The 60,948-nt window shown below is 38.8% G+C and overlaps 1 protein-coding gene across 1 annotated transcript; it reads right to left on the bottom strand.

The window, feature by feature from the left end:
- Nucleotides 1-10,370: 10,370 nt before the first annotated feature.
- On the bottom strand, nt 10,371-60,286 carry tox3 (TOX high mobility group box family member 3). The gene is made up of 7 exons (XM_014980555.2): nt 59,387-60,286; nt 33,297-33,362; nt 23,657-23,905; nt 13,525-13,788; nt 13,149-13,379; nt 12,989-13,069; nt 10,371-12,437 (listed from the first exon to the last, which is right to left on the bottom strand). The coding sequence occupies exons 1-7, from the start codon at nt 59,486-59,488 to the stop codon at nt 11,625-11,627; spliced, it is 1,806 nt and encodes a 601-aa protein (XP_014836041.2). The 5' UTR covers nt 59,489-60,286; the 3' UTR covers nt 10,371-11,624.
- Between the last annotated feature and the right edge of the window lie 662 nt (nt 60,287-60,948).

Genomic DNA, 60,948 nt, shown 5'->3' on the forward strand with positions numbered 1-60,948 from the left:
GCCCCTTCGCTCTCTGCAGGAGCCAAACAAAGAGAGGACCCAAACAATGGATCACTCTGAAAGCTGAATGGCTTTGCGGGTCAAGCACCGAGCCCCCGCCCCCCAACCTCCATCTTTGACAGAAACACAACCCACACTTGTTCTGGTGAAGAGAGGCTGACCCTCACGGCACAGAAATAATGAACGCTGCCTGGGCATTAAACTGATAAAACTACTGGGGACTGGAATCATTTTGGCAGACAAATCACCTCTAATGGCAAAAGGCTGGAGCCTGTCCTCTGTCCTGTCTCTACTGTACACTGTCCAGGCATCCGTGCTGCCACATTCAGCTGCTCTGCAGAGTTCACCGCACGGGACGCGACGTTACGGAGCAGATGTTCACATTTTCACCCCGCTCGCTTGCTTTCTGTGTATTTAACCTTATCTTTGGAGTTGCAAACAAAGAAGCCAGCGTGAGCGGTCATCTGGAAAGATGTTGAGGAGAGATTTTGTTAAGCAAATCAACTTATCAACTGCCACGCGAGCTTCCGTTTATAAATAAAAGCTCCACCTATGCCGTGTCTCGCTGCAACAGGCTGCCACCCCAAACATTTGCATGTTTCATAGTCAAATTGAAAGAAAAATACGTTTGCAAATCATATGCTGAATTTATTGTGGCCCTTCTTCCTGTTGGTTCATGGCATCTGACAGGCTGTAAATTACTTTGCAGGAACACGGGGAGTTTCTGCAACGCTCTTTACCTTCCTGCACTTTTTCACTTGTTTTGCAGGCACCCAAACATCTGGCTCTGCGGCATAAAGGAATTATTTTAATGTCCTCAATTAGTGAAAATGCAATTAGACCCAGGTCTGTTCATAGTCAGCACAAAGCCTGATAAGATGAAACTTGGTTATCTGCACAGGCCTGAGCAGATCACGTTGTTTCCTGTGCTCCCATTGTGATTTTGCTCCATCGAAAACTAAATCTGCTACCTAACGGCTCTGTTCCCTCTGAGTTGCGCACTGAGGTCTTGTCAGATTTGTATGTGGCCACTGTGGAACCTCTATGCAGCTCAAACCGTGGTTTTCCAACTCCCCGCCTGCATGGGCAGCTGAGGTCTGGAAGCATGCAAGCTGTTATATCTTTCACCCTCCCCCAGGTCAGCGGACAGGCATCAGATCAGGCAGGGGGCCTCTCGGGGTCGAGGAACCGGTACCAATCAGATCACAATGCAGGACTGTACAGCAACTTTAGGCCCCACTCACACATCCACTGTGTGTAGTTTGGTTTGTTTTACAGAGCCACGGTAAAATTAATGTATGTTCACCAATGGTTAAATATTCAGATATCTAAATAATAATGTTATAATGTTGTGCAATTACTCTTGAATACTTGTTTGACAGGATTAGCCAAAAATGTTAAGTTAATGTCATGTATTATTGTGTCAAGAATACTCCCAAAAAATTACTTCCATCTAATAAAATATCAATAGAAGGAATTACATGAAGTAAGGAAATATTTTATCACATACTTTATATGTTTATCATAATAATATTAATTTAGAACTAAGTTTAATCAAGTTCTAAGCTTAATCAAGAAATAATGACTCAAAGATCTGCTCTCTAATGCTTAAGGAATAAGTAGAGAAACAAAGACCAAGTATGTATTCAAGGAAGGAATATTTTTGAATTTGTCAGCTTTTCAACCAGACGACCGCCTTCTGAAAAGAATAAGAAGGCCTTACTCTGGTCCAAATCTGAGCTCAGACGAAGAGGAATCTTAACACAAAGCTGTTTCTGACCCGATGCTCATTTTGTGTCTGTGGGGTCAGTAGTTGCTTTCTAATCCAGCTCAAGTTATTGGATGTTTTTCCACTTTTTATTACTCTAAAACCAAACTGGACACAGAAAATAAAAACATTACTAAAGACAGACACTCAGGGATGGTAGTAGGGTGTAGAAAAAACAAGACAAAAATTGTCAAAATTTTGGCAAAATAATACAAAAAAGCATGTGATGCACAAAAAAACAAAAAACACGTGAGATTTGACAAGGTGATTATTAATAATTTTCTTCTGCAATGTCTTGGACTCTTTCTCGGTGTGATGCAGCATTCACACAGCTGCTGGGGGAAAACACGTCACCAGGGGTGATCACAAATCAGAAGGGGATTTAGGAGGAATGTGGTTGGGTCCTCCCCACCTTCCATGGATCCCTGAGTGACCAGAAATATGCCAGGCGTCAGACTGGAAGTAGCCTCACACACTCAAGGTCTCACAAATTGAATCTTTTTATTTTTTTAAAGAGGAGATTAGTTTCTATTTCTGAGCTTATTTATCACTTTTTAACACTCTGGGAAATCATGAATTGATTATGGACTATTTCATAGATTTTAATTATTTTCTAAATTCCAAGTCCATACATATACAAAAAAAAACTCATTGCAAGAGAATAGCACGGTCTTAAAAACATGCATACCTTGAAGATTATGACGTCACTGGCTGGATAAGAGGTTAATTTGAATCCTGGCGAAGGCATTTAAATAATTCTTGTCGGAAGTAATTGTATGTAAAAGATCAGATCTTAGGTCTTCCTATGCATTACACTAAAGAAATGTACTGCTTTGTATTTCGAATGTGAAAAATTATGTGCATTTTTTCCTCGCTTCTTACACGTACATGACTTTACGTAAATCCGTGACCAATTAGAACGTACTACACCACATATTTCTGATAGCCTGAAAATGTGCTGTTATCCACAGTTGAATCACTTTCAATGTAGAAAGTCACAGACATCTTCTGACAGATTTCTTAGCGACACAGGCTTCTTTTGGTCACAGCACTGATATATAATTTTAATGGCAACATATCCATACAGCATGTGGAGTGTTAGTTTTGTGCCCCTCCTGGGTTCCTCGTGTTTGCCTACATCTGCTTCAGATAGCTCATCCTAACACTCTGAAGGGGTGGTGCGACGGCTCATTTGCCTCCGCTCCTGCACCCCGAGAGTCTGCTGTGCAGAAGAATCATCCTCAGCTTGAATCTTTTATCACCTGATCCTGCATGAGCTGCTGCAAGTCTAACTGGTCTGCAGATAAAAACGCCTCACGTTTAACCTCCTTTCCTCACTTCTCCGCTGGACGGCATTCCCCCGCCCCCTCCAGACACTTAGCAAGAGTAAATGTTTTCCTTCGTCCTCTCCACTGAGTCATTTCTGGTGCTGAACTTGTCTCTAACCTTTTCCTTCTCCCTTTTGTTTGGCTTTTGTTTTGCAACAGCTGTTATCATGGATTTCTTTTTTTTCTCTCTCTCTCTTTCTTTCTTTCTTCCTTTCTTTTTTTTTCCTGGTCAGCTGTGATTGCTCCGGGCAAAACAGGAGCAGATGGTGTTTTGCTATGCATGAATGGAGCGTTAGAGGAGTTGGACTGAATAGGCTAAGTTTTGAATGGTGTCTACACAGCACCTGCCTCTTGTAGCAGCAGGGACATCCTAGTGGCATGATCTGTCTTGGCTTTGCTGCCGTCGTAAGGGATGAAAAGAAAGAAGCAAAGGCAGGGGGGAACCTTGTTGGGTACCATCCACGTTTATTGATTTTCTTGCAAAGTCGTGGCATAATGTGGTGTACAGTCAGTTTGAGTTAATTGGATGTGACACAGCATGCACATGTAATCTATCACTCCACTCTCCTGGTACACTTTATCAGTTTTGTTGCCATAGAAACATGTCGGCTCAGTAATAACCTGTATTAACAGGCTAAGTAAGTTGCAATAAAAGGCAATTTCAGAGTTGGGAACCTCTGCAGAACAGAAAGCCCATAAAACACTGATGAAATAAATCGCAGAGTGGCAGCGAGGGGAGGGGAGCGAGAGCTTTTGCATTCTTAAACCAAACAAAGTCCAAATAAAAAGAAACTGCAATCATTTCCATGCAACGCAGGGACATCTGTCAACCTCTGGGGCATGATGGTCTGTCACAATAAAGAAAGCTTTTTCAGATCGCTGACAGCTTGCTAAGTTTTTTTTTTTTAAGTGACTGTATAATGCAACAGAGAATAAAGTGTTCCAAATCCATTCGGTCTGCAAAAACTCAACAATGTGCAATAAAAAACCCGACAAACTCAGGAAAAATAAGCTAAAACAAAACAGGTCATTACTCAGATTTTTTTTTTTTTTTTTTTACTGCTGTTATTGTTGTAGAGACAAGTGAGTATAAACAGTTTTCTTTTTCCTATGGATGTTTATTCCATGACCTTTATGACTGACAGCAGCATAATAGAGATTTGTTTATCAGCTCCATGTCTGGCTTGTGCTTTTATGACGGCATAAAGCTCCTCAAATATATTTAAAGAGCTGAAAAAAAGTCCAGTTTTAGTGTTTATATCCCTCAAACCCTTTTGCATTTTGTCATAGCAACCTCAAACTTTGAGGTGTTTTAGAAGGATAACTGTGAAGAGGGGTGAAATGATGGCTGGTGAGCCAAAAAAATTATATCCAGTCCCCATTGTTGACTAAATACAATATGTTGCAGCCAGAGGCTTTTAAAAGTCTCATACACATAGTAAATATAAACATCATATATAAACCTCAGCTGTTCTTGGAAAGCCACAACAGTTTGCATTATTTACCAAACAGAACCATGCAGATCAGCAAGGTCTGTAATTGGATTAGGTTATAGAACAATGTCTGAACCACTGCAGCGTTTTAGTCAGTTAACTAAAAGCAGCAAAAGAGTATAGCACAACTGCATTACCAAAGTCTGGGTAAACGTGGAAGATAAAACTGGACTATATGCAAAAAAACTAGAAGTGGAGCTAAAACAACACCGCACATCTCTGTAAATACACAGTGCCCACTTTGTAAATGAAGTTCTTACGTAGCAAAAAGAGCTGGTCAGAGTTGATGGTAAGATAAGTGCTGCCAAAAGGAAAACTTGCAAGAGGCAGCAAAAAATTTGAGCCAAGTGTAGTTGTATTCAATAAACTGGGATATTATTGTAAATATAACTTATTTTAGTCGCCTGGTTCATGAAGTGAAAGACATTCTAGAGATTCTTAACATAGACTGATGTTTTCCAAGCCTTCATTTGTTAATTATGATGATTTTCCACTTCCACAGCTAGTGGATGCTTGACATTTAAGATAATATCATATCAGACCAAAAACAAATTTTAAATTGAGAAATGTGGACGTAATAAAAAAGTATATTTATACTGCTTAAAAGATGTTATTTTCAAAAGGCACTTTTAATCTGACAATCTCCCTCCTCGCAAGGCATGTTCTAATTTATTCAATATGACTGTATGTTGATGTGTTTGAGGAGTTGAGTCATTCTAACACATAAATCCAATTGAGAATCTGCGTCAAAACACACTCCATCCACTCTGACTGACTTAGTTATTTTGAACAGAAGAGCTGGCAAAGCTGGGAGAGACATAAAGCTCCTAGATGCAATTATGAAAAAGTCCAAGCTGCATAAATACTTTTTGGAACGTTCTGTATGTCTTCGCATGAGCTAAACACAAACTAGCATCTGTTTCCATCCCGTCCTGATGAACACATTCTGTTAAATCATTTACTCCCATCAGAACAGAAGATTAGTCATTAACAGCCGACTAGCAGAACACAGACTGTTTCTATGTGTGACGTATCAGGCTCACCTGATGGCAGTTCAATAAAAAGGTTGGATCAGTCCATCTGGTTTCTGGGCAAATAACCAAGGAAATAGAAATATGAGCAGCACTTTCAAACACAAATAATGCGTAACAATCAGGTGAGCTTTAAATCAGCCATCCCTCTCTATGCAAACTTGCAGCTGTTTGTAATGAACAAATCAAACAAGAAGAGTTTAAGTATTTCAATACGTCTAATATTGCAAATGCAATCAAAAAACAGCATCTAACTGCAATTGATCATATTTATTGATACACCATCAGTGGACAAAAATGGTCAAAGTAACAATCCCGACAGTCTCTTAGGGGGTTTTTAAACATCACTGTTGCAACAATGATGAATGCAAATCTTCATGAAACATGAGACAATCATAACAAGAAAGTAGCCTCACGACAAATGATCAATGATGAGATGTTGCCCACCCTTAAATAGAACCATCAAACCCATACAACCAACCTCTAAAGTTTTGAGAAAAACTCTGTGCGCCTTTGGGTCAGTAGATGGGTGCATCCTGGAGTTCAGGCATGGAGCATTCAGACTACAGTGATTGCCTTACTGTGGAAACTGAAACCTGTCATGTCAAGTCTGCAGTTTATGACCACCAGGAATCTGCCTGCAGTTTTGTTTTATCCTCTACTCTACTATAAACTTCAGCTGTATTTCCTGATAGATTATTTTTTTTAGCACCCTGTTTCTACAAGGCATCGATCTCTTCTCTGAACTTTTGGGACAATTATTTTGACATTTAATCCTGATATGAAGCCTTATAGTCAACACCTCAGGTATTTGTGGCGTTTTGTCATGGCAACAACTATAACCAATGAAGGACTTCATTAGATGCATCAACTGATTCTAATAATATTCATATGTTTGCTCATATGAGGAATTTTGTGTAATCACCTTGAGACTGCAGTAGTAATTGAAGTTATGATTTAGTTTTGAATTTAAAAAATAAAGAACTTTAGGATTAGCTTGTTCTTAATTTATTAATTTCAAACACCTGAGTGATTTTCCTCTGAATCTAATTTGCAGCAGGGGTTCAATGACTTTAGGTTTGTGATCATTAGGGTATAAAAAGTAAATTGGCTATTTAGTGATTTTTATTTTGCCGGTTATTATGGGGGGGGGGGAAATTGGCTTAATTAAAAAATATATATATCTGCTCAAATGAAGAGAAAACATAGCAGCCTCCAGGAATAATGTATTTATTTATTTACATGTATCTAAACTCAAGTGAATTTGCTGCTAGTTTTGCTCTGATGCTGCAGCTGCTGCTCCTTCAGCCTGACGGGTCAAAAGTTCTCTAAACAAACTTCGACACGTCAAGGATGTCAGCAGTTCAGCAGCCTAGCAGAGCCCACAACAACACAGCCCACCCCCACCTAATAAACTATGTTTACTATTCATCTCAGAGGTCAGGAGCTCTCTCTGTGAAGATCACCACCACAAGGTCAAGAATTCCTTAAATGTAGTCGAGCATTTGACTGCAGCTTTAATTTCTTCTTGTTAAGTGGGCCTGACATTGGGCTTTCAGGGTCGGATGTCTCGGCACCGAGCCGCGGTCGGAGCATAAAGACACTCGGGTTTTGTTGTGCTTCTCTTAAGTTGATGCTGTCGAATCAATCCCAGCGTCCGGCTCTGCATCTGTGGCCAGACACGTGAGAGGGGCTGCAGTGTGGGCGCGATGGTCAGATGGTCAGTGTCAGCCGGCTTTTGTTCCACTTGCATTGTATCTGTGCAGTGAACGGGAAAACGACAAAGGAGCCAAATAAATCATTAAAATACACAATCCCTCAGCTTCCACATCTGACTCCTTAGTCATCCTCGGCACGGTGCCGAACAACTGACCTCAGCGGGAGAGAGGGGGACAATTAGGTCACTTCATGATTGCATTACTCAAATGACACATTAATGTCATGGTGCCCTTCATGCGTTTCATCAGCGTTGGTTAATGATGAGGACAGGAAGAAAGACGAGTGGAGGATATTGATTGCTTCATGTTTCTATGATCATATTGCTTTGGGAAAAGAAAAAAAAATAATAAAAGTGTACCACATACTATAGGGGGGATTTATTTATTCACCAATTCAAATTACCACAAGCTCCATTACAGGAGGAGCAGTGTATTATTCTTGTAAATGGTGTGTGTGGATAACGGTGTTTTGAAAATATATGTAACCTTTTTATTGCACAGTCCCATAACTCCAACCCTGGCTGTGAGATATTTGTACACACAGTGACCGCAATACTGAGGGGTTATGGAATAACAAGGAGCAGCATGCATTATTAATGGGCTCTGCTGTGAATCTGTTCAGAATAATAACAGCGATTTCCCAGAGCCTCATTACTGTGTGTTTTTAAAGCGTGTGTTTGGTATCCATGGACACCCGCTCTCACATTCTCCTCCTCTTCCCTCTCCCACCCTCCTCTCTCTCTTTCTCTCTCTCCATTAGGATTCAGGTCATGCAAAGCACTTGCTGTTTTTAATTTTCATTTCATCATAAGCACTTTAAGACTGTTGCCAGTGCTTATTTTCTGCTTTCCCGCAGACCTCTTCACTCGGGCTTCTGACGGGACAGATGCCGCAATTAATCACGACAGCGAAACGGGGCGTCATTTCCATCCCGAGCTGGAGAGCCCGTCGCTGCGATGGTGGCGGCGACGGCGGCGGCGACGGGCCTCGGTTCCAGGTCCTAAACACTTCCCTGAAAGCTGACTAATTGAAAACAATAGAAAATTTTAATGTTCACCAAAGCTGCTATCAGGAAAGCTCGGGAGTAAATTCTTGATCTAATTTGAACTACCATTAACCCATGTTTAAAATCTCTCCACTGCTGTGAAGGAGGAGAAAAGAAGGGTCTTCTCTTGGCCAATGGATTCACAGCCTATTGTGCAGATATGATAATTATTGTTTGCCTGCCTTCCCTCCCCCGCACACCATTTTATTCAAGGGAGCTCAGCAAACCCCTGGGGATGTCTTGGAAATGAAGCGATTTTGAAGGGACTAAGAAAGGCAGAATCCAATGCACTGGTGTGTGAGAAGGGGGACTGTTATTGAGACAAGTGCCTGTTTACATGCTGACCTCGTCCAGCGCCAGCTCTGTTCCTACACACGGCTACAACACACGTCCAGTTTAAAACACCGAGAAACGGAGAGCAGCACAGTGAAGACGGCATGAATGCTTATGCATCATTTTAAATGATTCCGTTTTAAATGAAGCCCTAATACAAAAACATACAGATATTTTTCTCACATGCCTCTTGATCAACTGACAATGTGTATGATGGCTCACAGACGCACTGCTTCCCATTTAACGATTTTTCACATTTTGAGGTTTCAACCACAGACTTTTTTTTTTTTACACAAATTAGGTAATAATTATGAAGTGTAGTTTTTAGTCCTCAACATCTGAAACAATTCTGTTGCATATGCATTCAGCTCCTCTGTAGAACCACCTTTAAATGCTATTAGATGCACACTATAGTCTCTACCAGCTTTGCACATATAGAGACTTAAATTCTTGTCTGTTCTTGTCAAAACAGACCAAGCTTAATTTTGCCATATGTTCTTGATGAGATTTAGATCTGGACTTTGACTGGACCATTCTAACACATGAGGGATCTCCAATCTAAACCATTCCACTCTGTCTGGCTCAGTCTGAAGTCTTTAGCAGTTTATCTTGTGGTATTGAAACTTTGACCAAATTCCCAAGCTGAATAAAAAAGCAACCCCACAGCATTATGCTGCCATCATGATGTTTCAAAAAAATTCAAGATTCAAAGCTACTTTATTGATTCCAAAAGGAAATTAAATAATCACTGCAGGGATTGTGTTTTTAGGGTGATGAGCAACGTTAGCTTTCCTCAACACATGGTTTTTACATGTAGACCAGATGACTTGGGTTTATCCAATCATCTACAGTCACATGTTTGTTGCTTCCTGCAACATAGCATGCAGCTAACTGCAAATGAGATTTCTAATGACTTCCTTCTTTACACTGTGTCATAAAGTTATGATTTGTAAAGTTGTCCTACTAATAGTTAACAGATTTTCGTGTGCAGCACTAGAAGAGTAAATAAGGAATTATCCTGTATTCTATTCTATATGGCCATAGGTTTGTAGTGGTGTGATACTTTCTATGTTGCTGAAAGATGTATATAACTCTTAAATTTTATAAAACTTGATATTGTTTTATAGCCTAACCTGTCTTCTTGGATTACAATATAACAAAACATGAAAAAAGTTTCATTATTATTAAAAAATAAAAAAGCATTTGCAAGGTATTATAATCTTTTTGCATTTAGTAGCTAACAAGGAGATGTAAAAGCATTTTATAGAAATGAAGGCCTAAAAAAAAACTGATTCTTCCGAATAAATATTTGATTGATATTTTAATTTTAAACAGAGACACAAAGAAATATATAATACTTCATACAAAATTATGGCTACGATCATATTAGTGATGGAATGTCTCTGGAATTGTCTTCATGGCTGCGCAAAAAACTCCAACATTAAATTACGTTTCCTACTTTAAGCTGCAAACATCTTTTTTTTCTTTTTTTTTTTTCTCTTCCAAGAACTCCATACCAATATGCATTTATCCTAGGGACAGTTTTCAACTGTACTTGGTTTGTAAGCAAAATACAAAGAAAATTAATTGCTATTGGAACTCATAAAAAAAGTATAAAAGAGCAGAAATGCACTATGTGATACAGCAATCCACATGTCATTAAAACAATGTTTTAATTAAAGCCTCACATATTAAAACTTTACAACAGGTGATATGAAAAAATTTACATTTTCTTTTTTCCCTCGTGGACTTTTGTACAACTGGCAAACAAACAAACAAAAAAAAAAATCCCACAAAAACAAACTCCAATATCTTTTGAGTTGGCTTTGGCAGTGCAACAAACTGGCTCTGCAGTATTTTTCCATCAATGTCTGTTGGTAAGCAGAGTAAAAATACAAGGATCCTTAAATCATCTACCTTGATCCAGAAATCTGTATTTACCATAAAATATCCCCTTTCTTACGCATAATAAAAAAACATAATTTAACTGTTATATATTTGACATAAAAACAATAAGATTAATTAAAGAAGAGTTTTTTTTGTTTTTTTTTTGGATGGGTAAAGGGTGGGAAAAGCCAGTTACACACTTTTGGGCAAATCGTCTGGAGGGTGAATTGCTGCAAACAGGAGATCTCGTCTCTCCCCTCTCTACAAAACATGTACAGCAGATTACAGCTACAGTTTGATGGTGTGATGACATAAATGATTTATGGCAGTTTCTGTCTCTGTCAGTTCAGTCATTCATCCAGATAACTGCTTCCAAAGACCTTTTATTTCCAGTTCTCTTCATTCTTCAAAGACATTGTCTGCTTTTGTGACATAGCTTGAAAGTGTCTTTAAATATCACCGAGCCACCTTCCCGTGTGATGACTTGAACAGTTAGATCTGCAAGAAAGATGGAGGAAAGAAAGTCTTGTACATACTGGCCAGTGTGGGAACAAAGACTTGATGTGTGGGTTCCTGGTTTCCAGCGAAGATCTAGTGAGTCACTCAGTCCAAGCAAGGAGTGATAAAAATGTTTTCCAAATATCCCCGCGCTGTGCTGATCTCACATCTCTGGCCTCATAAATAAAGCTTTATTGTTAAATAAAATAGTGGGAGATAAACGTCTTTCAGCATTTTGTGAAGCCGGTCGGTTCAAATGAACAACTGAAAGACGTCACACAAACGACCACTGGGCGCTCAGCCTGACAGGCTGTTGTCAGTTCTCAGCCTATTTCATAGACAAAACCCCCGGCTAACACGGTGACCCCCCTGTACATGTATGTGCATATCTGTCTACAACAATAAACAGGTTCTTTATATAACATTCTAAATTTTACACACTTCTTAAGTGCAACTTAGAAAAGCAACATGGAGTGATGCTTTTATTCTATTCCTGTTCTTTGAGATAGGATTTCCATTTGGCTCAGTAGATGCTGACCTGGGAGAGGACCTGTGCATGGGCCTGGATTTGGGAGGGGTGGGGATGTTGCTGAGGGGCCGGCTGTGGACTACCAAGAGACGCGGAGCCTCCCACTGAATGTGGCGTACCAGGAGAGTGCTGCGGTGGAGAACACTGCGACTGGTGCTGCTGTTGCTGCTGTTGCTGCTGCTGCTGCTGGAGATGTTGAATCTGCTGCTGATGCAGTTGATGCTGCATTTGCATGTGCTGCATTTGCATGTGCTGCTGCTGCTGTTGTTGCTGCTGTTGCATGTGGTGCTGCTGCAGCTGTTGCTGGAGGTGGTGCTGGAAATGCTGATGCTGCATCTGCTGCTGGATCTGTTGGTGGTGCATCTGCTGCTGCTGCATTTGATGGTGCTGGAGGTGCTGTTGCATCTGTTGCTGCTGCTGCTGCTGCTGCTGCTGGAGCTGCTGCATGGTGTGCTGCTGCACTGATTGCATGGGTGGGCTCATCTGAGACACGGCTGTGGACTGAGCGCCCGCCGCCATGGGCCCACCGGCACCCATCTGGCCCAGCAGCTGCTGAGGCATCCCGGAGGACATGTTCTGGTGGGAAACCGTGACTGAAGTCACGACATGGCTGCCCCCTAGTCTCATCTGCAGAGGCTTTGGGGCAATGGCCCGTGGCAGTGCTTGCTGCAGGGCCTGGGAAGCCGACGGCATGGCAGGGTGCTGGTTGTGGGGCGTGGGCAGCACCAGGCCGGGGGACAGACTGGTGGAGGCCAGGGTCTGCTGAACGGTTCGGATGGTTTGAGCTTCAGCTGATTCTGCTGCAGCCTGGAAAAAGTGAAGAAACATGAAGGGTAGTAACTAGTTACATTTATTTGAGTAACTTTTCTGGGAAAAAAATTACTTGTAGGAATATTTTTTACTACGCTGTACTTTTTACTTTTACTTGAGGAACTTTATTATGATGTACACTCTACCCGCTGTGAATAACTCCCCTGAATGATGAACAAACTTGCCAAAATCAAATCTCTTCTTTGCTAAAAGACAATTTAAGCAAAAAAAAAAAAAAAAAAAAACTTTGGGGAAAAAATGATATGGGTCATTATTTTACAAAAGTGACTATTTTACTCTCTCTGATTATGTAATTTTTAAATATTAAAGGATTTATGTTGTGATCTATTACTCATTAGTTGAGGAGCTTTTTTTTAACCAAATACATTTTTTTACTTGAGTAACTTCTTGAATGGCTACTTTTTACTTGTGTAAAAAAATTGAAGTAGTGCTATTCTTACTTGAATACAATTTTGGGTACTCTACCCACAAGTAAAATATTTCTTTGTTAAATACGTTTCTGAGGTAAACAAACAAAGAGTTCTCACCTTGGAGACCAGGCTGGCACGGTAAGCAGCGAGGGCCTTTAAGTATTCCTTCTTGGCAGCTTCTGTTTTACTTTTATAAACCTTTAAAGAGACAGAAGCGGGTCTAAATGAGCAAAAGTTGCAGATATGTTCAGATGACGAAATCTATATTTTACAATACCTGCTTCTGTTCCTCTCCAAGGCCGTCCCACATTGAGGCTACAATCTTGGACACTTCGCCGAAGGTAGCGTTGGGGTTCTGACCTTTGATTGCAGCCTGGGTGTCTCTGAAGAACAGGGCATAGGCAGAAACCGGCTTTTGGGGCTCATTGGGATCCTTCTTCTTTTTCTTTTTAGGAGTCTTGGGCTTCTTTGTGGGATCGATTGGGGCTGGCCGCTTCTCCCCAATAACCTTAAATGAAAGAAAAGTTTGAAAAAAAAAAAAACAGTTAAAGTTGGGAAAATAGGTTCTCACACCACTGTGCATTCGTTGCCTTACACAAATGCCACGTTACACTGGTTTTTCAATAAGCCACTGAACGTGGGAAGATACTCACCCTGTTGCTGTCCTCCTGGTCATCTTCGTTGATGGAACTGGATGGAGACGGAGTGGCTGACTTGCTGGCAGGGGGCGATGGTGATGTGTGGTTGATGTTGGGTCCAGCCATGTTCAAACTCAGCTGTCCGTTGAGCTGCGATTGGTTGATGGTGGACAGCTGATTCCGTGACATCATACCATTAGGACTGTTCATGCTAATGATGGACTTCATGACCATGGATGGGTTAGATGGGTACTGACGCAGATGACCGGGCCCAACATTCTAGAAAAAAAAATAGACAGGGTATGATAAGAAGATAATACTCTTTAAACTTGAAATGTTTTTATAAAGACAAAAAATAAAAACCAAACAGCTGATAACCAAATCAATATGAAACCGATCTGCTTTAATGCAATGAAAGCATTCCTAAGTTATGAATAACATGTAAGGAAAGCGCCACAGATTCAATCAAATTTAACATTGTGACTTGGAGCAGAACAACGAACCTTTGGATGAGGGAGGCAGTGGTTTTCTATCTCAATAAAATAGCTGAGCTTGCCAGAAGAGACCCGCAAGAACCTAACCCAATATTCTGTGAAGGTAATATGTTTATCTTGCTAACCCACTGGATTAAAAGGTTAAGGTTTGATGGTCTGTTTTAAGTCAGTGACCTTAGTCGAGGTATGGAAAACCTAGCTCCAAAAATTGCATATGGATTATCAAGTCATGTAGACCATGTAGACCCTTACTCAGTTGAACTTGGACAGGTGGTCTCTATGAACCAACTTCAGTTGTAATAAATATTAGGGAGGACTGAATAATGTTCAATTTACAAAAAGTGAGAATTGGCACCAATTTTAACTTGATAAAAGAAGATGCAAGTCTTTCTCCACTGCATTTGTTTTTTTGTTTTTTGTTTTTTTTTCAGGAATGCTTTGTTGAGGTTATTATAAAAAAGAATATTTTTTGCCCAAGCATGATAACCTACAAGATTGACAAAATTGATTTCAAGTAAAGTAAATGATCTGCATAAAGAGGAACCTGATACAGATTCTGCAGATAGTAAAGCATTTTGTGTCATTGCAGTTATTACTAATGTTCCTGATGCGCCTTGATTTGTCTGTACCAAGACCCATCTCTGAGCTCAAGCTGTACTCGGTGCAACATCCTCCTGCACAAACTCATCAACCTGTTTCCCTTTTCCAGAACTGAAATTGGGTCATTCGATTCTGTGGATTGCTATGTGGAAGATCTCATGTCAAGATGTCCTGACTCTTAAATGTCTCTTACAAGAAATGATACATTATCCTGACAAATAAGTATTAGATGGCCACCCAGCTCAGTTCTTGGTTAAATCACAGCTCAGGGCTTAGATTTGCCAGTCTTTACTGCCACAAAGGAGCTGTTGTCCGCAGTTTTAAATGGCACATCAAAAAGTCTTTGTACATACCACAAAGTTAGTCTAGAAACACATATGTGCCTTATTTTAGAGTGAAACGCTGCAGAAGTGTAACTTTCATGCCACATGCTTTACTGGAAAGAATCATAATTTGAAGGTATGAAGCCAAAGACTTTCTACAGGTCAAACTAAAACATTGAGTTCTTCAAAGTCTCTTAATGTTACAGACAACATGTTTACACTGATTGTGACAAGAATGAAATTACAAGTTCAGCTAGCTCTCCGGAGGGAAGACTGATCAGGGAGCCAGCAGAGCTGACATGAAACAGAGAAGGAGACTTGAACAGAACAGAAAAGGTGATTTGTTCTCCCTGCGTTCATCCATCTGGTATTCAGCAGCGCAAACTCAATCTCTCCCAACATCAACACATCATAAACCCATGCACCTGGCTTTATTGAAAGAACCTTATGAATGCCCGTCTTCAAAAACAATATTGTAACACTATTGCAGACAGCACATATTGGATCTACAATCCATTTCTTTCTCATATACAGCGTCTCCTGCTTATCATAAATACAATATACCAAGTGAGAACAGATTTATATTTACAAGTGCGAGCAGGTTTCTACAAAAGGTGGGGCAAAGCCGGGGAAATAAATCAAGGCAATAAGGTTGTGATACTGCACATTTGGAAATCTTGCAAATAAATGTTGCCATAAACAGACCTGCAACCAAACACCTGTGATTTACATTTCAGCCAGGGCCATTGTCATTACTGAGCAGTAAATGGTTTACAATTTGCTCCGTACCATCTGCAATCATTAAAGGCACACACCATTAGTTGTGGTCATCTGTATACAGTAATAACATTTTTTTGCACAATTCTTAAGGACCAGTTTTGACTTTAAGATGTTGACTGTTCCAATAAGTAATTTGGTGAATTTTTTCCAGTTGGCTTCCAGATAAGATGCTACACATTCAGCAAAACAAACACCGCTGTCCACAGTTTAACAATAAAGATCATATGGTTTGTTTTGTTTGAGTAAAACTCAGATAAAAGTTGAGGACAGAATTGCACTAGATATTGTATCAAAGCAATCAATACTGCAATGGCATAGGACTGCTTGGATGGTATATATAGGGAACGTTCGCAGAAAAAAATCCTAATCAGTGCAATATCAACCATCGGGAAGAAATTCCAGGAATATAATTCCTGATCTAAGGAAAGCTTGACAAATTAGAGATATTAAGTAACAGATGTCTTGATTGTGAATATAAATGTGACAAATTCATGTTTACTTCTTGTCCCTGAGCTTGCTCATTTGCATTTTGATTGCTGTATCACCAGCAGTCAGAGCAGTGAGATATTTTGATAATGATCATTTAACTGCAAATAAGTCTTTATCTTGAGAACACAGCGACCAGATGTGCCCCCCTTATTTAGAATTACATGTTTGTGTGGATGTGTTTCCGTCTTTGTGTGTGTCGCTATGAAAGCTGAAATGTTCTGTCTAATCATTAAAGGGTTTCTGAATGTAAATGCCATTTGTAATATTCCCTACTGTGTTGTTTTCTAAGTCAGAGATGAAACGGCAAACAATAACAACACAATGCTGCCAGTCATATGCTTCTTATAAAGCAAACAATGTTTCCAATCCTGTTTGCTGGAGCCACTTAAACTCCAAACAAGGAGACGAGGACAAAATAAATAAAATCACAAAGTATTGACAATGTGCTAAACCTTTTCCACAGCAAACATTGCAGTGGGACTGAATGCAACGTTTTGCATTCAGTTGGTGATAAAAATCTCAACACTGATGCTCATGCATGAAAACAGCCTTGAGTCTTTTTTTTTTTTCCCCCAAGATACTGGAAATCTGAATTTGGGCAGAATTTATGAACAATAGTACCAAACTGTAACAGGCTGAAAAGAATGTTAACAAGTTCAATTTCCATTCAATCAATGCCAGAGCTCTTGGAAATGTTCCATGGCAGGAGAGGGGTAAAATCATCTATATGGTAATTATAAGGATGAATCCCACAGCAACTTTCGCCAGCATGAAAGGTCAGTCCTATTAAAGATAGTTTATCAGCGCTCTGCACATATTCCTTTACGCTGCTTCTAAACGGGTACATCGAGGGTTTTTTTTTCTCCTCCATTTTCTGCAACCTGCTGAAGCCTGCGCTTAAGCCAAATGAGAAAAATGGAATTTTGAATGCCGGTAAAGGCTAGAACAGCAGAAGATGATTTTTTTCTTCTTCCCCCTCTGTGCCATCTCAGTCAAACACACTTCACTGTCTTAAAAAAAATCAGTCTATATGTCTCGTACACCCCTAACCCGCACTTAAAAAACGCATCTCCCTCATTCTGCTGGCCTGTGCTCTCGGACTCGCAGGCCGATAGGCTCCCTCTCCTCCTCACGGTCTGCTACAGCCACTGACCCATACCCCTCTCTACCATTTCTCTTTTATAGATTATGTGTATTTAAAACTTGTTCAACATGACATCATTTCTGTTTGAGAACCTTACAAAAAAGTAAATTACAAAATCAATCATGCAGAAGGTCAAGCTGAGACTTCATTACAAGTATTGCATGCCTGCATGAATATTTTTCATTTCTGACTGACCCAATATGTCACAATTGCTGTCAAGAAAGAGAAGGGGGCGAAAAAAAAAAAAGAAGAAGAAGAAAAAAAAATCCACTCTCTTAAATTGATGTACAACTCATGTCAGTGCTTCGTGGCTTGAAAGGGAGATAAGAGGGATGTGTAGAAAAACAGGCTTTCTGCAACAGTGCTCACATTTTCCATTTCATTCAGGATATAGTGGGCTTTGACCAGACAGTAGTGAAGGTATTGTACTCACTGGAAATCTGCCAAGGATATCTAAACAACAAACTTGAGATGAAACAGTTGAAATAACGAACACAATCAAATTGTCCACACTTAGTGTTGCTTTTTTAAAATGAAATTACTATTAAAACCATACACAATAACTGCATTTTTTTGTTCATCTACTTAAAAATGTTTGTTTTCAGTTGTTTTACCAACAGACTGGTTCCAGTGCTAAACTGGTTCCAGTGTCTGTTTAGAACCAGTTCCTTCTCGTTCCACTGCTGTTGTATTTGGATCTAATTATTACGAAAAAGCTGTAAAGTTTGCACTGAATGAACGTTTTTTAAGTTTACACTAGATTAACATGAGCACGTCTCTTGTGTTCCCACTGTTTATTCTGATAGGACCTGTCTTCGAGGAAAGGTCAGTGCACTGGATGAAGCACCAGGTAAAGTTGATTTCCCCCCGCCCCCCCCTCTAAATGTATAACAATGTTTATGACTCACTTATTAAAAACGGTGACTATTTTAATATTGCCAGATGGTGTTGATAAATCTTGCTCTAAGCAGGGTTAGTTTCAGTTTTACTGAGGATCAGAGAAGATCTGACAGAGATTGTGAAACTTCCACAAACATCCCTTGTTGTTTAAAACGGCATTAATAAATTAAGATGGAGACATAAGAGCATCTGTTTGCTGAGATAATAAGATAAATTAAGTGATTTATGTGGTTATTAACAGATCTGAAAATAGTCAAAGCATAATGTGATCAGCAGCATGGCTCTGGGTTGGCTCTCAGGTTGTAAAAACCCAAACTGGCTGAACCAACAACTTCAGTTAATTCATTCAACTCGTTTTATGTGACATCTGAGCTATAGATATTTAAACAAAAACAAACCTTTCATCAAAACGTCACAATAAGAGCCAAAAGCAAATATTGCTTTGAATACCAAAAAAAAAACATATTTTAAAACAGCTTACAATCTGTGTGGAAGCACAGCATCCACACAGATGCTGTGTTTTAATGGATTAAAAATCCATTAAAAACATAAAACATATTTAATATCATCTGTAATACTACTATGACTACCTGTACTACTAAAAACAATAAAACTTATTCTAAAAATATTTTATTCTGATAACTAAAGTACCTTTCTGCATATTTTTGACTGCAAAAGTGATACTGATACTTTGATAAATGTGTACTAAAAAAGTAATCATGCTCTTTTCAGCAGCTCTTTAGCTTCTCTGCTTTCTTACATGACGTGCATGACTAAAACTCAGTACTCTTAAATATTAGCATGTCTGCGGCTGTAAAGCTAATGGCATGTGAAACAGCTAGTTATGAATAAAATGAAAAATACATAATGCGTCACCCCATGGTGGTAAATGTGATGAGACAGCGGGGCTCGGATCCCCTGAATATTGATTTTAACATCCAATCCAACCAGTTGACTACGGTAGGCTTCGGATCCAATCACAGAGGACACGCAGCCCATTTCAGAACACGCTTACATGTGTCAAGAAAACCCTAAAATGTGGTGAAGGCACCAGGTGTTTTTTGAAATGGAACCCACAGACCCTCGCTGTGCAGCAGGGAGGGGGAAAAAATCGAGACGAAATTGTGAATAAAGCAATACTGGCAGCTCTAACTCCAGTACTATTTGGCACTATTGAGACTCAATCACAAATCAGGAGGACACATGCTGCGAGACAAAAATGAGAGTCAGAAGCTTGTTAAGAGAGCAGATTAAATAAATAATGACTTCAGATTCAGGGCTTGCTAGGCACACTGCAGCTGAGAAAATGTATTTCTTCTTCGTACGAGCCCAGCATCTGTGGCCAATTTACAAGACATACGCTCAACATTAAGGGGAGAGGAATTAGCACAACACTTGGCAATGCACTGGCATGGAAGAAGCTTTTGCAAACAGCCCAGGTATATTCACTGGATGGCTTCCTCATTAAGTTGTGATAAGAAAGAGACTTTCACACCGAAAGTAGTCGGCACCAGTAAGCCAGCACAGAGAAAGCAAAATAAGTGTTGGAAAATATGAGCACGGAGGCTTGATGAAAAATGTAATTGCAATAGTGCACGGTTTATTTGTTTGCCCCTGCAGCCACAACAAATAATACAGAATGTAATCATGTATATAAGGTTGTCATTCCTTTATCAGTGTGCTGACAAAATGACAAAACACCTCTCCTAGGGCCTGCGTAAATCATTGTCTCTGTATATGGAAGCCCCTGCAAACGATGCTGTTACTTATCTCATTTAGGAGTCGTTGCTTTGCTTTCAAAAGCAAAAGCAGAGATGAAACCAAAGATGAAAAGAGTTGCCATAGACACCATCATAAGACTTTTGGGGATCAATCCCATTTGCAGGAAAAATGAAGGGCCACCACAAGCCTTGCTGGGCTACAATGTGCGATGACTGATAACAAGTGAGCAGTGTGCCCGCGACAATGCCGGTAGGCAGGGAGCACAGACCCATATTCTCCCCTCAGATTTTAATAGAGTCTCTGCACAATCAGAGACATGAGCCATGCAAATGGTGTTAAAGAGGAATAATGTTTGAGAATCAAATCTAATCCTCCAGCAAGTCGGCAGAACAGTCAGGAATGTAATTGTGTCGAGGTTCCGTTTCTTCCAGATGCAGAAAGCTTAACTGACCATGAAATGAAAATTCCTTAGGCAAAAACCCTTCTGGGGCTAACTTACTATATGCGGCAGAGATATTTTAAAAGCTGCAATTATTTTATATGCCAGATGAATAGAAGCAAGAAAAAGAGTGGTAAAAATGTTATAGCCTCTTCCCATATGGAATGTAAATAAATATCTGAGAGCAGGGAGTGTGAGAGCAGCACTTCCAACACACATTTCACTTATTCATACAGTTCTAATGATAATGACTGCTTGGTTTGATGCAATGTGATTTGTGGCTCGCAAAGTAAATGCAGCACCGATATCATTGTGTCCTCGTTCACGCTTTTGTTCTTTTATTTCTTCTCTCCTAAATGAATTTTCCATTTCTGTAATAGGTCTGTAAGACAACTAGTCAGCCAGTGACATTTCCATTTTTCCTCCTCAGTGCTTCTATGATTGTGGCATTTGAAAATGCATTTCCACCCTCAGATGACAATCTCATAATATGCAGCACGATATCTACATGAAGAACAAGATTATTTAAATCTGTAGTTCCAAATTTGATCATCGGTATGTTGTAATGAAGAGCAGACAGCGTTTATGTGAGCTTTAACCTACAGTACTGTGTCTTAGCAGGTCACTTAGACTAGTCTCATAGGATCACAGATTTAAGAAAAGCAAGCAGTATCTTACAGAGTATTTCAAACCATGAGGAGGAACATTGAAGGTTCATCCATTAAGATTAATAATCTTATTTTGTTGAATTTAGAAACCAAGGAAGCTTTGGAATAAATAATTATTACTAGTGATTTTGGAAGACTGGAAATGTCAGTGATGAACAAATTGTGTGTTCACTTGGTGCTAGGAAATCAAATTTTCCAAGCTGCCGATTGAAGATACAGGAATTCCCATTGAAGTCTGAGTTCTGACTCGTATAGCCAGAACTCCTTAAACAGCCAAGAGTTCAGTTTCCAATATAACCTCCATGCATACAGAATGTAATGAACGCTGGAGGTTTAAATAATTCATTAGCACTTCTGACGGTTTGTTTCTCATTAAACCAGTGACACATATAGAGCACTGTAAGATCTCTATTTATAAAAATGTTCAATCTGTGCTTAAAGCATAAAATGGAGAACAACACATTGCTAATGTCTTGTATCACCAACAGAAGTTAAAAGTCTCTCAACAATTACCAAATTCCACTGGTTTTCAGACATGCGCTTACAACACATTGAGTCCAGGTGAGACATTGCAAACAGTCATTATGCCTCAAGTAAAAAAAAAAAAAAATGGTGTTATTGTTGATGTATTTGTGGAGCTCAAGCGTCTCCCTGATGTCCCCCAAAATACATATTTATGAAAAGATGGGATTAATCTTCATTCATAATAGTTATTTGTGGGTTTTTTCCAAGTCTGCATCTGATCAAAAATCTCCAGGTAATTCTTAGGCTACGTTCACACCGCAGGTCTTGATGCTCTGATTTGTTACTGAAATCTGATTTTACTGAGTGTGATTATTCATGCTACTAATTAAATATGACCCTAATCAAACTTGTGTGTGAATGGTTATAGAAGTTATAACGATTGTCTGTGAACATTAACATAATTTAGTGAAGTTGAACTTTTAATAAAATGCGAAAAAAGGGATTAGGATAAACTGCAGGTAAGTTCATTAGTTAAAACCTGTAGATTACAGAAACAAAACTAATCCTAATTATTTTTGACTTACAGTTTGTATTTTCGCTCTGGCAAAAGAAAAAAAAACATGAATTAAGTATGAGAAACGGTGGTAGTTTTGTGTGCCGTTTTCACTGTCCTAGCAGAGATGAATGTGTTTTGTACTCCAACACCTGTGATCTCTTCACATCTGTTCATCCTGCAGAGGGAGGGGTCATCTACACTCCTGGTAATTTTTCTTGTTTTTTGTTTTGTGTTTTGAATCGTTGCAGTAACATAATATCATGACATTTACTCAGAGTGATTACATAGATCCTGTGTTGTAAACAAGGGCAGATGCTGTGCCAGATGTGCTGACAACAGGAGGTGTACAAAAAGCTGTGAAGGTGACATTATATTACCTAAAACAGTGGTTTCCAGAACTATGCCCATCTAAATCATAATTTTTCATTTTGCATATCTAATCAAAAATCTCATCTGGAGCAGCGGCTGCAAATACAAGATGCTTCTGTGACAAACTACAGACATTACAAACCGAGTTTGGTTTTCTGCAGTACCATGCAGAGATATACAGTAACACCCCTTAAACATTTTGTGTTTTGTCACATCACAACTTTACAACAGCAAATATATTTCATTGAGTTTTTATGACCGACAAACAAGCCGGAGCAGAACTGTGAAATAGAGGGAAAATGATAATTGTCTTTTAACGATTTTCTGACAGTAAAAATCTGAAAAGTGTGCTGTGCTTATGTTTTCACTGCCCTCATTCCTCTACAACTAAGGCTGCAGGTTTCTTTGGAGTACATCCATCAACTTTGCTGTAAGTTTTTGCTATTTTTTGGGTGTAAGTCTGGGCTTTGATTGGGCCAGTTCGACAAAAACACCTTTACCTAAACCATTATAGAGCTCTTGCTGTACGCTTAGGTTTGCTGCCCTGCTCTGAGGTCAGCCTCTGCACCAGCCACTAACCCTTTACAACCTTCATGTTTTTTTTTTGTTCGTCTTTTGCGAACTACCCTCTTCCTTCAACATTGCATGTTGGGCATATACTAAAATATTTAATTTTGTTCCCATCATACAGAGCAACAAAACGTCTTTAATGTATTTCTACTTGACACTTCTTGACACCACAGCTGTATTTGTAAAGTGCACAAATAATGTTCTTCCAACAAATGTTCCCTCCTTAGCTGAGGATCTCCAAAGTTCCACAAACTCCTCAAAAGCTACCAAAGGCCTCAGGATGATTGCTGAGGTTTCCTGGTCATGGATGTCCACCAAACCTGACAGCAATGTTTTAATAGGTCTGCAGATGTAATGTGTTCTTTCTATTTTCAGATCAATCTGTTTAGATGTACAAGGCTTGGGTTCTAGTTTTAAAACAAGTCTGCTTGCAACTTCTCCACAACTTCATTTCCTACATATTGTTGTTTGTTCTCTAATGTTCTCTAACAAACCTCTGCCTTCATAGACAAGCTGTGCACTGAGATTCATTTACATGGAATCTCTGGATTTCATTTAGGGACATTAGAATTTTCAAATTTTATTGGGATAAAAACCAAAAACTAAATAAATTCATGGCAGTGCTCACCACATGCTGGCCGTTGTTGACAGACACCCCTTCTTGGTCCATCATGTTGCGTGAGATGGTAATTGAGGGCAGCTCCAGACTCTGTGGGGGAAACTGAGGAATTATTGGACCTCTGTGCTGAGCTGGGGGTTCTGGCATCGCTGGAAAGGGCGAGTTCACTTCAGGTCCGAGACTGGACTCGGTCTCAGGTGGAGGTGTGATGGGAGGGATCTCAAACTCCTCATCCCCCAAGCTGGGCGTATGAAAAGTCTGCAGAAAAAAACAACAAAAAAACAGAAGAAAATCATAAAACAGTAAAATGCAGAGGAACATTTGCTGTGGTGGGTCTTATCAAATTCGCCAGAAGTACACCTTTAGGGATTAAATCAAACAGCTCTGCTTAAGTGGAGAGTGTTTTAGTAGAGTGGTAACACACTTGCCTCTAAGTGTAGTTAGATTTAACATTTCCTAAACCTACTGAAGTCCACTTTGAGGGGGGAAAAAAAGATGTGAAAGGCAAATGCGGAGGACGACGTCAAAAGCAGAAATATCAAGCAGCAATCACTGAGAAAAGAGAGGATACATGATAAAAGCCCTTAATCTTGGGGATGGAAGATGTTGGGTTGAAGTGCAGGGAAAATGCACGTCACAGGGAGATGGGTTTAAAGAACATTTTCAAAGATTATTACGCCTGGCCAGAAGTGTTTCTTTTTGTTCCCCCTCGCCTGCACCCTTGAATCTGCTCATCAAACAGCCTAATCCTTCTGCCTTTCGAATTAAAGCTTTTGGTCACGCTTAATTTGCTTATGTGCCTTCTTGGAGATGGGGCTGTTCACCAACTTGGGTCTTGTTTTCATCTGCAATATTGCATTAAGCTACTCTGTGCAAGGCCAGAATATTCATCTTCTTACAATGACCACAGTGTGGGACCACATTATTGCACGGCATGTGACCTGAAGTTCTAGGCATTTCTGCTGCTGTTGAGTCACACACACACACACGCACGCACGCACGCACACAGCATCACCTACTAAAGCTGACATGGTTTTCAATGCTAATACTTGGAACATTATGTTGCATTTTAGCTAAAATGTGTTGAAATACTAAACTGTACCAACTGTAGAATGTATACTGCTCAAAAAAAATAAAGGGAACATTTCACTTTAATTTTGTGTGTGGCTCCAAATCCAGGCCTCCATTGGTTAATAAATTTGATTTCCATTGATTATTTTTGTGTGATTTTGTTGTCAGCACATTCAACTTTGTACAGAACCAAGTATTCAATGAGAATATTTCATTCATTCAGATCTAGGATGTGTTATTTGAGTGTTCCCTTTATTTTTTTGAGCAGTGTATTTAAAAAGAATAAAAGCTCTGACTCTTGTAATTAGATAACTTGTAACATCATATTTAGCTGTCACCTTGTAACCAAGATAGTATGAAACAAATTCATTTTGAGCCACTGCTCTGGAGTAAAGGGAAACTTTTAAATCCCTCAACAGGGTGCCTGTTTTTTAAGTCTCCAAACAACTGCACTCAGGCAGGATTTCACTTAACTTCTTCCAGCTCATTGGTTAAATTAACTGGGAAGCCTCTTCTATATGAACATAAATTGAACAATAGACTTTTCTGTTTCCTTTTCCTTGGGTGGCCACTGGTTTACGCACTGAGGTCCATGTTCAGTGTTCGAGATAATGTCATCATTTTTGTTCTTAAGTGAGCTGTGTTCGCTCATTTTTATTTTATTTTTTACATATTTCTTGATTTCAGACTTTGAAAGGAAAACTGTGAACTTGGGCTTCTGTGAGACAAGCTGTCTTCACTACTCATCAAAATATTTAAATTTCAGAGGAATTCAGGTGTGAAACCATTTGGCCAACAAAATAATCTTGGATTATAGCTATTTGCACATCCATCCTTCTGTTGACTCACCTTTACACACACCTGAATGCAACTCTCACAAGAATTTATTACATTTTTCTAAGCCTTGATGGCATTTGAATCCAAGTACTTTATTATGCATTGCAGGTTTAGCAATTATGTAAATGCAAATAAAGCTCATACCCCTGCATATATAAAGGTTTTTCACTCAAAAACATGAGCTATATTAAACACTTTAACATTAGTCAGCAGACATAACTTGAACAATCCAGTTTTTCTCTGCTCTGCCTTTCTTTGTCTGGTAAGGGGTGGAATAACAAAAGGAAGACAAGGGAGGGAATATGCCAACACAGACCTTGATTAGGGAGTATTAATGTTCCCCTGGCTTGCTTTGGCACATTGACACTTGAAACTAATTCATTGTCTACTCAGGGCAGCTGTCTTTACAAAAACTGAAGAAGGCAGAGAGAGTAATAAGAGTGTTACGCTTCCCTTTTCAGCGTCTCCCCCTGCTCCATGACTGTTTGTGTGCCACTTTATATTTCTTCCCTCTGGGCTAAAGAATTAGTTCTCTTTCCACAGGAAGCCAGATTCAAATTCATAGTGATTTTGGGTAGCACAGAAAATGTTAGGTCCTTATCATTAACAAACACTTTCAATATGGAGTTAACACTGTCAGTGCTTTGTTCTTGCATAGTTTCCTTTTGGTCGATTACAAGAAAGAGAAAACTGATTGTAGCTTACAGCAGGTGTTCAGCAGAATGCACTTTAGCAAATGTTTTAAGTCTAAACCAAACCAAAATGTCTTGAATCATGGGAGACATTTCCAGTAGCAAATAGAAAACATCAGAAATCACCCATCTTTAGTCTTTGTCGAACATTTTCAGCTTCCCACATGGAGCAGGGTCAGCCGTTGGATCTGGTTCCAGTCTCATCTGGATCATATCATGCAGCAATATGAAGACAGCTGAACAGCACTTCAATAACTCCAACAGAAAACTGCATGCTTTCTTTCAGGGTTGCTGAGTGCTCAGCAGCCAGATATAAAGCTATGACTGTATATAAACTTAGAACTAAACTACAGTCTTTTGGGCTATATTTTCCTAACATATGTAGACTGATTCTTTTTACCCATTCATTGCATGAATATCAATTTTCATTCTAAGATGGATTTTGGTCTGGATTTTAACCAACTGGAATCAAATATGCAATCATCCAGCCACTCCATTGTAGCCCTCACTGTGTGATTATACTTTTTGTCCTGCTGGAAGGTGATCCTCTGACCCAGTCACAAGCAATTTATAGTTCCGAACAGGTTTTCTTCCCAGTGTTTAGCTCGACCCAGCTTCCCATCAGCTCTGAAGAAAAGCAGCCCCTCAGCATGATGCTGCTACCATTTCAGGGAGAGTGTGTGTGGCAGAGATACATAGAGTATCCAAGAATTGTACTCAAGAAAGAGTAATACCATTTCAACATATTTTCACTCAAGTAAAAGTAAACAAACTCCTCAAGTAAGAGTACAAAAGTATTTGGTAAAACATTGCTCACGTGCAATTAATGATCTAGGATTCCCTGTACAGTTACATTACATAAGATAAATTGGAATGGATCAATATCTGATAATGGATAGTATATGGAGAGGTGTGCTATAAAGTCATAACCGTGAGATTTCAGACAAAAGTCAAAGATGAACGTTGGCTGAGGTCGTAGCCACTTTTGAAAGAGAACAACACAAGCATGACAGCGACCTTTAAGTGTAACACAGATATTTACCCAGTGCAGAAGACTGCTAGTGTTTACTGTCTTCTAAAACACAGAGGAAGACGATGGAGAAGGACAGAGGGAAACAAAATATTACAGTGGGGGAGGGCGGACGGAGCAAGATCAGTATCAAAGACCGTGCTTGTGTGCTTCTCCTCTCATTGCTAATGATGATGCAAATTAACATCTACACCAGGGGCACCGATAATAGAGACATGGAGTTGTGTCTCATATGGGGGGTTATGGAAGATGTCAGCTGTCTGTGTTGAGAAAGCCTTCTCCCCAGGGTAGAGGTGCCAGATTTTACTGGAACCCACAGAGTGTTACAGTGTCACACACTGTCTGGTGTCATTTCGCATAAAGCCAGTCTAATTCTGCACCAGGAGCAGCTTAGGGAGCTCTGTTTGGAGATTAAGAGATGCACAATCCACTTTCTTTGCATCACCAGCCTGATTATCCATTTAAATTGTTCTGAAAGGCTCAGCCCAGCTAAGTGCCAAGTCAGATGCTGGCTTTTTGGTGTGCAGGCATGTACATGTTAAGGGGTGGGCAAGAGGGAACACAACAGAGAGAGTAGTAGTGTGCATGTGGATGTGTGTGCGTGTGTCTCCACCGCCAGCCAGAGTTCGGTTGTATGAGGGCAGAGCAGGGCATGTAACAGAGAGGCCTGATTTACCCCTGTGGGAGCATCCTAAACAGTTGTGTGGGAAATACCCACTTGTCTATTCTTGGTGGTAACTGTCTCTGTGTCAGCAAAACCAACACAGATACTGTATGAAAAAATATGCAAGATTTATTTCTATAAAGACCTGTTGTAAACGCAGATTTAGTTATAAGTAGTGTGTTGTTGAAGTTCACTTGTTAATGTTTTATATATTTTTTTTGTCTGAATTCTTTTTTCAATATTTTTACCTGGAGATAAATTTCTCTCTGGGGTTACATAGATGCACCTCAGTAAAATGTAAACAAATGAAAAATATATACATTTCAGTGTCACTGAAATATTTGTATTTCAAATTAAAACACTGGGAATAAACAAGAAAAATAGAGCAAAAGTCTGACCAGAAAATTACTTTTACCTCCACATCATTTTGGTTTGGTAACACTATTTCACTTGAAACATCAATAATTTCAGTTTTAGGTGACTTTACAAAAAAAAAAAAAAAAAAAAAAAAACCACTTTATTTATTAGTCAGTTTCTATGTTATGAATGTCTGCTGTTGGACTGTCACTTTAAATCCAAATAAGAAAATTAGCTGCTGCTGGCCCCAATTCAATGTTTACACTTGCACATGAAAATGGCTGCAAACAAATGTGCAAATATGCAATTGTACATCTTTGAAAAGCATTAGTAAAGCCTCATGCACAACCAACAAAAATGCAGCGGCTGCACAGCGCAAAAAGGTAAACCCAGCTGACCAAATGTTATGAAGCTCAGCTTGGGTTGCTAGGTGAATGGCTGGGCTCGACTGGGGTTGCTAGGTAACAGTACAGTGCCTGTCGGCTGTGACTTAACAATCGATAGGTTTTTGAAACAGCTAATTTTCCAGACATCAAAAAAAGTAACTTTTTGCTAAAAAAAAAAACAAAACAAAAAAAAAAACGGCTAGGATGATTTTTAAAAGCCGACTCAAATGAAAGTATAAAAAAAATTGCAAAGTATTAATTTTGCATAAAACGTCCCCTGTAATATTACTTCTTATAAACTTAATGAAACATAAAAAAAAAAACGAGAAGAAAACAGATGGGAGAAACCGTTAATAACGCCTTTCCAGTGTTTTATCATGGTGATGCCATGATACCTTTTACAATAACAGGACAAAGAGCAAGAAAAGGCTTTTCAGGCAATAGTCCCAGTCCCTCAATAAACGTAGTAATCCAATTCACAGATGCAATAACCAAGACTTGTTAAAGGCAGCAGCATGCAATTACTGCCTATAATAGGCCTCGGAATCAATACAGGCGGGGTTGAAGATCCAGTTTCGAATATCTAGACAGGCAGAGTGGAGCTACTCAAATGACAACATCAGGCATGGCACCCCTAATCAACATTATTTCAAATTTGGATCATTTGTAGTCCATTTCTACATATTTATAGCTCATTACATGACTCTAATTTGATTGCAAGAGTAAAGTGATGCATCTGAGTGGAACACAATCGCAGTGTACAGTATCCCTTTTCCCTGAGGGAGGCAGTCAACCTTTCCCTGCTAGGATGTGAGCTTTACCAGGCACACCAAGGTCATCTTATCTCATCCTCTAAGTGCATAAGGTAAATGATACACTGGCCATCCAAACACAGCAAATAAAGGGCTGCTGTTCTGAAGTAGAAGCTTCTTGTCAGAGCAATATATACAGCATGAGATTTACTATACACACTGTGCAAACAGCAGATGAGAATAAACAGGTTTTTATTTAACTGAGTGTGCAGCATTTGTATTCAGCCCCTCTGAGTCAATACTTTGCAGAACTACCTTCCACTGCAATTATACAGTAGCTGTGAGTCTTTTGGGGTGTGTCTCTATCAGTTTTTACAGTTGAAACCACAAGTTTACATACACCAAATACAAAGACACATACACGCTGTTTTCTCACCATTTTCTTTCGCTAAATAAAATTGAACTTCTCATTTTATGTCATTAAGAATTACCAAAACAAATTCCATTTGCTAAATGCCATTTTAATGAGAGAAATAATGTGTCAGAGATTTATTCATTAATGCCTTCAAACTCAAGAGTTTACATGAAGAATGATTGAAATCTCTTTAAACAATGAGGGAAAGCGCAGATGATAATGGCAGGGATTTAGAAACCAACTATGGGGCTGCACGAGTCTGGTTCAAACTTGAGAACAATTTTAAGATGCTTCATCTGTTTACACAACTATTATACTCAAAAGATTTGACCCAACATATTCAATTTAATATACAATTATCTCTGATTCTGAGCAAATGTGCAATAAAGTTTGAATTCGAAGTAAATCACAAAAAATATTTTTAAAAAAAGTTCTTGCTATGTTTTCTGGCATTTAGCAAATTCTAACTCACCCAAGAGAAGTTTAGGATTTTAATTATTTTTTACAGTGCGTGTAAACTTCGAATATCAGCTGAATACTAAAGGCTAAAACTTTCCAAATTGTGTTCATGAAGAGTTGAATCATAGTTGGATGGAATATGTCATTTGGAGTCTGAAGATTTTTGCCAAAGATGGCGTTATGTCAATTATGAACACAATGTTTTTTTTTGTTTGTTTTGTTTTGTTTTTTAATTAAGGGCCTTTTAAATAAAGACATAAATATACATCTCATTATACCATTTGATCCAGTAAAAGTATTTCTATTTATCATAGAGCAGTAATAAAGGATCCGTCATTTCCAGTGCACATCCAGTCAGATACAAGGCAAAAGCTCACACTGCAGCACACAGTAGAAAACTTCAATGTCAGGAATAACGATCTATGTTTATGACTTTGTCTCCCTCTTTCTTTCCTTTAAATGCACAATACCATCTGTGCCCTAACACTGGAAACAGTTGTTCCTTTTGATTAAATGCAAATGAGTTGGACTGTTTGCATCAAGGATCCCCTGAAAGCCCCTCTTTCCCTCACCGCCGCAGTGGGCCCTCACAGCTGGGGGCTGAACGCTCTCCAAGCAGACTGTGTCGATGTGCTCCCCGCTGCATCGGGCCTACGCGGCCCGTGGATGCAGGGGATATGCCCAGTCAGCGTAAACGTGGGGGAAAATTAGACTTCTTCTATAACGCTCTGTGGCTTTGTGAGAAGGCCACTTTATGAACACAAGGTCTCATGCTCTGCGCCGTGTGTGTTTGTGTGTGTGTGTGTGTGTGTGTGTGTGTGTGTGTGTGTAGCCGCTTGGTCTTGTGTGTCGCAGTTGCATTTCTGCTGCCCCGTTGACATGAATGAAAACAATGAGGTTAACAATGACATCTATCTCTGTATTTTGGAGCGGTGCGATGCTGCTTTGCTGTGGTTTTTGAAGCCCGATCAATCTCTGAATGAGATTGAACCGTTTGAGCCACAGAGGACGACGGGTATTTTTGGTACTCTTGTCTCTAATGACAGGGCACCGGAGTGGGCGGAGGGGGAATAAAATGGGTAAATTTAGCTCACTGTTAGTTCGACTACAGCTCACAGAGGCAGCAGTAGACTTCCATAGAATCACTAGAAGAATGTTAACGGTATTATTCCTGCAACTCTAAAGCAAAATCCTGTTGCTGACATTTCACTTTTTCTAAGTGCCAACACATAGACCTATTCAGATGGTGATATGACTGGGGAATGTCTTTTTGCTCCTTTATTATAGCTCAACAAAGAGGAAAAGAAACAGGTGTTTGGAAGATGCAGCATTATCTCAGAAAGCTGGGGATACGGGGTGCATTTATAGCGAGATCACAAAACAATTACCTCCTCACACCAAAATGTAGGATGAGACTGGCTCATCTTTTCATTGCCGTAAACTCCTGTATGCATTTAAGAACATGCAGCAGTATGCTTCTATCATTTTACAAGGACGTAGGGGCCAACTGGTGGTCACATTTGGAAATCAAATTGCTACATGTGGGTCAAATATGTTAATAGCAGAGCTAATCAATCATAAAAAGAATAGTAATCGGTTACTTTATTCAAATTTGCTGGAATTTTTATATTTATTGCACCTAGAAATCCTTTTTTTTTCTTTTTTCAAATTTCTTATACCACTGAAAAGGGGCCAAATGTATTATTTTTAAAAATTCAACTGCAAGTCCAATCTGATCATGAAAACAGAGAAGATTTTTTTTCAGTGCAACACAGCATCTAATGTGTTTGTAGGTTCAAATGCGTTTGAGTGATTGCGTCCTCACCGAAGACTAATATCTTCTCAGAAAGCTGCGCTGATGTTCATACTACACTTAAGTAAAAACAAGTGTAACAACATCTATTTTTTATTTCAAGCAGATTGTTATTCAATGCTGCAAAGGTCTCTAGTAAATTAACATCTCACTTCTACTGACAATCCTTTCGGTGAGAATTTTAATAAGGTAGCATTAGCTTGCATCCTCTTTTTATTATGAGTTTGATCATTTGGCTCAGAAAATATTTTGTAAGTCAGTTCTGTAAATTATGTGATACACTGAATTACGAAATATTGCCATGATTTTGAAATTCACATTTTCGGTACTACAAGGAATAGTCAAAAGATCATGCTAATCACTAATGTGCAATGCTAAAAACCACTTAATTTTAACTTTGTAGTAATTTTGCCTCTATTTTGAATTTTTTCTTAACTGTGATTGTTCTCTTTCTCTCTCATACACACAATGTGTTCTAATACAGTTATTGATAGATTACAGACACCATATGGTAAAAAAATAGTTAATGGTTTAATAGTCCAACATATATCAGGATTTTTTTTTCTATTCAATATTAAGCTGAACAAAGAATTTTATTTTTGTGTACATCTTGTTTACACTTTACACTTTGTGGTGAGGTGTAAATGAGATTTGCTCTTATTCTTAGATTAGCTTCATTTATAAAAACTTCTTGCACTAAGTGGAGGATTTTACTTAAACAGTTACAGAATAAATGCCAACTTAGTTGCAGATGGTTTGCTGATGTAGAGTGACATCTCTGTAACTTTGCGTTGTTTTCACTGCGTTATTTTGCTAAAAATGTTTATCTTTAAAACAGGTCAAATTTAAATGTATCGACAGGGTAGAAATTTTGTTTTTTCTCAAAACGAAATTAGAACCAGCTGAAATCTACATTGGCAGGTATAAAATCAATTACAATAAATTGGCCATAAAGTCTCTGACTGAAAATTAAAATTATGTAATTTATGAAAGTTGCATAAAGAAAATCCCCCCATTTATGTAGAAAAGGCAGAATAAGTCCAACTAATATGAATAATATACATTTTTGGTTGATTGTGTTGTTTTCTGTGAAATCAAAATACACATTTAATTGTCTTTGCACAGACTTATTTCAAAGGACATTTGGACAAAAGGAAAGTAAAGTGTACTCACATCCCCAGCAGCGAGAAGGGCGCCATTCGCTTCGGCCATGTTCATGTAGTTGTTGTTATTCTGGAACTATAAATAAGAAGAAAAAGAAAGCACAATCAGTCAGTGGCTTCCAGTGGGTTGAGTGGGCAGCCCCATTCTCTCAACAGACGTCTGTCACTCACACAAACTGTCACGCTTTGAACGTTTGCATTAACCCTTTCCTCCACCTGCACAGTCGCATCCTGCCACTTTGCTGTTATTGTTGCACGGTGAGGAGGATGAGAGAGGCCTGGCCAATTCAAGCCAGCGTAATGAGAATCTGCTCTGGCTATTCAGCTCTTATGGGATGGCAATTAAGGATATGTTTGCATCACAAAGCCAAGTATCAGGATACAGTGGCAGGTTATTAACTTCAAATAACCTATGGGAGGAGAGATACTAGAGGAAAATAAAGAGGTGGAGGGTGTGTTTATTGTGGGAGGGGTACACTGTTGGTCAGTGTCAGCTGGGTTTACCTTTTTATTTAACTTGTATCATTCTCTTGCAGAATTTCTGCAGTAAAAATTTTAACTCCGGTGCCTACATGGCTCATATAAATGTGTGGGAAACAATAGAGAGTTTGTGCGTCCCACTCTGTAAAGATTGGGTAGTATTTAAGGCAACTGATAAGCTATTAAAACCCTGCAGTTTAGAAAGAAATAACATGTTTCCACAACATGTCCCCGCCTCTCCCAGCCCACACATAGCCTGCTGGCAAAATGGTAGCCACTTTGTTTCTTCTGAGACACGACTGCGCTGACAGGTAGAAACAATGGGACATAGAATGAAGAATTATGGGCTAGCAGCTGGGCCCAGGAGCACAATGCACCTCTGTAAGAGTGAGGAGAGCAAACAGTCTGCTCTCCTCAGAATTATGGCGAGGCTACATCTTGATGAGATCCGACTGAGGACGGCATTTTAATAAAAGTTCTGTGAATTTATTACAAACTCACTTAAAAACAGTGGATGGCGACAAGTTCAAAACACTCATCAGAATATTCACCAAACAACAATGGTAACAAACTAAGATCTAAATGAGAGAACATTTTAATGAGCATTGTGGGTTTTATTCTATACGCCCTTTCTTATGAGTGGTTAGTATGAGAATGTAATTACAGAAAGAAGCACTGCTAATCAGCTGCGAATGGTATCCATTAATTAGTCTATGCCCTGGAGAGAGAGTGGGAAGTCTGCAGAAGTGTTAACTGTGCTACGCAACAACGAGTAGAGGCGCCATGAGCTCTGTTTATTGGAGCAGGTGGTTCGAACCCACCGGGGCCTCTGGTGCCACGTTAGCCCGAAGCTGCCCCACTGAACTACATCTGACTTAAAAACCAGGGTTTACATAGTTTCTATCAAAAATGTTCAGACAGAAAAAGTGCATGGCTGCAATGAGAAACATCTGTCAACCGCTAAAACTCCTTCACTGCCCAGCAGTGTGTAACTTGGAGACATGACATGGCTGGGTTACGTCAGCCACTTGGCTGGTAATTAACCTTACCGTGGCCTTATCTTGGAAGTGCTTCTCTGTTCCTCGTCTTCTTTTAGATAATAAATTAAAGTCCCAGAGATATCCCTCTCTCTTCAAGCACGCACTTGGAAAATTGTTCTGATTTAGAACAAGATAAGGCTACATTCAGGGCAGGCCCTGCTTCATCTGGTGCTGTGAGTACAGTTTCGAAAAGGGAGCTGACAATGTCTCATGTTAAACACTTTGCAGATAAAATGAAGACAGTCCTCACAATGAAGCGGGGATTAGCTAACTGTAGTCTTCCTTTTGTCGGCTTCACATGCAGCCGGTGAAGTAAATATTGAACATGTCAACATTTTTCTCAGTAAATATTTTTTGATGAAGCTGCAAACCATTCACAACCGATGCCAGTAACAAGAAGTCAAAAAAAAACAAAAAAACTATGTTACACTGTACTCTGTTGAATACATAACTCAGAAGGGGAAAGACCATTTCATCATAAACTACCAGCCATGAGGAGACATCAGGGGTCTTATTCCGGCGTTGGAGCGACAAGCTCTTATACTTGGGACGGGCACTTATAAATGCAGCATTTGGGGAAATTGTAATCGCTGATTTTACATTAGAGCTACGGTTTCAATACGCCTGAATCCCAAACTCAACTCACAGGACACCACTGCTGAAAAAAATGCAGAACCTCATATAAAGTTTACTGAAGAACATCTGGACCAGTAGATGACATACTTGGAGAATGCAGTCTGGTCAGCCGAGAACAAAATCCTTCAGATGTTACTGCAGGATTTTGCAGTAACATCTGAGGAGGAATGACACTGTACAAAATCTGGAAAAGAGCTATTTCAACTGAGCAATTGTTTAAGGGCAAAATATACCGAGGCATTCTTGATGAGGGTTAAACATGGTGCATTTCCACCAAAACAATAATCGCAAACTCCTCCGGAAACTCTTTGTGGGTGGCAGAGGAAGAAAACAAAGCTGCTGGAATGGTTCAGTCATTAAATCCTTGGAAAGAAATGAAGATCACAATATTATGAAAATGTCCCAGAATCTTCAAGATCTGAAGAATAATCTCCATACTGAAAATGTCGGTACAGGGACAATATTAAATTCACTTAGTGAAATGTTTTCATTGTATTGAATATGTGACAAATTATGTCTTCATTTGTGTTGATCATTCAGGTTGTTACAGAAATATGGTGTGAATTACATGTCAATACCCTTATTTCAAAATACAACTACTGAGAAAATCATTGATGTGTTCTCAGTATTGTCTTCATTATTTGCTGTAAAACTTTTTTTTTTTTTTTTACGCTGGAGCTTTACCATCACATTTGATGATCACATTAACTGCCACAGATTATCGGCTAAATTACTCATCATGCTACACACCACTGAGTTCTGCAGATGACAACCTTAAACATATCCATGTGCCTAAATCAAAAAGTGATGAGTCATTAACAACAAACATCATATTAAGAGATCTGGCTAATTTACACATTGCAAGCATGGACATTGATCCAAATCTCATTAGCTTCATTAGAGAAAACACAATCAAGTTAAGTCCAAGTGCCAATTAGCGATGTGAATCTCCCTGGGCTCTGTCTGTGTGAGTCATATTTTACTGTGTTTCAAAGATTGTTTAAGAGCAGCTCCCAATCTCCTTGGAGAACGGTGAGTAACATCCTAGGAAATGTCCCCTGCCACTGCTATCAATCTTAAAGAGCTCACTCCATGTAGGTCCGGCCGCTGCAATGAGAGCAGGCAGCGGAGATTGTTGTTGTTATTCTCAGTTCCTTTCTGGTGAGGGTTGGGGGGCGGAGAGAGGGGCACTCGGAGCTCATGTTTGCAGCAATGCCGATTGAGTCAAATGCCAGAAGAAATTAAGTGTGATTGGAGGGTCTGTGCAGCTGACGCTAAAATGGGTCAGCGCAGACAATGAAGGCTCTGTAATTAAAATGATGTGACGAGCTAGATGAGAGTGCCGGCTGCCATGCGAGGGGCCAAACAACGGCATGTATGCCAACTTGGAAGAAGCTTTGCAAATGGACATTTTGAACAAATCCAAGGATTTGCACTGACAGAAAAAAAAAAACTGCTCCAAAAACAAAACAAAATGTCACATTCTTGCTTTGATTTGCTTGTTCTGGCAGAGGAGAATCCCAGTGAAGCCATAGAAAAGTGGCGCTTTAAGGGTTTTATTAACAGAGTGGATTCGCAGCTAAAGGCTCTCTGTAAAATGAGCCGAGCCGAGAGACAGACATGGCTACATGGCAGAGCAAATGCCAGGCAGTCAGTGTTTTTATTTCTCTTTCTGCACCAGCAGCACATTTCTTCTATAACTGTTTAAGACGAGAGAATTAAGAGCTTACATGGACGCTGATCCTGATGTGAAAAGACTCCAGTGTCTGCATGATCACACACACGCACACACACACACACACACACACACACACACAGAGTGAATAAACCAAGCAGCCGCGCAGTGAAAGACATGAATATACATTTCTAGGTTTTTCTTCAAATCCACAGAAAATTATTTTCTTTTCCTACTCAAAATATCATGCACAACTGCTGAATCACTGCAAAACCATCAGTCATTCATTATCAGACAGAGCAGGTGCAATCTAAAGTTGCAGATTTATTAGGTTTTTGTTGTTTCTGACTACAGCTGGAGTGGTTTTGATGCTCTGTTTTTTTTTTTTTTTTCAATCCCTGCACAGAAATATTTGTATGAAAGCACGTCCAGTGGGAAATAAGGTGTTTTACAGCTATTACAGCAAACAAAATTATTTCAACCTCAGGGCGAACGCAATATTGCACCAACACGACCCCATCTCACCCTCAATATGATGGAGTAACCACACAGATCCTATCAGTAAACATGAACTGGACAACAAAGAGCAGCACAATCCATGCCTGAAGAGCCTCTTATAGCTCATTCCATGCATACAAACTCCCATCTATATGGCTAAATGTGACGGGTTTTTTTACACTGCAGGAGCAAAAAGGTCCACTTTATTTAACACAAGCTGACAAAAAATACTCTAAATGCCTCCTTCCAATACCAATTCTTAAATAAGCTTTAACAAAACTCCCCTTGGTTTTACAGTATGACCAACACGTCACAATATCAGTGCTGTCTGTCAGTGAGTAACACAGTTGGACACATTCTTGCTCCCCACTGAAAACCACCAAACTAATTCAATCAAGAGGCCAGGCTTTTTCCAGAAACAAATCAACTGCTGACAAGTGATTTTACAGTTCAGCTTGAGCCCAGTAATCACAGCCTAGCATGTGTTCCCTGGAACATGACACTTGTGCTAATACGTTCTCCAGTGGCCTCAGTAAAAGACTGTGAAAACACCACAGTTAAAACCGGGCCCTCTATCCAGGGAAACCCATGGCCGTTTGCTTTGTGTTATTTTATGCAATTTCCGTCAAAGCTTGGCCTGCTGTTAGTTTTCAGTTAGTCACTTGAGTCCATCACAAAGCCATTGTTCTAGCCACTGGAAAAGTTTAATTCTCAACTAATATTTACAACCTAATGCAGCACAGACACCTCTATGACAATCACAAGGCGTTTTTGCGCTCTGCAGGCCCTTGCGCATGCAGCGCCCAAACTGGGATATAGATATATTCCCTCAAATGTGTGTAGCGGTCAGTTTGTAAAGCGACTCCACGTGTCTACAGCAAGCTGAGTTCTAATCTGCAGGCCGATCGATTGGTAATTCAGTTTAAAGCTAAAATCATTACTCCCCCCAGCCCAGTACTGTCTTCTGCCATTAGGATTGCTGGTCGTCAACAACACAAGGTGCCACTGAGGGGAAGTTCACTGTAAGCATCTCGCTTTTTCTTTGCCTCTAAATGTCAGTACTACTTCAGCAGTGCAGAAAGTCTTACGTGAGATCTGAATTAAACTGATGACAGAGTTGTTCAAGCTGTGCACACCACACAGACCACTGTGACCTCAAATAGTGTCATGGCAGCTTGCTTTCCTAGAACAAACCTATCCTGGGGAAACCGGAAGACATCTTCCCTTAATGCTTCCTGGTTAGCAAACCTCAAAAACAAAAGCTGCCTTCAGAACTATGCAGTTTCTATTAAGTTGTTTATCTGAAAATGTCCAATGTGATTCCAGTAAGAGCTGCAACATGCCATCACTGATTTCCCTCAAATATGACATATCATGGAACTACCCTGCACAAAACCCAAAAGTAGGGCTTCAAACTGCTCTACATGGAACAGAGGCGTTATATTTCGGTCACGATGCATAAACCTAAGTTTGTATAGCCAACCAAAATTACAAGCCTAACTATCAAAATAAAGAAAAAAAAAACTTACAAGCTATTTCACAGCTCAGCAAATATGCATTATGTTTTTTCAGGCTCTCCAGTCATTATGGCACTGCTGAAAGACTTTAGAAAGGCAAACTATAGTCTGAGCGTTCAGCACGTTCCATGGGGCTAAAAATATATCCAACAAAGACACGGTGTAAAAGAGTGATAACAAGCAGCAGTAAACAAACCAGAGTGAAAGGCACTGCTGAAATCTGTGTGTCACTTTAAGGATTTCTGAGTAAGATTTGCTTGTGAATAAGTTTTCCTGCATGGCCTCCCACATTGGTTTAGGCAGAAAGACTGCCAATCACAGGAGAGTAAACTGTTAGCACAAAGTCATATCTTGTAGTTTCTTAAAGGACATTTTTGTTCACTGAGAAACACTGACTCGAGGGCATTTACACTGAAATCTAATAGCAGTTCTTGAGATTCATTATGCTTTCAGAATCAACAGAGTAAAGCCTTCCTACTTGTTCTGTAAGTGAACATTTAGGCACAGAGCTGCTAATATTAGTAAATTATGAATCACTCGATGACAACACATGCTGATGTTAATCCGGTAATGGCCTATTGTGTGCTAAGCCGCTTAAATTCAAGCTCAAACAAATGGTACTTGTTTTTTTCAAGCATTTAGTCATCGAGACAACTACTGAAGGGGACAGGCATGGACACAATGTCCCATTGCAAAGCACATAGTCCTCACATTCCTACGAATCTAAAGGCTACAATAACTGTAAGCAAATCATTTCGAACATGTTGGTCGATTAAAGTTTTTAAAAGAGTGTATATATCTCATTAAAAACGTTAAAGTGACAGGTTATGTTCTTTTCCTTTTCAACACAGTTGATAAACAAACAAAATCATCAACATATGGTTTTCAAATGACACACAGTACTCATCAAATCGGGTCCGTCTCTTTTCTTTCAGTACCAATCAAAGTTCCTCAGGGCCCCAGATTAGAGCCTATGATCTCTGCTCTATTTAAACTATCACTAATTCATTTTTGTTTTTTCTTCTATTATCCAAAGAAGTTAATTAAGAGATCCATATTATGACCCTTAATCTTCACCATGTATATTTTTAACTTTTGTGATTCCTTCTCAAATGGAAAAAGCTGATTATATTTTTAGGAATATATATTTTTTCTTGTTCTATGTAAGAACATATTGGATTCTCTAATCATTTTGCCTGGATGTTGAAATAATGTATATTATTATTCTCTATATGACACTGTTAAATTCTTATCCTTGCATGTCTACAGATTTTTCTTTTGGTGGTTTTTACACATAAATCTTTTCCTGCACTGTTGCATTTTAATGCATGTGTTTGTGTTTAAATATAACACCTAGTATGGTTTACGCTCTGCGAATAGTTTGCAAATGTCTGTTCCCAGAGTCAAAACAGAATTCTGAAAAAAGCTTGTGTGTTTAGAGGAATAATGAACAAAAAGAGCTGAGGTTGTCAGAACTGGTTACCACGGGAAAATGTTGTATATTATCATGGCACAAGAGAAGAGTTCACTATTGACCCGGTTGCTCTGATTTGTTCCATGAATTGGCAGCTCACTTTCTAATAGAGGATTTTAGTTGCAGTTATTTTGATTCTTTAGATATTGTATTTTATCTGACACAGGTTTTATCCAGATAACGCCATAAAAAAGTATATATTCTTGCAATTCAACATACCAAAAACACTCATCTTTACCAGAATTCTTGCTTTTTTTTCTCTGTAAAGCTTAAGCCTTGCAAATGCAGCTCTAACAAAGATGCTCTCAATATTTTTCATAATGGACTAGTAGAATGGGCCCTGCAGTCTCACTACTATGCAGGTCGGTATCCAACATCCGGCTTTTTTCCCCTCGCAGTTAAAATTGCTCTGCACTCTTAAGAGCAAATCCTAAAAGAAAGCACGAGCTAAATGGGGTTCCATCTTTGATCTAGCAGGGTGCAAAGCCATTGGCCCACAGCCACAAAGGGGCTCTGGTGATGGAGAGGGCTTCAGAAACATGGTGCAGCTTCCTCACAAAGGCTGCTATTTCATGGACACACAGCTCTTGAGGAAGCGGCATCTAAAAGGCTCGGCTTGCCGATGTTGTCTTCCTTTAACTGTTAAGCCATCTCTCAGGGCTGTTTACTCTCACCAGCCCTAGATGGTAAAGGTGTAGACTTTAAATGAAGCATCCTTTCCTGTATTTCTATTCAAATGTAAGAAGCTGGTGTGCAGTTAGGAGACCGAATATGTAAAAGTTGTATGCCCAGATATCGGACAAAAGAAGACGAGCAGGTTTGTTTTTAGTGGCCATGATGCTATTTCTCTTGATCTGTCAGGTTCTTATGAGCTCTGGGACTTAGATCCACATAAAGCTCAACTGAAAGCTGAAGTCCTCTCTTGCACTACTCCGCCAGCCCTGATGCATTTTCCTATTCCCTGTGTGCCACTACTGGATAATGCACTCATTATAAATGGCTTTGGGAATGTGCACTGTCAAGAGCTTTTAGTGATGAACTCAGAGCAGCCATCTATTTCTTATCTTGTGAAGTCAGTGGAAGACTTATATGTGATTTTGTGAATAAAATGTTATGTTGTAAGTTTTAGAGCAGACAAAACCACCAGAAATGGATCTTTCTATCTCTTGTATGATGGAGAGTACAGATGGACAACTCAATCAGCCAGATATTGGAATTTGACATTTTTTTTCTTTGTTTCCTTTTGATTGGTGATCAACAAGTACATTGATCAGATTTTTTTCCTATGTATTTAAAATAAAAACTTCCACCCTTTTTGGTCTACAAACTGCATGTATTTTGGTGCACTTTTTCAATTTAGTGATAGTCGGATGAAGGTTTGGAACATATTCTGTGATGCGTGATTGGAAAAAGTAATTCCGAATGTGTTCCCATCTATCATCTTCTCTTGGATTTATAACTCATATTTTGATCAAAGGACTCTGCTAAATTGTTTCCCTCTTTACTGGGTTATAGTCCAAAAGGAACAAAATCAAAAAATCTTTATGGCCCAGGATTAGCCCAATCGGTCCGCATTTGAAGTTTTTAATAAGCAACTAGGTCTAAATTTCATTTTAAAACCAACATAAGGAAGGATTTGAAATATTACAGACAATTGTAAAATAAATTTGCAGCTATGTGTGCAGCCAGCTAGAAGTCTGCTTAACTCTCTTTCCCTTGTAACCCAGATGATTGAATCCTGTACCAGACTTCCGGGCCTTCCTTACTTTCCAAGCTGCTGTGCAACTTTCTCTTTCCTGTTATTCCTCACAGAGCACCAAAGTAAGCACAAACTGGCCCGTTGTTCAATCTCTATAAATCTGAAAAGCACAAACTGCTGAGCGGTGACTCATATATCAGTCTATTATATACTACAGGGCTGACTGTATTAAACAAATAGCTGGGCCTGCAGCTGGAAAAGAGAGGCAATATAGAGAGAGCAGAGGTTATTGTCTAATTTAAATCTTGGCTACTTTCCCAGAACTGTACCACATTCCAATTTGTGGCTGTGTTGCTTGGCACTACTGACAGAGGTCCGGCTGCAAATACTCTCGGGCTCGTCTCCAGAAATGTGCCTCCAAACTGACAATCAACAAGTTGGCAAAGATTAACAGAATGACGGGAGGAAATTAGGCTAAATAATGAAGATGCACAAATACAGTTGCTATGCTTAGATGGAATACAGATGCTATCCTTAGATGTTTCCTTTTTTCTGTCAGCGGTGGCTGCAGTAATGCACCTATGATCATAAATACTTGAAGTTGAGCAACGAAGGCTCATAAAAAAAAATGCATTTAGTCTGTAATGTCTTTAAGGTCCATAATGAAACAGCAGCTGGAAAAGACATCTGTGAACACAGAGTAGTTATAGAATGCTTGAGTGAGCTCTTAGAAGCAATTAGCTGTTTCAAGTATTTTCTCCTTGGCATACTATTGTCCGTTCATCTGCTAGATTGACAGCGCACCAGGACATCATTAGCAAACCTGACAGCTGTTGAGTTACAGTCATTGTTTTTCTCCTGACAGCAGCCATCCGGCTTAGTGCTTCTCTGGTGTTTTTAACAGTATTTAAACCCTAAATGTTACTTTACTCTTCAGATTAAGACACCAGATTTAAATAACAGTGAACACGACGCTTCAGCTTTGATCCCATATCATTGCGGTGACAGTTATGGAGATTTAGAACAAAGAAACAATAGACATATTTTTGTCATAATTCACAACTATGCCTTTACTCTGTGTAAAACGACAGGCTGGAGATCAAAGCAGAAGGAAATCTGGAGCCCCGGCGTGTGGAAATAGGTCTTCCTAAAACGAAAGAAAGAGGGGAGGTAGCAAAGAGTTCACATGTGGAGAACACAAGTAAGATCCAAAATGTTTTCTGTTTTATGACCGCCAGTGTGAGGAGAGTCAAAAACAGCTATTTTAATCATTAGTTTCCAAATAAAGACACAAACAAGTCTTGTAATACAATACATGACAAAAAGCTGTTTGCACAGTCGGTTATAAATTTTCTGTGTACATCCCCATTTTCCTAGTGCTATTGATTTGCTCCTTTGACCGAGGCTCCTTTTGAGTACTTTTATCCTATTTCCCTCTGCTGAAGAAAGGGGTCAGTCACATTTTCTGTATTTGAGCCTTGACCTCTATTTTAGGACCATGCTGTGAGTTTCTCCACTAAAATAAATGAGAGTTGAGCCCGGTTTGCTGTGCTGCTGCACCTTCCTGTGCACATGTTCTCCCATCACTCTTCATCTGTCTTCATTAGTCTGGTTTGACCTGCTTCACCAATACTCTGCCAGTGCACATAGTCTGCAGGGAGCATCAGGAACTGCCACGTCTTGCATGCATAGGTTGAAATAGATCCGAATGCATGCAAGATAACGAGATTTTCTGGTCAGAGTTTGTGAAGAAAACCCGTAAACAGAGATTAGCAATAAAAAAGCATAAATGAACAAAAACCAATCATGAGAAACTGTTTTACTGTAATACCAGGCAGAGTCACTGGAACATACTGATTGCTGCCTTAAGTCGGAGTGAGGAACAGAATTCCCACAGTCAACTTGTCATCGGCTAATTTACCTGGAGCCAGAGGGGGAGATTCACTGGACACATAGGGAGAGTTAATCTCTTCATTCATCTCCACTAAAGAGATCGACCCAATTAGCTCACCACACTGACTGACAGCACTTGTGTTTGCTTTACTCCCTTGCCCGCTTTCCCCCCCTTCCTTCTTAGATCAGGAATTTTGTAGTTTATGCAGGTTCCAGCTGATGGCCTCAGAAATTTATTCAAGGGTACAACACAATGGTGAAATAATCATCATGTCTTTATTCAAATCTGCAGAGCCTGAAATATTCACCTCTACAATTTGCTGTGACTGATTAGCCCATGGAAGGGTAGCTTGGGGATAGCTCTCCGGAGTTTTGTAATTGAGCTGATTTGACTTTGGAGAGGGTTTTTCTTTTCCTCCAGACAACTGCACACATTCTCCTTTTTAAATGTGCTTCTCTTTTTATTAACTTCAGCAATGAGCCAAAGCAGATCAGAATTATGACGCTTGCAGAGACAGTTCAATGCAGGACAGTTTATATTCCAACTGTCCTGCTCATCCTGTTTCATCTGATCATTTCTGAGTGTATCTCTGGCAAAAATCCAGGAAGCAGGCAGTGCAGAAATGTCAGATCTGGCAATTCAAATATCACTTCCACTGCTGACATGCAATAAAATATGGAGATAGGCCAAAGAAATCCAACATAGTCAATGAACCTATATATAGAGTAATTTTCATACAGTCAAATGTAAAAGAAAGTACTTCACCAAGGTTAAAAATCAGACATAATCCACTAGAAACACAGATATCTTTGAAAGTAATTTTGAAAAAGTATTCTAAAACACACATACTTGTAAGTATTTTAAGAGTTTTCAAAGTCAGTCCTGCTAAATGAAATAATTTTCAGAAAATTTTTAAATATGTAACCAAAATGACTTTTGTTCCATTTCTTTTTGCTTTGTAAAATAATATGTATTTCTACCAATATATTTACCTTATATTTACAAGTTTGGTTGTCCTGGTTATACTGGGACCAAAATCGCACCATTTGTTACACATTTAGTTGGTGCGATTCACTTTCATACCACAATCTTTGAAAAACCTGTTCAACCTGTGGTGGTGCTGTCCCACTGAACTAAAAAACAAACCTCATGCATTTGTTTTGTCAGTGTCAATGTCAATTTATTCATAATTTCACCAAAGTGCTGTACAGCATTCATAAAACCACCACAACAAGAATGTTGCATAAAAAAAGCAGGACGCTTTTGACCACTTGTTTGGTCCTCATCCGAGTTCATTCACTCCTCCCCAACCAAACCGGACTTCCTAGACAAATGAACTAGAGTTTGATTAAAGCGGACCAAACAGGGCTGGCGGGAATGAATCCTTAAACAAATGTGCAATTAATTGCATCATGGCAAAAGCTACTCTGCTTTGCTTTGTTTCTTATTACCTGTATTGGCTCATGTCTAATAATAGTATGAAGGTTTGGATTAAGGATGATGCTGGGATTTTATTGTTTACTTTGGTTGTGATTTGCCTAATGTTTTCATCACATCTCCTTTTCCCCATAACTATGACTTTCATTACTTTCTGTGAGCTTTACCGCCTTTAAAGTTAGTCTGTGTAATATTACATAATGTGCATTTAGATTCATGAAATTCAGTATTCTGTATAGCTCTAATTTAGCTCATATTTCTGTTATTCAACTGCTGGTTTAATATCTTTATTCTATGACTACTGTAAGTGGACAAATTTCATTCAGCTTTGAAAGCATGTTGGATAAAAAATAAGATTGTGTGGAAAAAAAAACTATTTATAATTGTTCTATTTTCAAGTTTATTTTGTCTGTAGGTGACTCTTCACAATCATCAAGGTAAATAATGCAGCTGGTTTCTATGCATGAGGAACTGAAAGGCTTAAAGTGGGCTTGATAAACAGTGAGCTGAAAGGGTAAGCCATCAAATAATGTCTAATAATGAGCTTTTTCATTCTAATCCTGAATGTGTAATTATAAGATTATAATGTCAGTGCTGGTTCTCAGAGCTCATGGAGCCAGTGAAGGCTATGCTCACAAAAATCCCTTTGCCACGTTGCTCTGAAAACAGCTTTCTTCTTTCACATTAAATCTCATTTATTTTGTACAGGGGAAGGACAAAATAAAACAAAGATACAGCTATTCTCTTGCAAACTAAACAACTAATGCTCTGGGGCATTGTTTGTCATTGTTATTCAGTGCTCGCTCACCTACACTTAAAACATGATCCTTCTGGATTTTAATTAAGCACCAAGGTGCCTCCCAGGGGGTTTTGGCTTGGCAAAGGAAACTACTTTGATTTATGTACGACTTTGTTCTTTTTGCTTGAAGCTTGCCTGTTATGAGAGGCTGTAGTGATGAATGAAAGAAGCTGGCAATTATTTTTATTAGTTAATTAGTTCCTGTTGGGGATCCACTCTTTTGAAAATGTATGCAAACTTCAGCAGTGATGCTGTACACTGGGCTGTCTCTCTGCTTGTCATCTATGTCAATAGCTACATTAGTACCATGCAAACTGCCTATCTCACTGCAAACTTATGCTCAAGCGTGTTCATCACAATTAAATGGAAATACATGGGTAATAAAATTAAGCTTTTAAGAGTTTGCTTCTGTGCATTAGGTAATGCCTGAATCGCCCAACCTATTCCATGCATGCACCTCTGCTTAGAGCCAAGCCCACCTACACAGCACAAAAATAGCACTGATTAGCAAAATCCTTGCAGACCATTATAAAAAGCTATTTCAGTATCAGCGGTTTTCAAATACAACCTCCAGGCAGCTGAATTGATAATTAAAAGTAAACACTTTATGTGTTTACCCCTCTCACTCTGCAGTTTGACAGAAATAAACAGCTTACCATTACAATTACTAGGAAACTTTGATTTTTATAACATAAAGGATTGATACCATACTGTGCTGCAAAACAAAAAAAGTAGTTTTATTGTTTTGTAAGACGTCCAACATATCTCAAGCTAGACATGGGCTTGGTAATTGTACGCTGGAGACTGAGGCCAATTTTCAATATGTGCTACAATCTAAAAAAAAAAAAATCCAACCATACAACATACTGCCATTTTCAGAACTGTCCATATGTCCTGCTTCGAAGTTAAAACAGATGACCAAATATCATTCACAGAATTCTAACAGAAACTTAATTTAGTGGTCTTTTGCTGAGTTGAGAACATTTGTAGCCGTTTTGATTTGAGTTTTAGTAGACTGCATTGTTAAATAGGTGAGATACAGAATTCTTACGGTTTAATAACTTTGAAAGATACACAGATTTCACTGTAATAAAGTGTTAAGACAGTTCAATTCAAATCAGTTGAAGTTTATTTATGGAACACCAATTCACAACCAATGTCGTCTAAAGGCACTTTACAAAAAACATTTCATTTCAATCCTACGTACATTCCTATTGGTCCTAATTATTAAATAGTACTGTAAACTCGGTTAATTTTTCAAAGTAGTTTAAATTTCTATGTAAGGATATCTTTAAAGATAAATATATTAAACACAAATACAATACAAGATATAAGTGCTTTCATTTAAAACAGGTCTGTACTTGGGCTGTTTGTTGTCAATAATCTGTGATTATCTAAGCAAAGATTAAAATTCAAAAAGAATTTAAGAATTATTTATAACCCCAAAATCATAAAGTGCTAAAGTCATCTCTTATGCCTGTGTCACAATGATTTAGTTTAAATAATATATTAAAAATACATATGGTGCAAGATCTATGTGCTTTGATTTAAAACAGCTAGCCAACTGTAGTTTTACACCAGCATTACCTCAATAAGAGTGATTGGTTGATGCTTGACAGTCAACATTTTTTACTACCGGCAAATAAAAAAATTAAAAAAAATAAAAAATGTTCTTTTCTGCAGGTTTGAGGGAAATCTAGCTCCCCTGCTGTCCAGCAGTGCACAGCAACAGTTGAGGGAAGAGTATCACTGCTTTATACAGTCAGAGAAATCTCTGGTGAGTCCAGCGCTTTCTCTGGCATCTTATTGAAAACATGTTACACTGTGGAGACGGTATGAAACTTCTAGCACTTTTTACAGAACTTTGTATAAACTGATACTGGCCTTTCTATGATGACTAAAGATATCAACACACCCAACTGGATACGACTCTCTTGAATATGGGGTGACACTTCATTGACAAAACCATATTTTAAAACACAGAGTTCCACTCTCTTGGATTCACATCAGAACCTAATGGAGTCTGAAAACCACACGGGTGCAGAAGGATCGCTCTGAGTAGCTGGTGGAACTGCTGAAGGTCAGAACTGCTTAGCTGAGCAGCCAAAAGCCTTCATAAAACCATGCGTAGTGTCATTATTTTCCAAGTGGTTTATTGTAGACAGTTAACCTTGGTTAACTGAAACTTACCACTTTAATCAGCTGCCTGAAATACCTTTAAAACAAAGTGCTTCTTTAGTCTTTTCCCCCCTCTTGTTACCAGCAGGAGTTAGAAAAATGTTGGTGACACCTATGTAAGAAAGGAACATTTTTTCAAGGTTATGCAGGTACTATAAAGGTACACCACCAGTCAGTGGTTTCGATGTAGATCAGTTTTTATGGAAAGAATGTCATTTGAAAGAACCATGAGTGGCTGTCCAGTCAAGGAAACTATGCCAAAGCTGAGGCTTCACAGACCTTGATCTCGTTTCTACTGCTGCCATCCCACAGTATGACCGCATGTGAGAGTTCATAAGCCAGCAGAAACACACAGCAAACAAGGCCACGCTGTGAATAAGCCCCGACCACAACTCTCGAAAATATTAGTTGGCGCAAGAATCTCATGAACCTCATTCGTACTCCCAGCCGAGGTTTCAGGGAATGCACCTTTGATATCTGGCAAGCGCTTTCACTGCGGCCATGTGCATTGTTCCTTTTGATTGTGCAAGTGAATAAAAGCTAGAGAGACTCATGAATACTGCATGATTTTTCATCAAATGGAAAATCTCAAAGAAGAGTTATTTCAGTAACACGTTGAGAGCCGTGCTCATCTAACCAAGGGCAACTGATGGCCAATTATAACTAAAAGAATTATGTAAGAACAATGAGTCACCTGTGTTTTTTATAACGTAGAACGTCTTTCATTTGTCTTCCCTAGAGGACACAGTCTTGACAAATCAAGTATGTTTAATATATTTGTGGCTAAGGGACTCGTAAAAAGCTCTCAGTGAGGGGTTAGGGAAAGATTGCCATCTTAGATCAATATTGAAAAAGTTCAGCCTGTTGTGCCTTGTGGTCAGGTTTACACAGTCTGCACAAACACCAGACTTTTAGGCAGTGAAATGGGCCAAAAGGTTGTAAAACTGGTGATAAATTCCTGACTAAGCAGGAAAGAAAGGGGGGCAGTGAATTACAGAGAAGACAAATGAGTTATTATTAAACTCGTTTGTCCTTGTTCTACACAAACGATACATTTTTGACAAACCACGGCATTAACTGCAAACATTCCTGTAGAAACAGCTGTTATTCTTTCACCACTGGACAGACCGGCTGAACCACACAATATGTGGTCTCCCCCCGGGTGTCTTTGTAACAACTGTACCAAATACTTTTGACAACTAGTACACCGACTGTGTGTCAAAAAAAGAGTTCAGGTTCAGAGCTTGTTTATGAGGCATCCGTTATGATATTCACACAATATGAAAACTTTGAGCACAAATACCACAGTTTCTCTGTATCACAGTAAAACGGCTTTAAATAAAAATGTAGTAGATCTAATTACTTTGAGTTATAACAGATTACTAAACAAATTCTCATTTAAGATGCATGTCATTAATTCCATGTATGTATGTAGGTTATTTATACACATAACATCTAGTCCAGTTTAACACATAAATCTATAACCTTTTTAAGATTTTTTAAAAAAACATTTAAATAACACTTAAAAAACTGGTGCTCCTAACTTAATAAGATTTATTTCTGGATTATTCAAACAGGGAGTGCTTTTATTTTGAAGCACTGAAATCAGACTTCTCTGTGGTCACTATTTTGTTGCAACAGAAAGAGTGAACAGCTATTAGTCAGTAATGGTCCACAGTCTGCCAATGTTGCTGATTTATAAATTAAATATATGCACATCTCTATCCAAGCTGCGGTCTGTTACTTACATGCTCCAAATGCTAATCAATGTTAGCATTAAATCAAAACAGACAAACCCGGTAGCTGTTTAATACTTTTCCTCCCACAGTATGAATCATTCACTGGAATGAGCTAAACCTACCAACTTGTTTTCGATTCTTAATAAATGAGATGCAGATTGCTAATTGTCTCAACTCCCAGATCAGGAGGCCAAGTGAATCTTAAGTCTGCAGATTTAAAACAAACCTTGTTTTTGTGATTTAAGTGTGACTCCTGTATAAGTCGCAAACTCAATTTCCCATCTCTGGGGGCAGTGAAACATTAATGTCATAAAACTTAGCTTCCATACACTAACAATGACTTACACATACTTATTCCAGCTGCATGTACACCAGTACATGTCATAAACAAGCTCTGTTTGAAAGTAATCTTCCTTGAACCCTGAGGCAAGTTGTTTCAACATGCCTTCTATTTGAGCATTCAAATAAAAGTTTTGTTTACCCGCATTATTTAAGCTCTTTGTCCAATGGGTCTGAGGGATATTTGCACACCTGCTGCTATTGTAGGCCGTTTTAGTGCAACCTGGTAACAAGCTGCATTATGGGAATGTGTGATGCAGGGGGAGGGAGGGAGAAGGAGAAAAAAAGAGAGAGGATTAATCACACTGTGTAACATGTAATACTACACACCTGCAGCCTGCACTATTCTTATTAGAGGAACATTTACAAGAATAAGGCCTGATGCAGTGAGGGACATTTCTGTAAATACGTTGCTTCATTTTAATAACAGCACAGTTTGAATAATAGAAAGAAATTATGAGAAATACTTACTTCATAGACAAATTTGATATGAAATTAATACATATATTATAAAATCCCTGCATATAGTGAAAAAACAATAGAGTAAAATAAATAAAGAGGCAGAACAGCAAAAGGAAAATAACCTAATATAAAAATAGATGCAATGAATTGAAGTTATCATGGCTAGAAAGCATTACCCAAACTGTGTGAGAAGGATGGCATCTGTTTGTGGTCTGGGCTGCTTGAAAAGAGCCACAAGCTCAAGTCAAGTTAAAAGGAAAACAGCAAAGTGTTTTGATACAGTTTGTGAGCCCATTAAGAGAATTGGACATTAGATCCATGAAACATGGGATGGCTGCCACTCTGAAAAGCTTTAAAAATGAATGGGTCTTAACAACAAGGCTAACCACTAAAGGGACACAACACTTATTGAATCAGCCAACCAGAAGTGATTGACTGCTCCTTTAGAAAACTGCTTAATTCAGAGAAAAAGCTGATTTTTTTTTTTTCCTGGGGCCCATGGAGAGTTTGTATTATGAGTCAGAAATGTCAAAGACATGGAAAACCATAATAATAGATCATAGTGGAAACATAAAACTAGCCCATGTTTTGCTTTGATTTAACTGGACAGAGAATTTAAAAGATGTATGTCTCCTTGAAATTAGTTCTGGAGATTATTTGCTGAACCTTACCAGATAAACAAACCAGAGCAGCAGATTTATTTTTTCATTTGTGTGACATGCAGACTAGAGGGCTTAGCAGGACTCTCATAAACCAAGTGCTTTTGTTATTTGTGTTAAGTAGAATCACAGTCTCATTTAAAGTTGATGAAATCCTAAAACTAAGCCCCTCCCCACTGACCTGAACTGTGTCATGTGGTTAAGTTTAGCTACTGCCACCTAAATGACAACTTCTCCTCAAAGTTCCTTTTTACATCTTCTAAAGGGGAGGAAGCTTTAACACTTTTTGTGAAAATGTGAGAATTTACAGCAGGGGAAATAAATACGGACCATACCAATAGTTTTCTCTGTAAATACACAATTGAGCTAGTGAACGTCACCTCATGTCAGGAATAACTCAAGTAAATCAAAACAGATTAATGGACTTTGTGTAGAACGCATGAAGAACTGAGGGAGCAAAATGGCATGAAAGGTGAACAAACAAACTGATATCTATCTGTATTTAGAAGGCAATCCTGAGCTGAATCTGCGCAAATTTATACCGACTGGTTTAGTGCCAAGATACGACATAAGAAGCTTCTCATGATGGGTAAAACCAACCAGCTCTTCTAAAACCTTACTGTTGCAAAATATTCTGCTTGTACTGGGTACAAAACTGTATATTCAGTTCTGAATTGTTCATTGAGAAATGTTGTGGTCATAATCTAGCAGGTAAAGACGTTTCCATGAAAACAATAAGTAGTGCACCCAACACTGCAAAAACACAAAATATTACCAAGTATTGCCTAGTTTCTAGTGCAAATAAAGATGATGACAGAACATTTGAAATAAGACAAAACTAACTTACACGTGTCCAGAAAGAAATAGGAGCTTGCTATAAGTCAATAATTCCTTAATGTTGGTGAAAAAGTACAAATCCCACTGGCTTCACATTTTCGATGTGAAGCCAGTGGAAGTGAAATATAAGTGAAATAATCTACCAGTGGAAGCAGTACTGTTTTAACCAATATTAAGGAATTGTTTACTTAAAATAAACTCCTATATTTTGGAGAAATTTGACTTTTAAGTTAGTCATTTCACATGTAATATATTTTCACTAGAAACTAGACCAAAATACCTGGTAAGATTTTGTGTTTTTGTAGTGTAACAGCAAAGTCCTTTGTGCCTTCTGACTGCACAAGACTCTGCTTCTGAGAAGAAAAAAAAAGAATGTTAGAGCGAGTTTAAAGTTTGCTATAGAAATTTTGCACAGATCAGAGATATGCTTGAAGAATAGCACGAGACCAAAACTGAACTCTTTGGATGTCATTGAACACACCCTGATCACACCATCTGAAAAATAGCACAGTGGAACGTGTAAAACTAACTCTTCATAAAACTGAAGGAGTGTAGATGAAGAAATGCATCCTGCCACCGTTCGTAAAGACCAAAGGATGAAATGATTTTCATGAAATTATCAGCTAAGAACATTTGACTAAACCAAAAAAAAAAAAAAAAAAAAGATTTCTGTTAACTGTAAACTCATTCAGCCATGTGGAAGCTCTTTGGTCTCCAGCTTCAGAGTGTGAGGTCTGCTTAAATGAGCCACAGTGAGTAATGCATGAGGAAATGTAATGAAGTGGATTTATGAGCAGTGATGGCATGATTACAGGAGGTCTTTATGAGTGCTGATCTGGGTAATGCCCAATGTCTGTCTAACATTCCACTGCCTTTGTCACACTCACCTAATAAATAAACCAGTCAGTGTGGTTTTATATCCTCTGCAGTTCTCCTTACTGTTAAGTAAAATTGAGAGTGTTTCCATATAAGAACTTTAAATGAACTTAAAGACTTTATGCATCCATTTATTTAGAATTTAACAAGTATCAACGCAGTGGACTAAAGTACGCCTTGTGTATGCAGAGCTGCAGGATTTTCATAGTAATCAGAATGTGAACATGTAATGATGGGACACATGGATGTAGTTCAGTCTGCCATACAAAGAAATTCCTTCTTACAGGCAAAAATCTCCAAGTACAGTACGTGTCTATGGACACACCAAGCTAAAAATAACGCCTTTTTTTTGTCTCAGTGGGAAAATTTGGTGCTCAATAAATCTGCTGATGTACACCCCTGACAAGTTGCAATTAAAAGACTCAGCAAAACACATCAGCTTTTCCATTCTGGGACATTCGAACCTTTAACACACACCTGGAGTCTTATCCATCAGTTGGACAAACTGGATAGCCTCTGAGGTTACACCCCTCCACCTCCTCAACACACAAACACACACACTTAAACATTGTGTTTGGATATGTTTAGAATGTGTGTAATGAAATGGCACCAGCTGTGCACACGGGAAAGATGAACATGGCCCCCTGGTCGAGCAAAGGATTAACCCTTTCCCTGTTCCAGAAGCAGAAGGGACAGCAAAACAAAAAAAAAGCCCTAGAGGTTTTAACCCAGGGCTTTGCTGTTGTGAAGTACAGTAACTCAGCTTCCTACTTAAACCCCTCCCTACATCTGTTTACAAATTGTTAATTTTACTCTTGTATACCTATAGGTCTGTAAAAAAGGTCCACTGTTCTAAAGACAGTATATTTTACAAACTAAATAACTTCCTTTGATAAATGCATCATGTCATTTTAAAGCACAGCTCGTTTTTCAGAGCATATGTAAGTGGGCAATAAAATGCAAAGTACATCATAAATAAATTAACCAAAGAACATTGTCTACATTTGGTTAAAAGGAAGTTGAACAAGTGTACTGAAAGAGGAACATTTCTGGAAAAAGACTTCTTATTGTCAAGTCAAAGTTGACTTTCCTTTTATTTGTTTGCCTTGCTGAGGTTACTAATTGTAACAGCTTGTGTTTTTTAGCACTCCAGCAAACACAACTTGACCTGCTACTTTGTCAAAAGAGCAACTGCTGTATCTGTTTGCAGCAAAAGCATGCAATTAAATTTTAAGTAGCAAAGTTACAAAAACAGCCAGTCTACAAAGAATGTGCTAAGTAGTAAGAAAATGTTGATCCCTTGCTAAAAAATAAATAAATAATAATTCTTTTTATTTCCCATATTGAAATAATAACAAATAAGCAAGATGTAGCCAGAAAGAAACTCACATTACTGAGAAGCAACCTTTCTTTTTTACCCCTTACTGCAGGTTTGCAGTTTAAATTAATTAGTCAGAAGGTCTTCTTTTTTTTTTCCTTTGTGTCTTCCACAGCTATAACCATGCAGCATTCCTTAAAGGTTTTATTTATTATTAGTGGAAATTACACCTTTTTTCCTACTAGTAGTGATTGTACACAAAATGTTTAATCCATATGTACGTACTATAGGGGAATGGCGGATACTAATGACATAGTATCTGCCATTCTAATAAAGACTAAGAAATGAAAGGGATCTGCTTAAATGTGGAGTCGCAGAGTGCTATAAATTAAGACTGAGTTCAAATATGGAGTTGGGCAAAAACTTAAGGATGTTACCTGGAGTTGCATGTAATTCTAGAGAACAAATTACAGGTATTTTTTATTATTCCATTGGCACAATTCTTGATAACACTGTGCACCAAAAATAATATTACAGAACTCCAAAGGATGCCTAGCAAAAGTTTGTATTTCTGTTTAGCCTTTCCACATTTTGTTACAACCACAGACGTGTATTTTTGGTTTTATGTTTAAGCAGACCAGAGGGACCTGGATGGAAAATATTTTTATAAACAATTTGAAGTAGGTTATGTAATTGTAATTAACCGACCCTTTCCTAAATCAAATCCTGTAAAAGGAGGCCTCCTGACTCAAGATTCATTAGAAACACTTTATCCTACAATTATACTTGCAAGTCTGTCGGGATGGGTTTTTTCCAGCTTTGTATATTGAACTTTTTCCCCAATCTTCTTTGCAAGATTGTCTATCATCAGCAAATTTTAAGACAGATAGATTCTTGATTAGATTGAGGTATGGACTTTGACTGGGCCACTCTTACTCATAAATATGCTTTGCTGTGCACCGCTCCATTGTAGCTCTGGCCTTATGTTTAGTGTTGGAAAATGAACCTCTGCTCACAACTTCAAGCCTTTTGCAGCGTCTAATAAGTTTTCTTCCATGAATCAAAAAGCCTGTGTGAAGTTCCAGTTCCCATCGAACCATAGCGCCTTCTTTCACATGCTAACTGAGTCTCCTACATGGCTTGATGCAAACCACTTTCCTATTCTCTAACACATCTTCACAAAACCTCTGTATTTATACTACTACTACACATAGGACTATTTGCTAATTATAGGACTACTTGAAGAACTGGATTTTCTTTTCAGGTATCTAACTGGTGGGTCTAATGCATACATCTCAGATTTCTCTATTTATAAAAAGCTTCCCAAATTATCCTATGTCTTCCACATCACATGCTATTTTGGTCTTTCACACAGAACAACAATAAAGTTCAATAAATTGACAAAACGTAAAAAAGTTAAATGGGTGTGAATAAATTGGCAGCTACATAAAAACTATTAAGCTGGTTGTCAAGCTTTTTGTCTATATTCTTCTGCAATGAAGTTATTAAAACAAGCCTGGTCAGTTCAGTGCAAAAAGTAATTATTTTGTCCCTGTAGTGCTGGCACTCATTTTGCAAATAAACCTCAGAAGTGTGGATCAGTCCAGGTGAAAAGTTTATATAAACATCTGTTGGTAATTTCTTGGCGCCTGGAGCTAATGAAAGCTCAGCAATAAATGGATACAGTATTTGAAACATTATTAAAACCTTGAAAAAACAACCAGATGGCCATAAAATTGAGAATAACACCGAGGCTCTTTCATGAAAGCAGTAAAGTCAGCATCATTTTACTCTAAAGAAAAACCAGCCAAACCCAACCAACTCTTTGTCTTTGAGTGACAGACAAGTTTGTCGGATAAACCACAAAACCTCAGCAGCCTTGTACAAACAACATCTTTAGGAAAACAACTGAGACAAAGACAAAGCAGAACCGAAGGTTTAAACACACACGCGAGCACACGCACACACAATGATCATAACACTTTTTGACAAAAACAAGATATGAGCGGAAACCAGGGAGTAATAAAAACAAGAAATCATGATCAGGTAAATTGAAAATGACACAACTTCCTGTGAGGGTGTATGCTCTTTCATGTTTTATATGAATATAAGGTAGTTCAATAGAAATGGACTCTTATGAAAACCCCTCCTTCCAGCCTAACCCACTAAAGCTTCAAGGAAAAACCAAAGTTTTATATTCCAATCCTACACTTAACTCTATAATATTTTGCCTTTTCAATTTATTATATGAGCATTAATAAGCTGAGTAAAGATGTGACATGTTTCCCTCTAGTACCTCTGTTTCCCCTTCATCTCCGTGCCAAAAAAAAACAGCAGCTTCATTAGTCATGACTGCAGCACCTAATTAAGTTTGTGCCATTCGGGCTGGATTTTTCTGTAAATTTAAAAGAATCTCTGATGTTTCAAAGTGCCTCTGGGCCCTTCTGTCTCTGCTGCCATTAAAACTGAACATTTCCTGAGCCTGAATTTTAAGAGAGTTGTGCCTGTTTTCAAATCAAAACTGTAAAAACTAGTTTAAAGTTCTCTTGTTTGCAAAAAAGAAAAAAAAAACAAAGGTGCTGTGACAGCTTTTAAGTAGATTAAAGAAGTAATGTTTCAGTTTTGGATGACAAACCGCTTTGCCTTGTGCTACCTTTCAGCAAACTGATTCACATAAATTGAAGGACGCATGCAGAAGGGCCTATTTGTCCGAATGTGAAAAGGCAATGTAATTACCATGAACACATGCTTTGCACTCTCCCTTCCTCTTTCTCCAGTGTAACTGTGTAAAGATACTGGATAAGCACCTTCCCACCACCCTTGCTCCTTTTGCATTGTGGCCAGTTACAGATACAGATGGAAAATAAAAACTCTCTATTCCCAAGGAATTTACAAGCAGGGGTTAAAAATGCATACCAATACAAAGAAATGTGGTTAAAAGTTTTTCAGTGGTGATGAAGACATGATGAAACTGGGCACATATGACAACTTGGCCACACGACAAAGAGCTGATGAAACCGTGAGACAAACCTGGTAACTGTTTTGAGCAGCAAACAGAGCTGCACGAAATGGGCTGAATAATTTGAGTTGGGGGTAGTGCATAGGTGTGTGTGTGTGTGTGTGTGTTGTGAGAGGATGTGTTGGAAGATGTACAAGGTACTATTGTTCATAAAAAACACATACAGCAGGTGTGTAATTTTTGCTTCTCATAATAGCAAAAGTAAATATTTTAATACTTTCTTTATTCTAACTAGCTACTAATAAGATCTATCTATCTATCTATCTATATCTATCTATCTATGTTTCTGCTAGGAAATGAGGCAGGCATCTCTCTACACAAGTACAAAACATTGACTTATGAATTTTGAAAAAGAAAACAGACATGTTTCAGTTCAATTTTCCAAGGATGTGGCATGTCAAAAATGATTTATAGCCTCGTAAATAATAAATTACAACAAAAATTGTAACTGGCAATACAGCAACAATACCTTCGTAGAACTGCAGACCAACTTTTTTGGATTTTTCCACTGCTATTTTGAGAGTTTATCTTTGAGGATGAGAGCCAGGTGTTGGAGTCTGGAAGGCCTCTGTATCATCACCCTCATCTCTAGGTGCCTCCAAAGTTTGCTATGAGGTCAGGTCAGAAATCTGGCTTGACCACTTCAAATTAAAAATATTAGTTTACACCTAAATCTGTCGAGGGGTATGAATAATTCCTTGCCTAATGTTTTCTTTCCCTGATAGATATGTAACTTATCATAGGCAGATAACATGTATTTTGTCTCAAACTGGATTTATCAATTCCACACTTATAACTACAAATTAAACTGCAACAAAAATATGAAAACAGTGTATTTGGAGATATGAATAACTTAGTTTATAAACAATCGTACATAGCTAAAACTGTTTTCTACAGTATTTAACCTTCACACCAAACTACAGCTGAAATAATGTGTTAGATAAAAGCATAAGTCAGTGCACTGCTCACAATGATTCCATTCAACATAGTTAATTTAAGCCAGTGTCTGCAAAATCCCATTAAAAACAACTGTGTTAAACACTTAACATCAAGTTAAACACCCTGCAAATAGCTGAAGGGCAGAAAAATATTTCTGTACCATGCAATTTAGTTGCATCATGCTGGGGGTCATGAAAGTGAGCAGTTCATTTGACACTTGATACAGAGTGTCTTCTTTTCATCACATTGTAACTGTAATGTAGGTGCTGATGCAATGATCCTTCACTGATGTTGAGGAACATGAAACCGTAAAAGCAACAGCGCCCATGACTGTGGATCATATCCCTGTGGTCAGAGTTTAGTAGTGCAATGAGGCCAAAAAAAAAAAAAAGTAACACTGCGTCATTACACTTGTCCTGCAGTTTTCCTCACCGATGCACAAGCAACAAAGTTTCTGAACAGGAAGGGAAGTGATCAATGAGCAACTTCTAAAGAATCAAATTAACTGCACTTTAATCAGCGGGATGCACTGAAGGTTTTAGCACCAACGTGGTGACACAACGCACAAAAAACGGGATTTCTCACCTTGTTGAAGTTGTAGTAGCCCAAACAATGGGCGAAATCCAGGTTTGACGGATCTCCGGGGATAGAATTCCCTCCGGCAGTCGGATAAAATCTTACATCCATGTCGTGTGAGGCAGCTGCGCGCAGTTGTAGCCTGCTTGTTTCTGCCGTTTTTACAATCCAAGCGCTCAGATAGACAGAGAGAGCAAGAGGGATGGATGGAGAGAAAGCGCGGCAGAGAGACAGAGGATAACCACGGCAGCTGGGGTGGGGGGGGGGTCGGGAGGGGGACAGGTAAAGTTTCCGTACTCCTCTTCTACACCTGGTTCAGTCGCTTCATGTCTGAGGAAGCCTGCGTGAAGGTAGGACGGAGCCCGGGAAGCTCACGGAGCAGAGCGGCGGACGCTGTGCACCAACATGCATTTACACACAGCTGCTGCTGCTGCTGCTGCTGTATACAAAGAAGCCACGAGACCGGCGACTGAGCGCGAGTCCACCTCCTTCTCCCTCCCCTTTGGACGCAGGAAAAAATAAAGAAATAAATGAAATCAGCAACAAAGTGGCTCCAAGACGCGCAAAGTTAAGTCAAAACCGGATGCGAACTCAGATACGGCTCATGCTCCTCTCAGAAGTTTATCGCTCCAACAACTTAGAAAATAGTTGGTGGAAAGGAAACGGGAGTCTGTTGTCCGCATAAACTCCTCTGCTGGGCGCTGGGTTCGGGGGAAGAAGAAGGCGAGCAGCTCTCCACAGATGAAGCAATTACTGACATAGTACAGTGGATATCCAAGTTGTGTCCCCGCTCTGCCTGACCTGACTGTCCCGCTGATGAACAAGGCAAATGTGCGAATAAGCCAGCCACTCCCCAAACACACCAAGCCACTCCCAATGAAAACACCGTGTTTAAGTCCATGCGACATGTTGGCGTGGAAATTAATCACAATTAACGTCTCTCTTTTTTTTCCCAATCTGTTCATAGTGGCTTACTGCTACAGACTATCATTCTTGTGTCCCCTTTTAAAGTTGTGTTTGATTACTGTTAATACATATGTGAATCTTTTATCACTTAATAACATTTAAATATTTAGGCTGTGTCCCATTTCGTAGGATCATCCATACCACTCTCCCAGTCCATTTGCACCAATTGAGGAACTAGAAAAATATTCCACAGAGAAACGGGATGCTCCTTCAACAAGCAGTTCTCGCTAATTTCCATAGCACACATATTTTAGCTTATTCTGCACATTTGGACTGTGATAAGTAAGTGAACCCTAGAGTGCACCTTGTTGTTAGATTTAAGGGAGGAAAAACAAACGAGTGCAAATGGTATACTGGAAAATGACTTAAATATCCCAAAGGTTTTACAATGTACTGACAATATTACAAAATATAACATTTTGTATGCAGTTGCTCCTACATAACAGTTGAGTAATTACATGATAAAAAGCAAGTTACATGCATACAGAAGACTAGTCTACTGCAAATAAACTAATGCCATAAGTATATCAACTACTATAATATTTAATAAATATAATCCATCAGTATGCTTCTAACTATTTTTTGTTTTTGCAGCAGTATGTTGT

This window comes from Poecilia mexicana, unplaced genomic scaffold (genome assembly GCF_051168715.1).
Source record: "Poecilia mexicana isolate PSO_F unplaced genomic scaffold, ASM5116871v1 scaffold_3, whole genome shotgun sequence".
Lineage (NCBI taxonomy): Eukaryota > Metazoa > Chordata > Actinopteri > Cyprinodontiformes > Poeciliidae > Poecilia > Poecilia mexicana.

Bases quoted from the DNA above. Each gene is read 5' to 3' on its own strand.
- tox3 (XM_014980555.2), bottom strand. From the start codon at position 59,488: ATGGATGTAAGATTTTATCCGACTGCCGGAGGGAATTCTATCCCCGGA. The intron at 13,380-13,524 runs GTGAGTATCTTC...CTTTCATTTAAG, and splicing joins ACCAGGAGGACAGCAACAGG to GTTATTGGGGAGAAGCGGCC. The intron at 12,438-12,988 runs GTGAGAACTCTT...CACTTTTTCCAG, and splicing joins GTGCCAGCCTGGTCTCCAAG to GCTGCAGCAGAATCAGCTGA.